At 41.3% G+C, this 69,764-nt stretch overlaps 5 protein-coding genes across 12 annotated transcripts in view; 1 reads left to right on the top strand and 4 right to left on the bottom strand.

Moving 5' to 3' along the window:
- LOC117260351 (von Willebrand factor A domain-containing protein 5A-like) overlaps positions 1-7,962 on the bottom strand; it is an 11,085-nt gene extending 3,123 nt beyond the window's left edge. For 2 of the 5 annotated variants that reach the window (XM_078167258.1, XM_078167259.1), the window contains exons 1-14: positions 7,909-7,932; positions 5,498-5,545; positions 5,025-5,227; positions 4,711-4,933; positions 3,622-3,788; positions 3,396-3,510; positions 3,103-3,275; positions 2,927-3,015; positions 2,458-2,602; positions 1,883-1,962; positions 1,664-1,778; positions 1,378-1,536; positions 1,077-1,180; positions 186-406 (exon numbers count right to left, since the gene is read on the bottom strand). In XM_078167258.1, the coding sequence (XP_078023384.1) occupies positions 186-406; positions 1,077-1,180; positions 1,378-1,536; positions 1,664-1,778; positions 1,883-1,962; positions 2,458-2,602; positions 2,927-3,015; positions 3,103-3,275; positions 3,396-3,510; positions 3,622-3,788; positions 4,711-4,933; positions 5,025-5,227; positions 5,498-5,540 (1,837 nt within the window). In that variant the 5' untranslated portion in view covers positions 5,541-5,545; positions 7,909-7,932. Of the gene's footprint in view, positions 1-185; positions 407-1,076; positions 1,181-1,377; positions 1,537-1,663; positions 1,779-1,882; positions 1,963-2,457; positions 2,603-2,926; positions 3,016-3,102; positions 3,276-3,395; positions 3,511-3,621; positions 3,789-4,710; positions 4,934-5,024; positions 5,228-5,497; positions 5,546-7,611; positions 7,806-7,908 lie in introns of those variants that run through there. The other 3 variants (XM_078167260.1, XM_078167262.1, XM_078167261.1) reach the window with 3 other exon arrangements.
- A 1,438-nt stretch (positions 7,963-9,400) lies between these two features.
- Positions 9,401-24,047, bottom strand: LOC117259999 (von Willebrand factor A domain-containing protein 5A-like). 2 transcript variants are annotated; one of them, XM_078167252.1, is made up of 21 exons: positions 23,918-24,047; positions 23,022-23,069; positions 22,618-22,820; positions 22,315-22,537; positions 21,875-22,041; positions 21,654-21,768; positions 21,366-21,514; positions 17,039-17,127; positions 16,804-16,948; positions 16,379-16,458; positions 16,160-16,274; positions 15,858-16,016; positions 15,548-15,669; positions 14,650-14,870; positions 12,333-12,380; positions 11,905-11,964; positions 11,455-11,502; positions 11,148-11,246; positions 10,555-10,727; positions 9,983-10,106; positions 9,401-9,874 (listed from the first exon to the last, which is right to left on the bottom strand). In XM_078167252.1, the coding sequence occupies exons 2-21, from the start codon at positions 23,062-23,064 to the stop codon at positions 9,795-9,797; spliced, it is 2,463 nt and encodes an 820-aa protein (XP_078023378.1). In that variant the 5' UTR covers positions 23,065-23,069; positions 23,918-24,047; the 3' UTR covers positions 9,401-9,794. The 2 variants fall into 2 exon arrangements, with proteins under 2 accessions (XP_078023378.1, XP_078023379.1); XM_078167253.1 differs by having other exon boundaries at positions 23,022-23,107; positions 23,918-23,963.
- Positions 24,048-25,114: 1,067 nt separating this feature from the next.
- On the bottom strand, positions 25,115-38,210 carry LOC117259998 (von Willebrand factor A domain-containing protein 5A-like). Of its 2 annotated transcripts, none has more exons than XM_078167254.1 (20): positions 38,006-38,210; positions 33,221-33,303; positions 32,620-32,822; positions 32,315-32,537; positions 31,101-31,276; positions 30,880-30,994; positions 30,601-30,749; positions 30,424-30,512; positions 30,189-30,333; positions 29,770-29,849; positions 29,551-29,665; positions 29,278-29,436; positions 28,990-29,093; positions 28,102-28,322; positions 27,649-27,699; positions 27,093-27,122; positions 26,473-26,553; positions 25,801-25,961; positions 25,523-25,646; positions 25,115-25,414 (listed from the first exon to the last, which is right to left on the bottom strand). In XM_078167254.1, exons 2-20 carry the CDS (start codon positions 33,264-33,266, stop codon positions 25,335-25,337), a joined length of 2,352 nt encoding a protein of 783 aa, XP_078023380.1. In that variant the 5' UTR covers positions 33,267-33,303; positions 38,006-38,210; the 3' UTR covers positions 25,115-25,334. The 2 variants fall into 2 exon arrangements, with proteins under 2 accessions (XP_078023380.1, XP_078023381.1); XM_078167255.1 differs by lacking the exon at positions 38,006-38,210 and adding an exon at positions 36,922-37,112.
- An 858-nt stretch (positions 38,211-39,068) lies between these two features.
- On the bottom strand, positions 39,069-53,236 carry LOC144462756 (von Willebrand factor A domain-containing protein 5A-like). 2 transcript variants are annotated; one of them, XM_078167257.1, is made up of 21 exons: positions 52,808-53,236; positions 50,993-51,075; positions 50,392-50,594; positions 50,060-50,309; positions 48,897-49,063; positions 48,676-48,790; positions 48,397-48,545; positions 48,220-48,308; positions 47,985-48,129; positions 47,558-47,637; positions 47,339-47,453; positions 47,066-47,224; positions 46,780-46,883; positions 44,796-45,016; positions 44,343-44,393; positions 43,785-43,814; positions 43,202-43,279; positions 42,117-42,170; positions 39,801-39,961; positions 39,523-39,646; positions 39,069-39,415 (listed from the first exon to the last, which is right to left on the bottom strand). In XM_078167257.1, exons 2-21 carry the CDS (start codon positions 51,036-51,038, stop codon positions 39,336-39,338), a joined length of 2,421 nt encoding a protein of 806 aa, XP_078023383.1. In that variant the 5' UTR covers positions 51,039-51,075; positions 52,808-53,236; the 3' UTR covers positions 39,069-39,335. The 2 variants fall into 2 exon arrangements, with proteins under 2 accessions (XP_078023383.1, XP_078023382.1); XM_078167256.1 differs by lacking the exons at positions 50,060-50,309; positions 50,392-50,594; positions 50,993-51,075; positions 52,808-53,236 and having other exon boundaries at positions 43,235-43,279; positions 48,897-49,874.
- A 2,647-nt stretch (positions 53,237-55,883) lies between these two features.
- vwa7 (von Willebrand factor A domain containing 7) lies at positions 55,884-69,483 on the top strand. The gene is made up of 17 exons (XM_033630790.2): positions 55,884-56,235; positions 58,932-59,214; positions 59,392-59,625; positions 60,041-60,137; positions 63,952-64,086; positions 64,247-64,442; positions 64,562-64,731; positions 65,014-65,126; positions 65,248-65,364; positions 65,756-65,971; positions 66,602-66,734; positions 66,963-67,115; positions 67,230-67,322; positions 67,435-67,721; positions 68,116-68,252; positions 68,430-68,589; positions 68,693-69,483. Exons 2-17 carry the CDS (start codon positions 58,966-58,968, stop codon positions 69,224-69,226), a joined length of 3,024 nt encoding a protein of 1,007 aa, XP_033486681.1. The 5' UTR covers positions 55,884-56,235; positions 58,932-58,965; the 3' UTR covers positions 69,227-69,483.
- The last annotated feature ends 281 nt before the right edge of the window (positions 69,484-69,764 follow it).

Below are 69,764 nucleotides of genomic sequence, written 5' to 3'. Positions count from 1 at the left end.
ATGCTAGCCCTCAAACCTAAATTAAACATGAGTATAACAGTGATACAGTGATTTATAAATGATCAATGATTATCTTAATGTCAAAACAGTTCACCATCATGCTTTCCTACATGCTGCTACATTCCTGGTCAGCTATAGTGTCAAATGGTAACTTTTGATTTTTGATTTTTCTTGTAAACACTCACTTGGTGTTGGAACATTTCTGCGCACCAGAGGTCCCTGAATCGCCTCGCCATCGCCTTTGTTGACAGCAATGAAGGCAGTGAAGACGCTGCTCACTCCTGATTGGACACTGACCTCCACCACTTTCTTCTTCACTCCTTCACCTTGCTCTCCTGTGCACTCTTTCTCCTCCATCTCCAGGGAGCGAATCAGAGTCCGAGCAGCCAACCTGTGGACTGTTAATCTGCAGGCAGGAGAGAGGAGTCAATGTGTCTGCAAACAGATTTGTAATAACCCTATCATTTCTTGTCATTCATCCATTGTCTATACAAGTTTATTCTGGTCAGGATCAGCAGGGAGAGAAAACAATAGCACCCAGAGGAAATTCACAGACACAAACTCTAAAGGCCTGAGCTACACAAAAAGCCTGTCAGCCAGGTGAGTGGTGGACATCCTTTGGGCCCTTTTTTAATCAACGAGGCGCAGCTACAAGCACAGAGTGGTAGTGGCGTCTGCTGTTTTGGTTCATGTAAGTGCAGCAGAGGTGGTGATTATAAAAAACACTTCCAGCCAGTTACATCACTGTCTTCAGATGATTTTAAAGTATTGCACTTATACCAACAGTCTAAATCAACTGAAGAAAACCCATCAAGAACAATTCAACAATTCTCCCGTAGTGTTTGTCCTTTGACAGAACAATACATTTAAAGCCATTCTCCACATCACGTGTGTGAGCCTCTGAGCAGACATTTAATGCCACGCATAAGGAAAATATTCTTGAATTAAAATATTAATATTTCTTATTCCTTTCGACTGTTTTATTTCATCTGCTCTTAATAATTAAGTTAAACTTAACACTTGTAAGGTCAGGACCCAATGCATAACAGTGCTGCCTGACCAAAAGTCTGTTTTACCCAGTGTCCTCTGCAGGCGTGAGATTGAAGTGGAGCTGGTTCTGAGAGGGATGACCTGCCAGGCTGTACTTCACCGTCACACAGCCCTCTGCTGCCTCTGAACTCTGGGAAAGCATTACAGTATCAGAAAACATGTTTATTACTTAGTACCCGATGGAATAAATAAATAAATAAATAAATTCAACATAAATAAATTTCAAACAAAAAAATAAATTAAAAAAATCAAATTCAGTTTAAAATTATTTTAGCGGCATAAAAATAGATTGATACGTATTTCACTGTGAGATGATGCTGCTCTTACCTGTCCAGTCAGCTGGGCATAAATCAGTGACCTCTGACCCTGGAAAAGTGCTGTGATTGGTGGAGAGAGAGCAGTGACAGAGACTCCCTTTGGCACATCCCAGTTGACTGAGACGTCTACCACAGCTGGTTGCAGAGCAAATCGCAGCGACTGCATCACCTGATGAGTAAAACATAGGTTCAAAAAAGTTTGGCAGAAGCACTGGGTTTTGATAAAATGTATTTACTAACATTTATAATCACTTTAAAAACTATTAAAAAAGTACATAATGACTGTGATTTCCTACTTTAGGCTGCATCCTCTCTTTCCCTGTGATGAACTGAGCGTGACCTCCTCCTTCCTTGGCCAACCCGTTGATAAGAGCAGAGCTGGCCCCTTCCCCAATCCCAAAAGAGAAACACCTACAATACAGGAGTTTTCTTTAAGTACACAGAGCATTATAACATGGGACATGTACTCAGAGTTTTGTGGGTGGTTGATGGGTTTTGTGTTTTTGTATTTTCACCTGTGGGAACCTGAATTCTTCTTCACCAGATTGATGACTTGTTTGGTGTTCTCCACCTCTCCGTCAGTAAAGACAAATAGCTGGGTAGGAAAAATGCAGCATGTGCTGAGTCATCAAATCATTCTCTGGGAGCTGTGCTAGATAGCTGATTTCGTAACACAGGCAGTTTTAATGGTAAAGTATAAAAACAGCAAAGGTGTGGCAAGAGTGAATTGAATAAACCGGTTTGCCCAGGATAGAACTGGGAAAGGTGTGAGTCGAACAGTGGAAGCTACTGAGTGGATCAATCAGGCATTTTAAATGGGCTGTACAGACCATTCTATGCCTGATCTACTTCCGATGATTGATGTGTTTGCTCTGCGTACACAAGCTGTCAAACACTTTGTAAGCTCCATTCAAAGACTGAAATCACAAAGCATGTCCAGAAAATGAATGTGCAGATGAGATGAGGACTTAGTTGTATGCTGTTTTTACTGGTCAAAGGTTCTTGTACAGCCCATGTGTGTGTGTGTTTGCGCGCGTGTGTGTGTGTGTGTGTGTGTGTGTGTGTGTGTGTGTGTGTGTGTGTTTAGTACTTGTCTAGGTTGATTGGGAATGGTTGGCTGACTGTAAATTTCTTTGAGGGGCTCAAGGATCTCTGTTCCTCCCAGGTCAGCGTTCATCGCTTCAACTTTCTTCAGAGCCTGTTCCATGGTCTCCTCATTGTACTCCACACTTTTACTGCAGAAATGCAAACGGAGGAGGTCAGGTGGTGGATGGATGTGTAGCACTATCAAGTTCTACACCACAATTCAGAAATCACATCCCGTCTCAGACCAACTTTTATAGGTCTAACCATAGTCTCTCCCAAGATTTAAGCACATCTTCGCTGTACTGTAGTTGCCATGCATACTTTTGTTTTGGAATAATTAACTGATTTTACAGAATCACCCAATATCAATTATCTGTCAGCTGATAAAGCTGATAAGTTACCACATACAAACAGTGGTATCAAAGAATTTAGCACATTTTTTTTGGACTGGGTGACACAAGGGAGTGACTTACGGGAAGATGCGTTCGTAGGTGGACCCAAAACTGTAGATGTTGAAATAGCAGCCCATTGGTAAGCTCTTCAACAAGAGCAGCAGAGTATCCTTCAGGCAAGGAAAGAACAGATAATGAAGGCTACTGTGTGAGAGAGACACTGAATGATTTTATGATAGAAATGACACAATGAATACCCTGGCACTGCCAATGCGATCCTGACTCTCAGTGTTGTCCATAGGCGATTCCATACTGCCAGATCGATCCAATAAGAGCACAAACTCTCCATGTGAGGCGACTGAAGACATCACAGCCTGGGGGAACTCAGGGTACAGGCTCAGCATCACTACTGGATCACCCATCAGAGTGCCTGAAACACAACATATGTGACTCAGCTATTTACAAATCAAAATACTTACCTCTTATATTTAACACATCACATCAGTTTGTTTTATTTGCAATGTCACACCTTTCACTAATTTGCACTCACCAGGCTTGGCAGACACCTGTCCTGCCTCCACCACAGCAGTGGGCTGGTGGGCATCTTTGTAATAAATCAGCAGTTCAACATCTCTGTCAAACTTGTGTCCTGCAGCCAACTTGACCTGCAGTTCACAAAATACACTCAGAAATATAATCAAAGTCATGTACATCTTGTTCTCAGTACTGAGGAACAATCACACACAGCAGACACATCAGCACTGTACAGTAGCTACCGTGGCCTGGGTTTGCTCTGTGTTGAGGTACTGGAGAGGATCCAGGGAACAGCTGGACTCTACTTTAGAGACTGGACGAGGAGAGGACAGTCGGGCAGAGAAAGACAGACTGTAGGGAACCAGAGAGGCTGGAACAGAGGTCACCTGGACACCAGCACCTTCACTACCTGTAAACAATGTGAGAGTTAGGAAGTCAGTAATACTTTAAGAGACATTAAAAACTAAGACTCTTTGGTCCGGCAGAAGTTCTGGATGACCAAAGAGGACCTCAACAATACACTCAGTTGGTTTCAGTGAGAAACACTGAATGTAAACCTTTACTGTTTTACAAGAGATTTGTATTAAAAAGGAATATCAGCCAGTATATCCTTTGTTTAGTGTCGACCTGTCAGCACAATTGATGGAGAATGAGTGAGTGTTTGCCGCCTGTAAAAGACGTTGTGTATTGGACATCTTGTTTTTGACTTACTTTGCAGGGACAAGAGTGGAGTGGTAGACATTGACGATGGTTCCAAAAATGGGGACTGGAGGGTGTGCTCCAATTAACAGGATATCACATTGCTCAGCCTCCCTGGGAAATGTACTCCAGGGTGCTGGAAAGGAGGCTCTGACTAAACCTCAAATTCAGGAGGAGCAATTAACCAGCTCTTTGCCCTTGAAGGGCTGCTGTAAGGGTTGTGGGGGTTTGTCCATCCAGTGTGTGTGTGTTTTGTGGACTTGGAGGAGAGTCCGATTTGGGAATGTAGATTTTCAATAGTTTGCACTAAACTGTCAAGATTTTGAGCAGGATCAGTCAGTAACACTACTATACAACCAGAAACAATGATTATCAGCTGAAAAAAAATGATTTTAGGGTTTAGTTACTCTTTCATGCTGCCATGCCTGTACCGCTCTATGTGTTTTTTTTTCTGTTTTGGTGAATAAGCACCCATAATATGGTGCACCGTACCATCGCCTTTGACTGCTCTTTTACTGCATCATCCAGCTGCTATGGTCATTCCAACACTTCCCCAGATAAGCAGATGAAAGCGGATGTATGGATGGAACTTCTGTGTGCACTAAGCTAAAAGTGTTGGCTGGTGTTCCTACTCTGAGGTTGGTAGCGAGGGTTGAGCACAGCAGGCAGACAAAACCTCAGCCCATCATCAGCCTGCACAGCCAGCTCAGTGACGTATTCCAGCCTGATGGAGGCGCTCTCTCCTGGAGGCAGACTGCCCACACTCAGAGAGAATATATCTGGACTCTGCTCACTCTCCTCCAACAGGAAGGCCTGCTGACCGGAGCTCAGTGCATCATCATACTCCTCACGAGCCTGGAGTACAGACGACACATGTGAGCAACATTCAGTGTGTTTACTGTGTTTTTAAGATCCATTGTGAGTTAGTCTCTACTGTCCAGCTCACCTTCTGTTTCTCCTTCACCTCAGCTACAATCTCTTTTTGTCCAATCTTAGCACTGAAATGACAGACAGCAGCATCTCCAGGCAGAGGGAAGACAAAAACTGCCTCTATTGGTTTGTCCTCCTTGTTCTCATAGTTCAGAGTGGAGACCACTGTAGCCACATGGTCCCTCACCTCCACCTCCACCTCGATGCTTTTCAGAGGAACTGACAGAAAAACAGAAGGACACACAATGAACATAATCTGTGTGTTAATTTCTCTGCTGTGTTTTGTAACATTTTCTTTTCACACTGGTGAACCTGTGTGCCAAGATGATTGTTAAAGATGTCTCTCTGTGCAAAGCAGGATACAATTATGTGTCTCATAGTCTTTACAGCTATCATAAGCCTGTGCACTTGAAGTTTACATGAGCACAAAAAAACAGTTATGAAGCAAATGAAACATTTCTGTCTGTTTGTTTCCTAACAACTCTTTACCTGGTTCCTTCTGAAGTGTTATCAGACCACAGCAGTTCACCATTGTACCTGTACAACAATCAACAAGAACATTTGAGGACTTCTGCTTTGATGATAAATGGTGGTGACTGCTACTCTACATTCTGGATGTTCTTCAGCAAATAAAACAAGTTATTTTTAAACTACTTAATATATTTATTATCATCTGTTATGAATAACTTTGCACAGTTGTCTCCAAAAACCATGCTATTACCACAGTTGAACAGACTACCTTCATTGAGGTAAAACTAAAAAAAGTCTAAAAATACCAACAAAACATTTTATTAATTTACTGCACAAATCACCAAAATCACAAAATACATAAATAACAATCACCCATAATATTATTAACACATTGCAACTGATTGAAATAATATTGTAGCCACGCCCACATTTCCCTGCATGCTGGAGTTTGCTGTTAAGCTCACTGTTTTCTGTTCCATAAATCAAATGTCTTTTTATTTTTGTCTTTGTCCATGGTGTGTCTGCTCAGAACATGATGGTTTATGCTTCCTGTGTGTTAAATTACAGTTTGCACCATCATGACCGCAGCTGTATTTACCTACTTCAGCTTAATCAGAGTGCTGCTGCTAGGGTCCTGTCAAAAACTAGGAAATATGACCACATTTGTCCAGTTCTAAAATCCTTACGCTGGCTACCTGTCACTCAGAGAATTGGTTTCAAAGTCTTGCTGCTTGTGTATAAATCACTCTGTGGCTCAGGGCCCAAATATCTCTGACATGCTTGAGACATATGAACCTTCCAGGACCCTGAGGACATCTGGGACCGGCCTATAGACCATCACATGAGTCAGAACAAAACTTGGTGAAGCAGCATTTTGATATCATGCAGCTCAAACCTGGAACAAAAAACCTGGACAAGCCCCGACTCTGACCACCTTTAAATCAAAGCTAAAAACATTCCTTTATTACGCTGCCTACTCCACCCCGTAATTACTGCTGACTTCTTTTTATCTTTGCACCTCTTGTATGCACTTTTGCTTTTTAATTGTAAATCATTTAGTAATTAATTTTACCTTTTATATCCTTTTCTGTATCCTTTATCATCTTGTTGCTCTGTAAAGCACTTTGAATTGCCCTTGTGTATGAAATGTGAGTTTGTTGAGCTGTTACATGTCAGTAAAGGTTGACAGTGTTCAGAACTACTTCCTGTTCTCTGTGAAGCAGAAGCTGTCACAATATGTACAAAGATTCCTGGAGATAATAATGTGACCACAGTGAAATCTAACATCTACACAGACCTTGACGGCAACTACATGAAACCCTTCTGCCAAGGACTGTTGAGGGTGAATGAACCGATCGGGCAGGCAGTGCCATCTAGTGGCCTTTTTTGGTCATGGCAGCTGACAGCCATGATGCAACCAAATAATTGAAATTGAAAATATAAAAATAAAACAATAGTTCACGTGCTATTTATACTAAAGGAATAATTACTGAATGTAATAATAAAATTGATTTTCACATGGTACAAGAATGAAGAAGGTGTCTGACTATCAGCAGATGTTTCCTCTTTATTTATTCATTTATTTATGGCCATAAGTTTCGTGTACTTGTGAGTATGTTAACATACATAGCTTGTGTATACGCATAGTTTGACAAAGCAAAACACATCGGTGATGATTGGATAAGGATAAAGATGAGATTATTTTTTTAATATGCATTTGAATTTTTATTTTCTAAGCATTTCTGTAATTATTTATATCTTGGTGTAAGACAAATATAATTGGTAATTAATTTAATATATTAGAATAGGTCTCGGAGAATGAATTATTGAACAGCCTTATACTGATGGGAAGCTACATCATTGACTATTACTAATTTATGGAGAAGGGGTGCGATTAAATAAATTTGTGCTTCCTCCCACTCCTTTTTGGACATGTAAATCAAATCAATATAGGCTACATTATTTTCAGGGTTTTTTTTATGTCTGTCTACAAATGTATGATTATTTTGTTTCCTTGCTACTTACCTTTTCGACATAAACTGCTACTAACCAACTAAATAAATAAAGACAAGAGGGAAACTGAGATCAGTGACGGAGCATCTTTCACAAGCAATAAATAATAAACTACTTACAGTATGTCAACAACACACACCACCACATTAGTTTACTCCTGAAAATCATCTTCGAGTCAGATCCTCCAAGCAGCCTGGCACACCTGATATCCGAAAACATTAGTATCCCACTATTGGCCTGTAAGAACTGCTACAGAACACACTCTTAACTTCCTGTATAGTGCCAACACAGACCAGACTTTTCTAACCACGTTTCTGACAGCTATTGGTGAGATTAAAATAGAGAGAGACGTCACTCTGATAGAAAGGCACAGCTCAGCATTAAAAATAAGCTGATGTAAATTGCAGGCAACTGACTTCCGCGTATCCAGCAGGTATTAGTAAGGTTTGTTTCCCAGTGTGTACTACGTCTATGGAGAAGACTTGTTGGTTTGTTGTGCAGAATCATGTGAAATGACAGATGTGGAAATGAAAGTAAAGCCATAGCGGGTGCGCTCGATTTAGGCACAAGTGAGCACCGGGTGGGTGGAGCTTGAAGTTGCAACGTTCACTCACTGGCCACTTTATTAGGTACACTTGTTCAACTCTTTGTTAACGCACATAGCTAATCAGCCAATCACGTGGCAGCAGCTGCATTCAGATATGTGGACATGGTGAAGACGACCTGCTGAAGTTCAAACTGAGCATCAGAGGGGGGAAGAAAGGTGATTTAAGTGACTTTGAACGTGGCATGGTTGTTGGTGCCAGTTGGGCTGGTCTGAGTGTTTCACAAACTGCTGATCTACTGGGATTTTCACACACAACCATCTCTAGGATTTACAGAGGATGGTCCCAAAAAATGCTTTGTTGATACCAGAGGTCAGAGGAGAATGGCCAGACTGGTTCAAGATGATAGAAAGGCAACAGTAACTCAAATAACCACTGGTTCCAACCAAGGTCTACAGAAGACCATCTCTGAACCAACAACACGTCCAACCTTGAAGCAGATGGGCTACAGCAGCAGAAGACCACACCAGGTGCCACTCCTGTCAGCTAACAACAGGAAACTGAGGCTACAGTTCACACAGGCTCACCAAAACTGGACAATAGAAGATTGGAGATAAGTTGCCTGGTCTGATGAGTCTGGATCAGAATTTGGCATAAACAACATGAAAGCATGGATCCATCCTGCCTTGTATCAACGGTTCAGGCTGCTGCTGGTGGTGTGATGGTGTGGGGGAGATTTTCTTGGCACACTTTGGGCCCCTTAGTACCAACTGAGCATGGTTTAAACACCACAGCCTACCTGAGTATTGTTGCTGACCGTGTCCATCCCTTTATGAGCACAGTGTACCCATCTTCTGATGGCTACTTCCAGCAGGATAACGCACCACATCACAAAGCTCAAATCATCTCAAATTGGTTTCTTGAACATGACAATGAGTTCACTCTACTCCAACGGCCTCCACAGTCACCAGATCTCAGTCCAATAGAGCACCTTATCATGGATGTGCAGCCGACAAATCTGCAGCAACTGTGTGATGCTATCATGTCAATATGGACCAAAATTTCTGGGGAATGTTTCCAGCACCTTGTTGAATCTATGCCATGAAGAATTAAGGCAGTTCTGAAGGCAAAAGGGGTCCAACCTGGTATTTGCAAGGTGTACCTAATAAAGCGGCTAGTGAGTGTAAGTCCTGTTAGAGGAACAAATGCCTGACACCTGTTTTTATTCCAAAATGCCTCTGAAAGGCTGCAAAACCATAAAATTGTATTTGGTGATGAGTTGCAGTCTGCTACAGTGGAAATCATTGGAGCAGACTGCACAGAGATTCTATTCAGCGTGTGTTTGACAGCCCAAACAATAATGCAGGACACTTGTTTCTCTATTCTTCCTTTCTCCATTTTTGCAAACAAACACACCAACACATTCACAGACATGCACATGCACTTTAATCACAGAGTGATAGTATAATATTATCCCATATACGTTGGACTATGTTGCAAGAAGGGTGAAAACTGTGTGCAGCCTGAGTGCAAGATGTCAACTGAAATGTAATATTCATTTTAAGGCACAAACAACCCTCCGACTCAGCTGTTACTAACCTTCCATTAACATTACAAAATGTACAATGTTTAAAAAGGAAAACACAAAAAACATCATGGTTAAAGCAGGCAGTTCTTAAACTTGGTACAATGTGGCCTGAAATGTATGCTGACATCTCGAGGGTTAATCTGTAATTTAGTGTTTCTAAAGCACATCTTCAGAGTCCCAGGGCGTCTTTCTTCACGTTGAAACCCAACAGAGTATTTCCAGCTTCCACACACTCTGTCACACTTGGTACTGGAAAAACAAACACACAAAACAAGTTAACAGCAGAGTGAATGTGAGCAAACAGCTGATTTTAACCAGCACACACTGTTAAAAACAAACGATTATTCTGGTTATTACCATTCTGAGCACGGAGCCATGACACAGCCTTCATGGCCAGAAGCTCCCACTCATCCTGAGCATCCATCTTGGAGCCATGAAGCCAGATCAGAGCCAGAATGGTGGCCCACACTTCCTGGTTCACCTAATTCACCAAATCAAAGACAAAACAGATGCGTACTTCAACATGATCACAGATATGGACAAAGCCTTTAATAAACAGGTGGAAGTCATACCCAGTTTCTCAGTCCAGTCATATTTCATTGGATATTTAATCTAATTACTGAACAGCCCTGAAATCATCACCATCACTCTCATATCTCCAGATCATAAAGAACATAGCTGCTATGATTTTTATTGGTGTTTTTGCAGTTTGACCACCACCATGCTGTGGTCTGTATCTTAGCTTTCCTTTTATAATTATACATACTGTATAACCTTGTTTTTCGGGGTCTCTCTAAGTTGAATTATTTCCATTAAATATTTAACTTTCATTTGTCTTTTTTTTCTCAAATAAGTGCCATCATTATACAGCATGGCATGAAATCTGCTCCAATTATCAATATGTGTTATTATTTTTGGAAGTGACTCACTCCTGAAGGTTTTGTGTTCTCCACCTCCTTGCTGGTCTTTCCCAGTGCAGCAGCCAGAGCTGGATCCTGCTCCCAGCAGCCAGACGCCTTCTGGAGGGAGACCAGTTGCAGGAAAGGGTCTCTGGGTGGCTGTGCGGGCCTGATGACTGTAATCCCTCGAGCACCACAAGGAGCTGAGGAAAACAATCAAGGTGCAAAGATAAAATGATCCAATTCATTAATTCTGCTGCTGCTCATTTTAAGTTTGCATGTTTTCTTTATTTGTCCAAATCATGCCTTTGTTTTCATATGGTGTTGTGTCGGTATGCTGGGTGCCCTAATGCTTGAGTGCTCTGACTCTCTCTCTGATGTGCTGTATGTTGGAGCTAGATCAAATAAAGGATTCATAACTGAGGCCTAATTTTTATACAAATAACATTCATAGTGGTTTACATAAATGGTTTTATTGTATTTCCCTCTTTGTTGGGCAACAGTCTTGTGTGAAAGGAATTAAAGGCTTGTCCCATTTTGACGCCTGTCCCAGATATAGGCCTGTTGATTTCAGTGATTTTAGCAAATAATAGCCCGGGCTATTGATTGAAGTTTTACGGTACCTTCATCACCACACGCCCCTGTCCAATCATCATCTTCATAGTCATTTTCTTCTTCTAGTTCCAAACTCTTTTGATTTGCTGTCTCAGAAGAAATGCACTCTTGCAAGAGCAAAATCATGCCAAAATATTTAATAATTCTGATAAACAACAATCAGTTTCCTAATTCCTTATTACCACAAACAAAACAGATACCTCTGAGTCTCTTGCCATCCTCCATCTTCATTTTCATTTTCATATTCTAGTCCCATACCAGTATACATGTGTAACACATACATGTGTACTGCTGACACAAAACAGATAGGCCTACCTTCATATGCCTCTTCACATGCACCCAAATCTCCACAGCAAATATAATCTGTAGTTTCAGCAGAAATGCACTGTTACAAAAGAAATTAATCCATTTCCTTATTTCACATTAAATTTTGCAGCACACTGAACTGAAGCTGAATCTTGTTGCCATGAGTGACTCTGTGTCTGACTCTGGTTTGCTTCACTTGTACACTGCTATGACCCTGAATAGATTCATCAGGCTCACACCCTCAGTCTGAAGTGGAAGTAACTGTGCATATGTGAGCAGTTGTCATTTGAATGAATGGGCTGCCATGTCGACATACATTCACTATCCATTGTTCACTATAGCTCCATGGATAATGGGTTTTAGGAAAAGCACAAGCACTGGTCTGTATAGAAAAAAACTAATCAATACATGTTGTCAAGTCTATAAAACGTGTGTATTACTGACACAAAACAGACCTACCGTCATATGCCTCTTCACATTCACCATAGCTAAATCCATCAATATTTTCACAGTCATCAGCTGTTGTATCAGGAGAAATGTATATACTGTTATAATAGCAAAATCGTACCAAATTATTTAAGAGTGCTATTCAAAGTTAATCAGTGTCTTTATTTCACATTAAATTTTGCAGTGCACCTGTACACTGCTACGACCCTGACTAGATTCAACAGTGTCACACCCTTGGTCTCAGCGGTAATACAGTTATAACTCACCAATTTACTGTACACCACTACAGATATTAATTACATCTAATGGAGCTCAGGACACAACCTGAACACACCTGCTGAACCCCAAATTATTTCATAATGACCTCATTTGTTTTTCTATTCAGTGAATGTGGAAATACACCAGTGTGTGTTTCAAAAGCAAATGAATCATTTACTTACCAGAATTGTAATAAGACATGTTGTCATCAAAGAGCGCACATTCTTTTACTGGAATAAAAAGAGAGCAGGATAATTAGTGAAGGTCATTAGCTGGGGCAAAAATATCAAACAGACTAAGATATCCAGTTATAAAACACAAAGCCAACAGAGTCACATCAACACATGACAGTCGCATCGCATGTCTGTTTTTTGCGATTGTTGCCAGAAACATTATGATTTATGACAGTAATACATTTCCCGATTAAATGAAGGAGAAGACATGATGTGCTTTAAAACATGAAGATGTTTTGTTTTTCTGCCATACTTGTGCAAAAGTACCATTTATAAAACTGAGGCTATCATTGTTGCTAGGTAGATTAGGACACATCCCCTGCTGACCAGACCAGGACACTCTGCCTACTCACTGAGTGACACATGTTGTCAGTTTGACTCAATTCTCCTCCTGTCCTTGGTGGATGGTGGCTGTTTAACAGTGTTGCCGTGCATGAATGTCTCACCGACCTCTGGTAACAATAAAAAACTTGCACTAAAATTGGCCAAGTTATATATGCATGACCCACAGCGTTAAGCCTGGGCCACACTGCCTGCATCATGGAAATATATTTATTTATTTTCAGCTCCTGTGTTAATAGGTTAGAGCAGCCACACTCGTGCAGCGTTGAGATTCAAAGTTTCGCCTGTTTTTGTCCATCCAATTGTCTGTCCTACCTTTCACGTATTTATGACAATACTAAAGACCAGACTCCACAAGGCTGTAGATCTGGAACCTGAGATGATTCATCCCATTGTGTTGGACACCCACGATGCAATCACAAAGTTATTCAAAAAGGGATATGACCATAATTTATTCTGCCCTGGGCTGGAATGTGTATTCGCTGAGTTGAGATGCACCTACTGGATCCTAAGAGGCAGAGAGGCCATCGGTACCAGTTCAGTTGCCCTCAGTGTTGCAAGTGGCAAACCACTCTTGAAGTTCCCAAGATGGCAGACTTGCCAGCAGCTATTTCTGACTTGATAAGCCACCATTTTACTCAACTGGAGTAGACTGCTTCGGGCCCTGTACCATCCTGATTTGACGACGCCACAAGAAGCACTGAGGGACAGTGTACAAGTGCATCACCACACCATGCGTGCATTTGGATCTGTTGGAAGACATGGATACTGATCTTTTTCTCCTGTCCCTTGGACATTTCATCTCACGACATGGGAAAGTGCTTAAGCTTCTGTCTGACAGAGGGACAAACTTCGGTTGAGGTGAAAGAGAGCTGCATGAGGCAGTGAATGACTCTCTATAGGCAGCTTGCAGAGCAGGAGACCACCTTCCGTTTCAACCCACCTAACTCAATGCACTTCAGAGAAGTGTGACAAAGAGCAGTAACACTGTGAAAGTTGCTGTCAGTAGTTTTGGGAGACCAAATGGCAACAGAAACTGTTCTATGCACTGGGATATGTGTCACCTGACCTGGTAAATCTGGCACCAATTACAAAAAATATCCTACAGGTGGGCAGTTCTGACACATCAATTCTGCGGGCCATATATGCTGCTGGGGATGCAACTGGAAATTGTAGATGGAGGCGGAGACAAATACTTGTGGATAATTTCAAGGTCACCTTGGTCAGGACTTACTTACTTGACCTGCAAGGGCAAAATAAGTGGAAGGGGGATGAGGAAGACTTAGCAGTTGGTCAAGTGGTTCTTAATATTCCCCAGCATCCTCGAGCACCCTGGCCTGGAGGAGGAGTATCAAGATCTTTCCTGTAGATGATGGACGCGTCTGATCAGCAGCCAGCAGCGGTTCATTTCTCCTCCATAACTTGGTGGATGGTGGCTTTTCAACAGTGTTGCAGTGCATGAATGCCTACCCCACCTCTGGTTACACTACTCATTCCTCTATCAGTAAAAGACGATTGCAGCATCAGACACCTCGGCCTGAGTTATTTTCACACAACATAGGTGCTCTAGGTGCCTACCATACTCTCTCACTGGAGCAATATTTAAAGGTTTACAGCAGGTAGCCTTCCCTATAACACAAGTGGTCCTTTGAGACATATTGAGTACTGAAGATAATGGAGCCGTAAGTACAGATGTTGGAGCTGATCCACAAATGGTGTGCCAAAGACCTCCCAGGGAAATTAGACCTCCAAGTATCCAGGAGGTAACCTTCCCTCCATCACAATAATAGATATGTCAGTCAGACAAAAGATATACCGTGCTGACCTGGGAAAAAGCCATAGTCTTAAACATGCAGCATGCACACTGTGGTTGAAGTGTACAGGTTCCTTGTAACTTTTTTAGTTCTTGGAAGAAAACACTCACATCCTGTTGGAACATTTCTGCGCACCAGAGGTCCTTGAATCGCTTTGCCAGTGCCTTTATTGACAGCAATGAAGGCAGTGAAGACACTGCTCACTCCTGATTGGACACTATGCTCCACCACTTTCTTCTTCACTCCTTCATTTTGCTGTCTTGTACGCCTTGTCTCCCCCATCTCCAGGGAGCGAATCAGAGTCCGAGCAGCCAACCTGTGGACTGTTAATCTGTAGGCAGGAGAGAGGAGTAAACACACTGGAATTTTCCTTTCATTAGTATGAATGCAAAATAGTGATCTTTGTTTATCCAATCCTGTTTAAGGTCTACAAGCACATTAAACAACTTTTCAATATGTGGGAAATAATGGTAAATTTAAGATAGTTACTGCGACAACAAGACCATGAGCACTACACAGCTGTGCTTTTAGCTAAATGCTAATGTCAGCATGCTAACATGCTCACAATGAATAATCCCATATTCAGAGAAAAATGGACAAAGATATGATGGCAAAGGTTGCACACACACACACACACACACACACACACACACACACGTACCAATAGCTCAGTCTACCTCTGTAACTTCTATCTCTCTAGAACTGGAAGTACTGGCCAAGTTTGAGGCTAATATTAAATCTTAATGAGCATTTTGAATAATAATCATTATTAGGGAGTGGTTTTACTGTGCTACTTCTCTTTTAGGTTACATTATAAATACAATATTTCATAAAAAAAAGACCTTGTAGGCACAAATGCAGGTAATGTTGGGCACATTAATGCATATATAAATTGCACTACCCTTTGTATCCACTTCAATTTACACATACCACCAAAACAAAGTCTGTATTGTAAAGTCAGCATCTAATTTAAAGTGCTTCTGCTGTCTGACCAAAACCCAGTTTTACCCAGTGTCCTCCGCAGGTTTGAGATTGAAGTGGAGCTGGCTCTTAGATGGATGACCTGCCAGGCTGTACTTCACCGTCACACAGCCCTCTGCTGCTCTGAAGATTCTTGAAATGAGGTGGCTCTAGAGAGAAATTAAACTTTACTGTGTCATGAAGTGGTAGACTGTTTTAAGATGTAATTTGTTTTTAAAAAAAACAAAAAACTTCTGTATTATGTTCATATGGTCCAGCTGGGAGAGTACTGTCAGACACTCTCTCTGATTCACTTTAAATGAAGAATAAGAGAGGTACGAGGTGGTGCTGCTCCTACCTTTACAGTAAGCTGGGCGTAAATTAGTGACCTTTGACCCTGGAAAAGTGCTGTGATTGGTGGAGAGAGAACAGTGACAGCGACTCCCTTTGGCACATCCCACTTGACTGAGATGTCTGCCACAGCTGGTTGCAGAGCAAATCGCAGCGACTGCATCACCTGATGAGTAAGAACAGATTAGAAAAACGTTTTAAAAAGAACTGAGTTTTTACTTACCCATCCACATGGCAACACACATTTAATTGAGGTTTTTTTTTGTTTTATTGATTAATTTGAAAGCTTTATTATATTTTCTGTCTTACTTTGGGCTGCATCCTGTCAGTCCCTGTGATGAACTGAGCGTGACCTCCTCCTTCCTTGGCCAACCCGTTGATAAGAGCAGAGCTGGCCCCTTCCCCAATCCCGAAAGAGAAGCACCTACAATACAGGAGTTTTCTTTAAGTACACAGAGCATTATAACATGGGACGTATACTCAGAGTTTTGTGGGTGGTTGATGGGTTTTGTGTTTTTGTATTTTCACCTGTGGGAACCTGAATTCTTCTTCACCAGATTGATGACTTCTTTGGTGTTCCCCACCTCTCCGTCAGTAAAGACAAATAGCTACAGAGGAGAGTTTACATGTCACTCTAAGTTACATCACACCTACAAACATGAAGCATGTGTCATCCAACTCATTCTCTGAAAGCTATGTTAGATTGTTGTTACAGTAACACAAGTGGTTTTGAAGATAAAGTGTAAAGAACAAGGTGTGGTAAGAATGAATCTCAAACAAACAAACACACCTGCTAGTTCAGGATTGTACATGTAAAGCCAAAAGACAGAATACAAGGAACTTCTGAATGAATGGTATGGTGTTGTTACCGTCAAGATATATTTGTACAACCTGTTTAATGTGTGTGTGTGTGTGTGTGTTTGTGTGTGAGTGTGTGTGTGTGTGTGTAATACTTGTCTAGGTTGATTGGGAATGCAGGGCTGGCTGTAAATATCTTTGAGGGGCCTCAGGATCTCTGTTCCTCCCAGGTTAGCCGTCATTTCCCCAACTTTCTTCAGAGCCTCTTCCATGGTCTCCTGGCTGTACTCCACACTCTTACTGCCACCAGTAAACACATATATGTATGAGCATTAACACCAAAGGCAGGAACAAATTTGTTGGACTGAGTGACATGACAGACAGGCTTACGGGAAGATGTGTTCATGGCTGGACCCGAAACTGTAGATGTTGAAATAGCAGCCCATTGGTAAGCTCTTCACCAGGAGCAGCAGAGTATCCTTTAGGGAAGAGAGAAAAGATAGTGATGGCTGCTGTGTGAGAGAGACACTGAATGATTTAATGATAGAAATAGCAAGAATAGCAGCCTGCTATCGTGGCATCACGTGACACGCCTCCAAGATGGCAGCATGTCTGATGTCTCTGTTCAGTGTTTGTCCTTACTAGTACTTTTGTTGGATTTTTACTGTTTTTTATTGCATTTTTGGGCCTTCTGGCAGTGTTTTGTTTTTTTGCCGACTTTTTGCTCTGAGGACTGTGGCCAGTTTCTCCTGTTTTTGGGAACCGTGTGCTTGCTGTGGGCTGCTGCTTTATCTCTGTGCTTTCGGCTGTGGCTGGTTTGGTCATCCAGCTTCTTTGCAGTGAGGCTTGCCTTCACCCCAGATCTGCTTCAGCATCCTGGAAATTGAACTAGATTTTTAGTGGCCTTGGCTTTCTCCATCTACCCGAGGTGTGTTTGCTCAGCATTGTTGTTCCCTGGGGCCTAGCCATCCAGCTCTGAGGCCTACTGCTGCATCCTTGGCCCTGTCCATCCAGCTCTAAGGCCTTCTGCTGCTGTTGTTCCCTGGGCCCTGTCCATACAGCTCTGAGGCCTACTGCTGCTGCTGCACCCTGGGGCCTAGCCATCCAGCTCTGAGGCCCACTGCTGCTGCTGCACCCTGGGGGCCTAGCCATCCAGCTCTGAGGCCTACTGCTGCTGCTGCACCCTGAGGGCCTAGCCATCCAGCTCTGAGGCCTACTGCTGCTGCTGCACCCTGGGGCCTAGCCATCCAGCTCTGAGGCCTACTGCTGCTGATGCACCCTGGGCCCTGTCCATCCAGCTCTGAGGCCTACTGCTGCTGCTGCTGCTCCCTGGGGCCTAGCCATTCAGCTCTGAGGCCTACGGCTGCTGCTGCACCCTAGGGCCTACCCATCCAGCTCTGAGGCCCACTGCTGCTGCTGCACCCTGGGGCCTAGCCATCCAGCTCTGAGGCCTACTGCTGCTGCTGCACCCTGGGGGCCTAGCCATCCAGCTCTGAGGCCTACTGCTGCTGCTGCACCCTGGGGCCTACCCATCCAGCTCTGAGGCCTACTGCTGCTGATGCACCCTGGGCCCTGTCCATCCAGCTCTGAGGCCTACTGCTGCTGCTGCTGCTCCCTGGGGCCTAGCCATTCAGCTCTGAGGCCTACGGCTGCTGCTGCACCCTAGGGCCTACCCATCCAGCTCTGAGGCCCACTGCTGCTGCTGCACCCTGGGGCCTAGCCATCCAGCTCTGAGGCCTACTCCTGCTGCTGCACTCTGGGGGTCTAGCCATCCAGCTTTGAGGCCTACTGCTGCTGCTGCTCCCTGGGGCCTAGCCATTCAGCTCTGAGGCCTACTGCTGCTGCTGTTCCCTGGGCCCTGTCCATCCAGCTCTGAGGCCTACTGCTGCTGCCGCACCCTGGGGCCTAGCCATCCAGCTCTGAGGCCTACTCCTGCTGCTGCACCCTGGGGGTCTAGCCATCCAGCTTTGAGGCCTACTGCTGCTGCTGCACCCTGGGGGCCTAACCATCCAGCCCTAAGGCCTACTGCTGCTGCTGCACCCTGGGGCCTACCCATCCAGCTCTGAGGCCTACTGCTGCTGCTGCACCCTGGGGCCTACCCATCCAGCTTTGAGGCCTACTGCTGCTGCTGCACCCTGGGGGCCTAACCATCCAGCCCTAAGGCCTGCTGCTGCTGCACCCTGGGGCCTACCCATCCAGCCCTAAGGCCTACTGATGCTGCTGCTTCCTGGGGTCTAGCCATCAGCCCAGGGGCCCACTGCTGCTGCTGAACACTGGGCCTGTTCTTCTCCACATAGAGAATTAGTTAATCAATTAATTGATTAATTAATTGATTAACTGATTAAGTCCTGTTCTTTCGTCGTCCCTCTGCAAATTGTTTGCACAAGAGGTACTGTATTTGCCCCTCGCAATTGTCTACAATTGTCTCCCTTCCCATCATGGCTTCTCCAAATGGTCAGTGGGTTTTGGCTACACTGCTCCTGGTAATGAGTAGCTGTCCCACTCTTAACCCAACCTGCCTTGAATGTAGTCATTTTAATAATTTTTTGCATTTGTCATGCACTGTGTCTCTCACTGAGTTGGAGGATAAACCTGTGAATTGTGGTCTTATGTATGGAAGACTACAAGTAAAATCGACTAATTTTACTATGTTACAAATGATCAGTGCCTCTCTTGATCCCTCCCATGCATACTCCCTGTCTGGTGTATTGAGGAATAAGTCACGTGTGCTGGTTATTTTGCTTCTTTTGCTTTCGGGTAACATTGAATCTAATCCTGGTCCCTTGACTTGCTCTAACCTGCTCACTCCTGCTGACTTTAAAGTCAGAAATGGTCTTGGTTTTATGCATATGAACATCAGAAGTTTGGTACCTAAAATTGATTTAGTTCGTGGGTCTTAACTTCAGATCCTGATGTTCTGGTTTTATCTGAAACATGGCTAAAAAAATCAGTCTCTGAGACTTCTATCAGTATAATCGATTACAATCTGTTTCGTGTTGATCGTTCAAGTAAGGGAGGCGGAGTCGTGATTTATGTTAACTCCAATTTCAATGTTAATGTGATTAAATCCTTCTCTATGTCCAGCCCTCCCACTGCTGAAGAGACTCCAGGTTTTTATGGTTTTGCTTTTGAACATGCTTCTACTGCTTCTGTCCTTATGGCTTTAAAAGCAATTGACCCTAAGAAGTCTCCAGGCACAAATGGCTTGGATCCCTATTTATTAAGACTCTCAGCAGAACTCATAGCTGAACCCCTGGCTAATATTTTCAAGTTATCCCTGTCCACTAATTCTATCCCTAAATCTTGGAAGGAGGCATATGTTTTGCCCACTTTTAAAGGGGGGGGGGGTCCCTCTGACCTGAACAACTATTGGCCTATTTCAAAACTCTCAGTGGTTGCTAAAATGGAATGGAATCCCTGGTGAATGACCAGCTAAAGGAGTTTTTATTAGAAAGCGGTCAACTTAGCTCTGTTCAGTCTGGTTTTAGATCAGGTCATAGCACTATAACTGCTGCCTCCAAGGTGCTGAATGACATAATTCAGGGTCTTGATAATAATAAACACTGTGCAGCAGTGCCCCAAGGGTCTATTCTGGGGCCTATCTTGTTCACGATTTATATAAACAACATTGGCACAGATATACAAAATTCTGATTCATCTAACTTTCATCTGTATGCAGATGACACAATTGTTTATTCTTGTGACTCCTCTCTGTCTTGCGCTTTTCAGCACCTCCAAAAATTGTTTAGCTTGATTCAGGCTGATTTTAAAAATCTTAAACCGGTTTTAAATCCTAGTAAAACAAAAGTCATGCATTTCTCTTGATCCCACTCCCAGCCTCCTGTTCCTCACATTTTCACCACTGATGGAAAGTGCATAGAACAGGTTGCTTCCTATAAATATCTTGGAGTCTGGCTTGATTCTAAACTTACTTTTTCTATTCATTTGGATAATCTTGCCAAAAAACTCAGGATTAAACTAGAATTTTACTTTAGAAACAAGCAGTGCTTTAATCTCACTGCCAAAAAGAGACTTGTCATGGCTTCCTTTCTTCCCATGATTGATCATGGTGATGTTCTTTATATGCATACCTCTGCTGCATCCCTTAAGGCTATAGACACAGTCTATCATGGTGTCTTGCGTTTTATTTTGAATACCAAATCTCTCACCCATCATTGTTTCTTATATGAGGGGTCTGGTCTGATATCACTAAACTATCGCAGATGGCTCCATTGGCATATTTTTATCTACAAAGCCATCTTAGGGCTACTCCCTGGCTATTTGAACCGCCTCCTCAATTGTTCTACTAGTGGGTACAGCCTGCGCTCTCAGGACTTTTTGTTGTTCTCGGTCCCTCGCGCCTTCACTGAATTTGGGAAGACCGCTTTTAGTTACTATGCCCCTTGGTCCTGGAATCAGCTCCAGAAAATGCTAAAATTGGCTGACCTTGTTTCCTTGGGTGATTTTAAATGTTTGTTACAGTCTGTAAAAACAGAAGTCTGTAGCTGCTTTCTTTGAATTTGATGTGTACTGTATGTACTTTATGTATCTATGTATTGTTGTGTTTATGTTTTATGTTTTATGGTGTATTGTTGTAACTTTGGTTTGCTGCCTTCTTGGCCAGGGCTCCCTTGTAAAAGAGATGTCAATCTCAATGGGACTCACCTGGTTAAATAAAGGATAAATAAATAAATAAAAATAAATAAATGATGAATACCTTGGCACTCTCCATACATGCCCCCGACATACTGCCAGATCGATCCAATAAGAGCACAAACTCTCCACATGGGGCGACTGAAGACATCACAGCCTGGGGGAACTCAGGGTACAGGCTCAGCATCACTACAGGATCACCCATCAGAGTGCCTGAAACATGAAGAAGACACTGACAAGTGATCACAAATCTGGCTTTAAACATTTATTACAACATGTGTAACTCATCAGTTGGATGATGAAGACAATTAAATTATTTGCAAAGTCACACCTTTCACTAATTTGCACTCACCAGGCTTGGCAGACGCCTGTCCTGCCTCCACCACAGCAGTGGGCTGGTGGGCATCTTTGTAATAAATCAGCAGTTCAACATCTCTGTCAAACTTGTGTCCTGCAGCCAACTTGACCTGCAGTTCACAAAACACACTCAGAAATATAATCAAAGTCATATACATCTTGTTCTCAGTACTGAGGAACAATCACACACAGCAGACACATCAGCACTGTACCTACCGTGGCCTGGGTTTGCTCTGTGTTGAGGTACTGGAGAGGATCCAGGGAACAGCTGGACTCTACTTTAGAGACTGGACGAGGAGAGGACAGTCGGGCAGAGAAAGACAGACTGTAGGGCACCAGAGAGGCTGGAACAGAGGTCACCTGGACACTGGCACCTTCACTACCTGTGAACAAGATCAGATATGTTTGAAATCATGTAATTAAAGAGGCATTACACACTCCCTGAGGTAGGCTAGCAGCATTAAAAACCTTTCCTAAGGGTCCAGACTGGATATGTGTTAGTTGAAACCCACTCTCCCGCGCCAAAGTGAGTGGCCTTAACCTGAGCCTATTTATTGTCACCTGTATACTGTTGGGCATGTGTCTGTTATATAAAAACACTCTGTGCGGATAGGTGTGGTGTTCACTAAGCCGAAGGTGCTGGCTGGTTTTCCTACCCTCAGGTTGGTAGCGAGGGTTGAGCACAGCAGGCAGACAAAACCTCAGCCCGTCATCAGCCTGCACAGCCAGCTCAGTGATGTATTCCAGCCTGATGGAGGCGCTCTCTCCTGGAGGCAGGCTGCCCACACTCAGAGAGAATATATCTGGACTCTGCTCACTCTCCTCCAACAGGAAGGCCTGCTGACCGGAGCTCAGTGCATCATCATACTCCTCACGAGCCTGGAATACAGACGACACGTGAGCAACATTCTCTGTGTTTTTAAGCTCCATTGTGACTTAGTCTCTACTGTCCAGCTCACCTTCTGTTTCTCCTTCACCTCAGCTACAATCTCTTTTTGTCCAATCTTAGCACTGAAATGACAGACAGCAGCATCTCCAGGCAGAGGGAAGACAAATACTGCCTCTATTGGTTTGTCCTCCTTGTTCTCATAGTTCAGAGTGGAGACCACTGTAGCCACATGGTCCCTCACCTCCACCTCCACCTCAATGCTCTTTAGAGGAACTGACATAGAAACAGGAAACACTTTTAGCCACATACTAGAGCTGAACCTGTAAGCCAAGGAGATAGTTAGAGATGCCTCCGTCTCACAGTGTGTAAAGCAGGATGCAATTATGTGCCTAATAGTCTTTACAGCTATCATAAGCTTCTGCAGTTGAAGTTTACATGAGCACAAAAAACAGTTATGGAGGAACAACTCTGTACCTGCTTCCTTCCTGGATGTTATCAGACCACAGTAGTTCATCATTGTACCTGCACAACAATCAACAAGGGCATCTGAGGACTTCCTGCTGTAGTGATGAATCGTAATGACAATTACTCTACATTTTGAATGTTCTTCAACATTTAAAATACCTTTTTGTAACGAATAAATATATTAATTGTCGTCTATTATAGATACTTTCACATGAATGTCACCATAAATCCATGGTTATAACCATGCTAAAACCACAGGACTGAATGAGACTGAAAAACTATAAAAAGTATGAAAATCCCAACACAGTTTATAAATTTACTGCACAAAACACCAAAATAACATCTAAATACATAAAAATAATCATCATCATATCATTATTATTATTTTTAATATATTATCATTGTATAATACAGATGAGTAACTTATTTCCAGTTAATCTAGCCTATTACATTCCACATATTTCCTGTAATCATCATCTGTATCAATCTGTACACACTCTAATTAATAAATTGAATTTCATCTGCATCTCTGCTCCGCCCTTCCTGGTTCAATCTCCGTCATCATGTTTTCAACTGATTTGTTATTATAAGTAGAATTAGACAGCCATTGGCGTCATGGCTACTAAGTGGAGAAAAAAATAGAAATAAACATATCTAATTTCGATGAGAAATTTAAAGTAGAAACAAGCTAATGAGCTGTTAAAGGTAACTAACCTTTTTCTTTGTCATATTTTTGTGGCATCACAATATTCCATCAAAGCTCATATGCAAATTCAAACCCACTGTGACAACAGTATCAGTCAGTAACAAGTTTTCTGTTAAGTATATTGCATTGTAGCTCATAGCAGTGGTTTGTTTCTGCTAACCACAGTATTTAAATGAACACACAGCAGATGTACACCTACCTCAATATGGACAGATGTATATGCGTCCGGTTAACTGCAGATCGCTCTTGTAAATATGTGGAGGGAACTCGTAGATTTATAAAGCAGAGAGATATAAACAGACAGATGCAACAGTACAAGTCACGCCTACCGGGTATGCTCGATTTAAACAAAAGAGCGCACCGGGTGGGTGGAGCTTGATCTTGATGTTGGATTCCTGTTTATTCCAAAATGATCACAAGCAGTCTGCACAAAGTTTCCATACATGTGTTCTGCAGCCTGCACAAAAATGCAAGACACTTCTTTCTCTTTGCAAACAAGCACACCAACACACTCACAAACACACACCTGCAATATCAGCAAAGTATAATACCTCATATGTGTTGGACTATGTTGCAAGACATGAAAACTGTGCAGCCTGAGGGCAAGATGTCAGTAAAGTGTTCATTTTGAGGAACATTCTCACAGGCCGATTTAGGATTACCTAGCTCTAAATATTACAAGAAGTTTAATAACTGTAAATCAATAATTTGATCACCACCTCATGGTTGTATGCCTCCCTGAGTCAGTCAAGTTGCAGTTGCAGTTTACATTCATGTCTGTCCAGACTCATCAGTAGCCATGATGACAGAAGACAATGCTTCAAATATGGATGTTGCTGCAAAGAAGCTGTATATTCTAGAATGTGGATGCTTCACAAACATCTTCCCCCCGGCAACACAGAAGATCTATACGATCACCACAGTTTAAAGATGGACACTGAAGATTAGTGTCACCAATTCAGTACCTGACCAAATGTCTCCTCTTCTGTTACTGAGTTATGATGCTGAATAATGGGCGGAAAGGTGTTGTGCAGAGCACTATGATGTCACAGTGAAGTTGACCTTTGGGATATAAGTATATCATCACTACATCAATTTGTCCAATTAGACATTTGTGTGAAATTCTGTCATTATCATGTTTTTTGAGGTCATAGTGACCTTTGACCGCCAAAGACTCTTATCAGTTCATCTTAGAGTCTAAGTGGATGTAGAGGTGTTCTTGAGATAATGTGTTCATGAGACTGGGACAGTCAGACAATTGAATAATTGGTATCATGTGGCCAGACATGTATGCTGACAGCTCGAGATGTGATGTGTAATTCAGTGTTGGTTTACAGTGTATGTGAACCTGGTGTCACACACTTTTCAATGCACAAAGAACGGAGCAACGGAGCAATTTACATTCAAGTTTAAATTTACTTTATTTACTTTTACAATGATAAACCAAATTTGTTCTGATTAAAAAGACCAATAAACATATCAACGAGGAGAAACGCCAAATGAAAACAGAAAAGAATGGGATTTAACTGTTACTAGGCAGATGGTATGGTGCAGTGTTGATGAAGTGAATCTGCTTCAGGGTACCAATCCTAAAGAGAAACTCCTTCAATGAAACTTCAGAGTCCCAGGGCATCTTTCTTCACCTTGAAACCCAACAGAGTATTTCCAGCTTCCACACACTCTGTCACACGTGGTGCTGGAAAAACAAACACACAAAACAAGTTAACAGCAGAGTGAATGTGAGCAAACAGCTGATTTTAACCAGCACACACTGTTAAAAACAAACGATTATTCTGGTTATTACCATTCTGAGCACGGAGCCATGACACAGCCTTCATGGCCAGAAGCTCCCACTCATCCTGAGCATCCATCTTGGAGCCATGAAGCCAGATCAGAGCCAGAATGGTGGCCCACACTTCCTGGTTCACCTAATTCACCAAATCAAAGAGAAACAGATGCGTACTTCAACATGATCACAGATATGGTCAAAGCTTTAATCTCCCTCCTCTGTCTGGTTACATAGCATGTCATGAAATCTGTTTTAAAATAATTCCCCTTATGATTATTGTGTCAATAACTCACCGATGCAGGCTTTGGCTTTTCCACCTCCTTGCTGGTTTTTCCCAGTGCAGCAGCCAGAGCTGAATCCAGCTCCCAGCTGCCAGACGCCTTCTGGAGGGAGATCAACTGCAGCAAAGGGTCTCTGGGTGGCTGCTTGGGTGAAAGTTTGACTGAGCACTCTTCTGCAAAGATAACATATTCTTGTTGGACAGTTGCACTGGTGACATTTTGAGCATTTGTTTACATCTTTGCCTTTTTGATGCTGATATGTAAAAACACTGCAGTCAAGAATATTTGAGTGAATTGCTTCGCTCAAACGTGAGTCAGAAAGTGTCATGCTAAGCTGGAAAAATGTCTTTTCAAATTATATTGTTGCTTCCAATGTGAAATTCAACTGTTTTGGCCTTTTTTGATTATTATTGAAAATGAAACATTACACATCCTTGTTTGTTTTCTCGTATAAGCATAAGTATGGTCACAGTGTTGATAAAAAGACAGAGTTAATTATCTTCATAATTATCAAAGAACCAGATGGGAGGAAAAGTTCTGTGCTAACATGCACACAATGAGAAAATGAGAAAACATGCTGATGTTTAGCAAATTTCATTTTTAGTATTTTCAGCATCTCGGTGTAGCATTTTAGTATGCTAACCTTTGCTAATTAGCCATAAACCATAGCCAGAGATGTCTTACGTGGTGTCGGCATGGCAGCTTGCTTCTTCTTCTTACCAGAGAAAAATGATCGACTGCCACTCTTAGATTTGCTCCTACACTCTGTTAAGAGAGCAGAGTTATCACAGCCTGATATAGCTTCAGCCGTTGTGTTACAGAACTCCTCACTGACCAAAAAACATGATGATGATGATGATGATGATGATGATTATAAAAATACACACAAAAGCCACATTTTGAAGAAATACATTCCATAGCACACAGCCCCTGCCACCCCAGTGGTAGAATCCTATTATTACTGAACCCATCCTCCTGTGCTGAGCCACCTGCTAATTCACCATGCTCACTCTCACCAAAAGCAACAAGCTCCCGAAAGTCACCAACATATCTTCGAAAACCCAACCCATACACTACACCCTCCTTCCCTCTGTTCACAGATACAGACAATTACTCTGCAGAAAAACTCTCTTTGGGAGGCGTTTTGTGCCCTCAGCCATGACTGTCTTAAATACCCTGGGCACACTGTAACAGACCTGTGTTGTGTTGTTGTGATATTCTCTTTTGTTTATGCCCATTTTGGAGTCTTTGGTTGTGTACAGACTAGGGAATCATTTTTTTTCTATGGAAGATATTTTACTTACTCGGAGTAGGTCCCATATCACAGTCCATCGCTAAAGACATTAAAAAAAAAAAAAAAAGAGTGTATGAGGTCAAGACACAATAAACGTATTAAACAAAAATGTTAGTGAACTATTGGTTTCTACATTTATCACACACAAAAGCCACATTAGGCTTTTTGGTGAAGTATGTCAGTTCACTCCTTTCAGCAGTCTGCCCTGCACAGAGCTTCTCTCCAGACATTAAAAATACAGATGCAGTTGTTTGAGAATAAATCCACTGGCTGTGGTCATCCTTATGAAGCAAGATGCCACCCAGTGAAACTGTGCAGTATGTCTCTTTAATGTGGGATAATGACAGTTCTGGAACACAAAGCAATGCAAAAGGCTCTGCTGTTTGAGGGAGCTCTCAATAAATCTGAGCAGTACAAGGATTCTGTTTAGAGACCTGGGCAATTTTCTATGTTGTCTTTGCCCAGGACTGCCATAACAACTGCTACATACTATAGTAGATGTGGTTTGCTCAGTGTTTATCTATATACAGATACATGTTAAAACTCCATTTAGCTTTTATACTTACACATTTTAGCACACCACATCGAAGGCATAGGCATACTACAGGCCATCATCACTTTGAGTTACAAAAGAAAAAAGAGCACGAGGTCAAGACATCAGAATTAGTAAGCAAAAATATCAACCAAGCTAAACTAGTGTCTGTGCTTTTTACAATAAGTCACAAGCTGTTAATAATATTTCAAATATTCACATCTTTCAAAAGTTCAAAATATCTCAAAGATGAAACACATAGACATGTCAACATGTGTCCAGATACTGTAAGCAAAGACAAAATGCTAGCCCTCAAACCTAAATTAAACATGAGTATAACAGTGATACAGTGATTTATAAATGATCAATGATTATCTTAATGTCAAAACAGTTCACCATCATGCTTTCCTACATGCTGCTACATTCCTGGTCAGCTATAGTGTCAAATGGTAACTTTTGATTTTTGATTTTTCTTGTAAACACTCACTTGGTGTTGGAACATTTCTGCGCACCAGAGGTCCCTGAATCGCCTCGCCATCGCCTTTGTTGACAGCAATGAAGGCAGTGAAGACGCTGCTCACTCCTGATTGGACACTGACCTCCACCACTTTCTTCTTCACTCCTTCACCTTGCTCTCCTGTGCACTCTTTCTCCTCCATCTCCAGGGAGCGAATCAGAGTCCGAGCAGCCAACCTGTGGACTGTTAATCTGCAGGTAGGAGAGAGGAATCAACGTGTCTGCAAACAGATTTGTAATAACCCTATCATTTTTGTCATTCATCCATTGTCTATACAAGTTTATTCTGGTCAGGATCAGCAGGGAGAGAAAACAATAGCACCCAGAGGAAACTCACAGACAGAAACTCTAAAGGCCTGAGCTACACAAAAAGCCTGTCAGCCAGGTGAGTGGTGGACACCCTTTGGGCCCTTTTTTAATCAACGAGGCGCAGCTACAAGCACAGAGTGGTAGTGGCGTCTGCTGTTTTGGTTCATGTAAGTGCAGCAGAGGTGGTGATTATAAAAAACACTTCCAGCCAGTTACATCACTGTCTTCAGATGATTTTAAAGTATTGCACTTATACCAACAGTCTAAATCAACCGAAAAAAACCCATCAAGATCAATTCAACAATTCTCCTGTAGTGTCTGTCCTTTGACAGAACAATACATTTAAAGCCATTCTCCACATCACGTGTGAGCCTCTCAGCAGACACTTAATGCCACGTATCAGGAAAATATTCTTTAATTAAAATATTAATGTTTCTTATTCTTTTCTACTGTTTTATTTAATTTGATCTTCATAATTAAGTTAAACTTAACACTTGTAAGGTCAGGACCCAATGCATAACAATGCTGCCTGACCAAAAGTCTGTTTTACCCAGTGTCCTCTGCAGGCGTGAGATTGAAGTGGAGCTGGTTCTGAGAGGGATGACCTGCCAGGCTGTACTTCACCGTCACACAGCCCTCTGCTGCCTCTGAACTCTGGGAAAGCATTACAGTATCAGAAAACATGTTGATTACTTAGTACACATACACAATGGAATAAATAAATAAATAAATAAATTTAAAACAAAAAAATAAATTTAAAAAATCAAATTCAATTCAAAATTATTTTAGTGGCATAAAAATAGACAGGTATTTCACTATGAGATGATGCTGCTCTTACCTGTCCAGTCAGCTGGGCATAAATCAGTGACCTCTGACCCTGGAAAAGTGCTGTGATTGGTGGAGAGAGAGCAGTGACAGAGACTCCCTTTGGCACATCCCAGTTGACTGAGACGTCTACCACAGCTGGTTGCAGAGCAAATCGCAGCGACTGCATCACCTGATGAGTAAAAACAGGTTTAAAAAAGTTTTTATAAAATGTATTTACTAACATTTATAATCACTTCTTTTTTTATTTTTATTAAAAAAGTACATAATGACTGTGATTTCCTACTTTAGGCTGCATCCTCTCTTTCCCTGTGATGAACTGAGCGTGACCTCCTCCTTCCTTGGCCAACCCGTTGATAAGAGCAGAGCTGGCCCCTTCCCCAATCCCGAAAGAGAAGCACCTACAATACAGGAGTTTTCTTTAAGTACACAGAGCATTATAACATGGGACATGTACTCAGAGTTTTGTGGGTGGTTGATGGGTTTTGTGTTTTTGTATTTTCACCTGTGGGAACCTGAATTCTTCTTCACCAGATTGATGACTTCTTTGGTGTTCCCCACCTCTCCGTCAGTAAAGACAAATAGCTACAGAGGAGAGTTTACACATCACTCTAAGTTACATCACACCCACAAACATGAAGCATGTGTCATCCAACTCATTCTCTAAAAGCTATGTTAGATTGTTGTTACAGTAACACAAGTGGTTTTAAAGATAAAGTGTAAAGAACAAGGTGTGGTAAGAATGAATCTCAAACAAACAAACACACCTGCTAGTTCAGGATTGTGCATGCAAAGTCAAAACATAGAATACAAGGAACTTCTGAATGAATGGTATGGTGTTGTTACCCTCAAGAAATATTTGTACCACCTGTTTAATATATATGTGTGTGTGTGTGTGTGTGTGTGTGTGAATGTGTGTATTACTTGTCTAGGTTGATTGGGAATGCAGGGCTGGCTGTAAATATCTTTGAGGGGCCTCAGGATCTCTGTTCCTCCCAGGTTAGCCGTCATTTCCCCAACTTTCTTCAGAGCCTCTTCCATGGTCTCCTGGCTGTACTCCACACTCTTACTGCCACCAGTAAACACATATATGTATGAGCATTAACACTAAAGGCAGGAACAAATTCGTTGATCTGAGTGACATGACAGACAGGCTTACGGGAAGATGTGTTCATGGCTGGACCCGAAACTGTAGATGTTGAAATAGCAGCCCATTGGTAAGCTCTTCAACAGGAGCAGCAGAGTATCCTTTAGGGAAGAGAGAAAAGATAGTGATGGCTGCTGTGTGAGAGAGACACTGGATGATTTAATGATAGAAATAGCAAATGATGAATACCTTGGCACTCTTCATACGTTCTCCCTGCATACTGCCAGATCGATCCAGTAAGAGCACAAACTCTCCACATGAGGCAACTGAAGACATCACAGCCTGGGGGAACTCAGGGTACAGGCTCAGCATCACTACTGGATCACCCATCAGAGTGCCTGAAGCACAACATATGTGACTCAGCTATATAAAAATAAAAATAATTACCTCTTATATTTAACACATCACATCAGTTTGAAGGTAATAACTGTTTATTTGCAAAGTACCACTTCACTAATTTGCACTCACCGGGCTTGGCAGACGCCTGTCCTGCCTCCACCACAGCAGTGGGCTGGTGGGCATCTTTGTAATAAATCAGCAGTTCAACATCTCTGTCAAACTTATGTCCTGCAGCCAACTTGACCTGCAGTTCACAAAACACACTCAGAAATATAATCAAAGTCATATACATCTTGTTCTCAGTACTGAGGAACAATCACACACAGCAGACACATCAGCACTGTACCTACCGTGGCCTGGGTTTGCTCTGTGTTGAGGTACTGGAGAGGATCCAGGGAACAGCTGGACTCTACTTTAGAGACTGGACGAGGAGAGGACAGTCGGGCAGAGAAAGACAGACTGTAGGGAACCAGAGAGGCTGGAACAGAGGTCACCTGGACAATGGCAACTTCACTCCCTTCACTCCCTGTGAACAAGTGAGAAGCGCTGTTATCTGGAGTGCCTTGGTAGCTGAGTGGGTAAAGTTCATGACACATAACTGCAACGTTGAAGATTTGATTCTAGATGGAGGTCTTTGTTGCAGGTCGCTGGGAAACAATCAGTGAGACGGTACATGAAGGAACATATCTAACCTAAATAATAGTTAACAGTAAAACTAAAAACAACATTAAGGGTCTACAGCCATGCTAGCTGATCTGTAGGCAGCATGTCCAGGTACAGCAGTGCTGCTAAATGCTAAATGCTAAAGATAGCAAGTTCACAATGACAATGCTAACATGCTGGTGTTTAGCAGGTATACTGTTTACCATTGTAACCATCTTGGAGTTGTGTGTTGGTATGCCACCTTTAACTCATTGGCAACTTACATAAAGAACAGCTAAGGCTGATGGGATGTCGTTGGTTTTGCAGGTATCTGGTCATCAACCAGTAAAATCTGACCTGCTGGTGGCGCTTGAAGTCAGTGAATCAACAAAGATGCTCAGTTTCAACTTCTGGGCAACATGGTTATCTGAACCAATCTGTGGACGGCAATCCATTCAACAGTTTCAAAGACATTTCACGAAAAGCCAAAAATGCCAACTTGGTAGTGCCACTAAAGGAATCATCTGAGGGGGACATAAATGTCTGCTGAGATATTTCAGTCGACATCAAACCAACTGAATGAATGAAATTTTATTTCCTTGAGCCATGCAGCTAGCAAGGCTATAAATATGAATATTCAGACCCTTATCTCCACTTCAGACAAAGGCCAAAGGATATTTGTATATAAAAAAAACAATAGGAGTCAGTGTGAGCACATCATTTCTACCTCAGCCCTCTTTCAAACTACCAAAGTCAACAGAAATGCATTAAATGTGTGACAGACTTTTTAAAAAGCAGCTCTTGCAGGGCAAGAGCTCTGTAGTCACAAGGTGTGTGACTGTTAGGATAAATGGACAGGTGTGGTGTGCACTAAGCTGAGGCTTAAGTGCCCCCTGATGAAGGTGTTGGCTGGTTTTCCTACCCTGAGGTTGGTAGCGAGGGTTGAGCACAGCAGGCAGACAAAACCTCAGCCCATCATCAGCCTGCACAGCCAGCTCAGTGACGTACTCCAGCCTGATGGAGGCACTCTCTCGTGGAGGCAGGCTGCCCACACTCAGAGAGAATATATCTGGACTCTGCTCACTCTCCTCCAACAGGAAGGCCTGCTGACCGGAGCTCAGTGCATCATCATACTCCTCTCGAGCCTGGAGTACAGACGACACATGTGAGCAACATTTGCTGTGTTTTTAAGCTCCATTGTGACTTAGTCTCTGCTGTCCAGCTCACCTTCTGTTTCTCCTTCACCTCAGCTACAATCTCTTTTTGTCCAATCTTAGCACTGAAATGACAGACAGCAGCATCTCCAGGCAGAGGGAAGACAAAAACTGCCTCTATTGGTTTGTCCTCCTTGTTCTCATAGTTCAGAGTGGAGACCACTGTAGCCACATGGTCCCTCACCTCCACCTCCACCTCGATGCTCTTTAGAGGAACTGACACAGAAAAACAGGAGGACACACAATGAACAAAGACTTTATGAAAACATTTTATTTATGCTTTTATCCTTCCCCTTTAGCATAAATGTGTCCACTGTATATTCAGTTTTAAATATTTGTATAAAAGCCCCTTGCTGGCACTGTGAGGCCTAAACGCACACTGTTGCAGGGACAAATATCAGCACACACCCACAATCATATTTTGCACATGTACAGTAAGTGCCAAGGAAACTGTAAAAATACACACAAGAGAATACAGAAGCAGTGTTCCGCCAGTATTGTTCAAAGCTGTTTTTAGTTACTACAAGCCAGTGTGGTTGAACAGTCAATATAAGGAGAAGTGTGCAGGACAGTCCTCTGTGAGATTTTGTGGTTATAAAGAAAAGTCTCTGTACCTGGTTCCTTACTGGCTGTGAGCAGACCACAGCAGTTCACCATCATGCTTGTTCAACAGGTTTCACTGCTGAGGAAGTTGGTGCTGTAGAAATGAAGGTAAAAGTAAAATCAAACTTTCTAAAAAGGAACAGCAAAGCAACCATTATACTTATTACACATACATTTAGACTTATCAGAGACTGTCTCCCATTTCATGCTGCAAACAGTTTCATGCATGTCATGTTTCTTCACATTTAAGTTACTGTGAAACCTCTTGGTCACAAGCAGCATCTACAATAAGAGGCCATTTACACGCAAACGGAGATTTCTCCTCTGAAAACGAGTCTTTCTAAAAACTCCAGCCAGAGTGGAGATTTTGGAAAACTCCGGTTGCGCGTTTGCATGTAAACTGAGGTAAATGGAGATAAACGGAGTTATAGGCAGCCCACGTCACAGTATGCGCTGGAACTTGCGCCTGTGTCAAAAGTGCGACCTATGTTGCTATGGTGACAATGGATACATGGAAGGCTTGAGTCTCTCGTTACACTGCCACTTACAGGTTTGGCATGCTCTTGTGTATATATACATGGGTAAGTGTAAACGAAGATCTTTTTGAAAACGGAGACGGTGAAATGTCCGTTTATGAAAATAGCCGGCAACGTGTAAACGGCCTCTAACTAAGCCTCTGATGATGATATACAATCGAGCAATTAAACCTTGGACAGGAAACTGATAGGAGCACATCACTGGCATGTTCTTCAGAGGCGAAGGTTTGATCATTTCATTCATTTTGCTCATTTCAAACTCATCCATAAATGCCTACATAATCAGGCTCCTCAGGTGCTCGATGACCTTGTGGTTCCACTTAGAGCTTCTGGCTCAGCCAATGGGAGGTCTAAATCCTCATTTGGTGAAACAGCTTTTTCTGTCCGTGAAATTTACATGTGGAATTCTTTACCTACAGAAACTGGATCCTGATTTCAATCACTTCAAACTCAAACTCAAACAGATTTTGAAGAGGAATCAGTTATGCAGCCATCACTAATTTGGTGCTCCCTATTCTATGGTGCTAATTATGTACTGCAGTTTGTGTCTTGTATTTTTCTGTTCATATCTTTATTGTTGTTTGTCCCTTGCACTGTTACTTGTGTTATTGCTGCTGAGTCTTTTATATCTTAAGGCCCAGCTAGGGACGGGTATTGCAAATTAGCTGCTGTGGTGTGTGGCATTTATGTATGCTACATACTTGCCCCTATACAAATAAGCATTACATAAATGATATATAAATAAGTCTAATATGATTGTTCTCATATGAGTTATGCTTTCTAAGTTAGCCAGGCAGTGACACAGTGTGGTATGGGTGAGCTCAGTAGATGAGGAAGGCTATAAATATGAGTATTCAGACTAACAGACAGAGCCCAATGCACATTTGTATGAATACACTGGGTGTGAGTACAAAAAAGGAAATTGAAAACTTGCATATCATATGAGGTCTTCAGGGAGAGGTCTTGTCTGCTCCCAGAGGCTCTGGAACAGTCTGCCTGAGGAAATCGGGTCAGTGATCTCTTTTAAGTCCCTTCTTAACACATACTTTTCTTGCAGAGCCATTCCTGATTTTACTTGAGTTTTATGTTAATTTAAAGTCTTTTATTTCCTCAGTTTTATAGTGTATTTATCAGTTATTTTAAAAGTTGTTGTTTTTATGTCTTGTCTGTTTTAATTATTGACATTAGGGCTGGGCGGTATGGCCTAAAATCAATATCATGGTATTATATTGGGGGGATGCGGTGACGGTATGATATTGCGATATTGTCTTCTCTCTTTTTTTTACACCTTAAATAAAACAATTTAAAAAGCCATACAAGTCTAGGATGGAAACTATTTATTGTCAGAAGTGAAACGGTTGCTAATCCATCTATTATTGTGTATAAAACGTTATATAGTATGTATAAACGTTAGAGGGAAGAGGGAGGGCCGGCGGCTCCCGGGCCCCCTTCTCCTGGGGGCCTGGGTTTGGTGCGGTCGGCCAGGCCACCTCCATCACGTAGCGAGGGAGGTGTGTGAGGCCGGCTGGCCCCATTCTGCCGCCGTAGCCGGAGTACTGCGGTATGAAGGTAACGTTAATCACAAAAGCAGCGGCTCATGTTTACTGCGTTAAGTTATCGTCACCACGAATATCATCGACAATAGGACGGTAGAGCGCAAATCTCTACCGTGGGCCAAATTTATATCATTTCTACCGTCTACCGCATATACCGCGCAGCCCTAATTGACATGTTAAACACTTTGTAACTGTTTGGAAAAGCACTGTGTAAATAAATATCATTATAAATGTTCATGATAGCCTACCTAACAACCTGAAGGATCTGCATTGTTTACACTGTTTTTAACTTGTGGGTGTGTCTGTTTTAACTCCAGCTAGAAATTGCTGTGAGGGGAGAGTCTGCATGACTAAAAGACAGCAGGTGTAAATGGTGGACAACAAGAGGGCCAGAAAAGAAACTCTATAGAGTCTTTAAAAATCAGTAATACACTTAACCCTTAGATGCATAAGTGGGGTCAAAAATGACCCCAGGGGTTGTTTTTCTTCAATATCTATGGAAATAAAAGTTTTTATCATTTAATATTCCAGGTATTCCTCATAAAACATGTTTTTGACATCAGGCCATTTGCATTTTTTTTAAAAAAATTATATACATTTTACGAAATTGTTGTCTATGTATCACTACCCCACTCTTCCATAAGTGGGGTCAAAAATGACCCCAAGCATTTCCTATAGAATATCAAGGGTTAGACCTAGGAATCAACTGTGACTGTCAGGTATACATTTACTGTCACACTTACACATCTAATGCCAGCAGTCTCACCACCCAGGAGGATTTTTATACAGCAACATACATGTTAGTATTATATTCGTTTTATATCTTGGAATACATATGATGGTATAAAATATGAACTTATTTTACACATCCATGACTTTTGTGTGATAAAGTATAGTATTACTGTCATCACATTAGCCTACTTTGTAGTTAGCTAACACTAGCTAACTAAGTTAGCTAGTGTTAGCTAACTACAATGTAGGTACTAGTTGGCTAACTACTATGTAATGTTAGTACTGTAATGTTAGCTAGCTAACATTACTGCATGTGCTGTGTAGAGATAAGCAGCCTTACTATGACATTTATAGCTTCCTTGTAATAAAATCTAACCATTATTGTGTGTGTGTGTGTGTGTGTGTGGTTAGCTAGCTTAGTAAGCTAGCTAACATTACTGCATTTGTTGTGAAGAGATAAGCAGACTTACTATGATATTTATAGCTTGCTTGTGATAAAATCTAACCCTTTAGGTAGCCTATTATACTATTCTTGATTATTGAATGATGTCATTAGTTGTTAAAATATTAATAAAAAGTGATAAATGAACATGTCAAACATGAAATCATTCTTTTGTTGACCAAAATTTAATAAATCATCAAATCATCATCTTTAACCAAAATGAAAGAAGTTGCTTAAGTTTATCACATAAAACGCATTGATTCTAACTGGGGTCATTTTTGACCCCACTTATGGAAGAGTGTAGGTATTGGTAGGTCATGCATCCAAGGGTTAACACTTAATTTAACATAAGCCTACACTGTAACAGACTTTCTGGCCTTTATACTAGTCTACTTTATATATTCAACTTATATTACAGTCATGAAAACAACATATCAGGTGCCTACCTGTAAGAAGAAAATGCACTCACGCAGGAAGCCTCTGGAGAGGAATAATACACAAGGCTTCTGGTTGGGGATACGCAGTCAAACCTAAACCACGCCCGCAAGTTAGGTTACGGGTGTGGTTTTCCCGTCACTTGCCCGGCCTGTTAATTATCTGCCACCTCACCGTTCTGCAATTGTATTTGACGCCATTCCATCAGGCTCAATAATGCTTTTTAGAAATACTGGCAGACCTCCACCCACTTCTGTCTCCCTCCCCGCTGTGCCTGAATCACCTGTTGGAAAAATCTGTTTTTCTAAACTTCCTCGAAATAAGAAGAACATTAGTGCCTTGTTTCAGAAAAATGTATCTATCCCAAATGTCATGTTTTACTGGAACCGATTTGTAAACAACATTGACTGGAAAAAAGTTTGGATGATTCCTCACAGATACCTGACAGTAAACAAGGTGAAAGAAGTGTCGTTCAGAATAATTCACAGATATTACTACCCTGCTAATCATTACATGGTTAAATTTAAAAGAGACATCAATACAAACTGTTCTTTTTGTGAAGACCACCCAGAAACTGTTCTGCATCTCTTTTTGCTTACACACCAGAACATTTTGGCAAAACTTCAGCAGATTTGTCATGGACCATATTTATAAAGACTTTTCCTTATTGTGGGAGAATGTGGTATTTTGCTTTTATAGAAGTCAAAGTAAAGAAAATATGTACTTCATTATAAATTTATTAATTCTGTTGTCAAAGTTCCACATTCATAAATGTAAATTCAACAGTAAAAAACCTAATTTTATATCTTTTTTCCATGAAGTTGTACATTATATTAATTTGATTTCTGGCTCCAACAACAGAAAGGCAGTTAAAACTGTCAACATATGGTCCTCTTTCTGCTTTTAATAACTTATAAGCCTCCCCTGGCAAAGCTTCATTTGTTCTTAATTGTATTTTATATGTTCGTTCACTATTACATATAGGCCTATCTATCTCTGTAAGTCACATCTGAACTGTAAACCACTTTTTGCAATAAAGATATCTTATATATAAAAAAAAAAAAAAATACTTCACCGTTCCCACCCACTGCTTACCACGGAATGCTGCTCAGCATGAAAGTCACGCGCACAGCTGTGGAGGGCGTCATCAGATTTTTCCACATTCAACAAGGAAACAAATACAAAGAAACGGGTCAATGTGTCGTTGTTTCGGGTTCTGTAGGCTTTAAAAAAGCAAAATCACTGCGCATTCTGTTGTTTTCGTCCTGAAATGTCCACTCCCATCAAAAATGAAACTGAAACTAAAGTATTGCTTCTCACAGTGACTTGCGTCTCCGCTGTGCGCATGCGCAGTCTCATCTGCAGCCTGCACCTATCCTCGCGTGAACAAGATTTAAAGAAAAAAAGTTTATACAGCATATTTTAAATGAAGTGCAAAGTTGATATTTGACTGTTATCCCTGTGCACTGCACATATTCTCAATGCTGTGAACTTTGGTCCATCACTTGATCAGTATTTTTGCAGATCCTGCACAGAAATGTTAAGCTCTTTCACTCCAAGAGTCACTGTCCACATTTATTTAAGCATTTTTGTAACGATCAGGGGCCGTATTCCTAAAGATTCTTAGCGCAAAGAGTTGCTCCTAGTGGTCATATTCGAAGAAAATTCTTAGAATCATGATGTTTTTTAAAAATTTCCCCTCAAAGTTAAGAGTAGATCCTAGGAAAGATAAAAGGTATTCACAAAGCATCTTAGACCTCAAAAGAGCTCCTAAGATGAAAAAAATTTTAGGAGCAAAGAGGAGGACTTTTAAGAGGCTGTAGAGTTTCTTATCAGAGAAGAAAATGGTGGAAACACAAAGAGGTCAGAGAAATGTTCTCCAGACACTGGATGACACAGAGTTAATGAAATGCCACAGATTAGACTGTGCAGGGATAATATTTGTGGTCGATCTCATCAGGGGTACACACACATTCTCTACCTAATGCTAGGCAGTTCTTAAACTTGGTATCATGTGGCCAGACATGTATGCTGACAGCTCGAGGTGTGATGTGTAATTCAGTGTTGGTTTACAGTGTATGTGAACCTGGTGTCACACACTTTCAATGCACAAAGAACGGAGCAGGTGTCAAGGGTAAAATGAAGCCAATAATGCTCATTTTGTTCAAAGCTCCAATTTTAATTTTCAGTTGTTTCAGACACAAATTTACATTCAAGTTTAAATTTACTTTATTTACTTTTACAATGATAAACCAAATTTGTTCTAATTAAAAAAACCAATAAACATATCAACAAGGAGAAACGCCAAATGAAAACAGAAAAGAATGGGATTTAATTGTTACTAGGCAGATGGTATGGTGCAGTGTTGATGAAGTGAATCTGCTTCAGGGTACCAATCCTAAAGAGAAACTCCTTCAATGAAACTTCAGAGTCCCAGGGCGTCTTTCTTCACCGTGAAACCCAACAGAGTATTTCCAGCTTCCAAACACTCTGTCACACTTGGTGCTGGAAAAACAAACACACAAAACAAGTTAACAGCAGAGTGAATGTGAGCAAACAGCTGATTTTAACCAGCACACACTGTTAAAAACAACGATTATTCTGGTTATTACCATTCTGAGCACGGAGCCATGACACAGCCTTCATGGCCAGAAGCTCCCACTCATCCTTAGCATCCATCTTGGAGCCATGAAGCCAGATCAGAGCCAGAATGGTGGCCCACACTTCCTGGTTCACCTAATTCACCAAATCAAAGAGAAACAGATGCGTACTTCAACATGATCACAGATATGGTCAAAGCTTTAATCTCCCTCCTCTGTCTGGTTACAAAGCATGTCATGAAATCTGTTTTAAAATAATTCCCCTTATGATTATTGTGACAATAACTCACCGATGCAGGCTTTGGCTTTTCCACCTCCTTGCTGGTTTTTCCCAGTGCAGCAGCCAGAGCTGAATCCAGCTCCCAGCTGCCAGACGCCTTCTGGAGGGAGATCAACTGCAGCAAAGGGTCTCTGGGTGGCTGCTTGGGTGAAATTTTGACTGAGCACCCTTCTGCAAAGATAACATATTCTTGTTGGACAGTTGCACTGGTGACATTTTGAGCATTTGTTTACATCTTTGCCTTTTTGATGCTGATATGTAAAAACACTGCAGTCAAGAATATTTGAGTGAATTGCTTCGCTCAAACATGTGAGTCAGAAAGTGTCATGCTAAGCTGGAAAAACTGTTTTCTCGTATAAGCATAAGTATGGTTCACAGTGTTAATAAAAAGACAAAATTAATTATCTTCATAATTATCAAAGAACCAGATGGGAGGAAAAGTTGTGTGCTAACATGCATACAATGAGAATGTCAACATGCTGATGTTTAGCAAATTTCATTTTTAGTATTTTCAGCATCTCGGTGTAGCATTTCAGTATGCTAACCTTTGCTAATTAGCCATAAACCCAAGGCTGATGTTGTTGCTTTTACATGTATTCTGTCATTACACAAAGTATTGGACAAATTAAAAAATTTGATCTGATGTGTGACCAAAGTTTTTACAATTCTTTGTGAGGGAGACATGAATGTGTGTACCAAATTTTATGACAACCCACCCAACAGTTATGAGCAATGATCTTCAATAACGTCTGTGTTATTTAGGGACTGTTCTTTACTCATCAGAGGAGGGCGTGGCTGAGGTGTGACTTAGTTTTTTTGTTTGTTTGTTTTTTTATTTTGACCTGCCCCAAAGCTACAAATGTTTTATCTTGAGCCTCCCTGAATGACTGACAGAAAATGCCACCACTCGCAGAGCCCTGACCATAGCACATAACTCCTGCTGCCCCCTCAACCCACACTACTCCCTCCTCCCCTCTGTTCGCAGATACAGACAATTACTCTGCAGAAAAGCTAGCTTGTGGATGAGTTTTGTGCCCTCAGCCCATAGACATATATACATAGACGCCGCATCGACTGCCTGAGCGCGTCCTCGCCGGCCGCCATCTTGGATGGGTCTCGCTTCGCCTCCACAGTGCATTCACTTCTATTGAGGAAGAAGCTGTATGCACAAGTAAAATAGAGTAACTCACTGAATTTTCAACTGATTTTCAAGCGGTTTGGTTTGTTACAAACGGCACACATGTAGTTATGATACAGGATGCGTTCGTACATTAAAAATATGGGATTTCATGCTTTACTTTACTTACTTTACTACTTTCTGCAGATAGCAACAGCATGTTATTTAGGTCATAACACAGTTCTTTTATTCACCTCAACCCCAGAGTGGGATATATATATATATATATATATATATATATATATATATATACATAGATACAGATAGATATAGATATACACACACATATACTGTGCTGCTGCCGTGGTCCCACCAGATGCCTCCTGCTGCTGCTGCCATCATTAGTCATTAGTCATAGGCTACTTCTACTGTTATTATACACATATGATTATTGTCACACATGTATACTGCCAGATATTAATATATAGGCTACTTTCAACATATTGTACCACAGTAGCCAGAACTATAACTATAATATTATTACTTTAATTAATGTTGTTGTAAGCTACTGTCATTGCCGTCTGTCCTGCATATCTCTCCCTATCTCTCTCTCTCTCTCTCTGTCTTTCTTTCTGTCTCATTGTGTCATACGGACTACTGTTAATTTATTATGCTGATCTGTTCTGGACGACATCTATTCTGTCCATCCTGGAAGAGGGATCCCTCCTCAGTTGCTCTTCCTGAGGTTACCTACCTTATCTACCGTTTTTTTTCCCAGTTAAAGGGGATTTTTTGGGGAGTTTTTCCTTATCCGCTGCGAGGGTCCAAAGGACAGAGGGATGTCGTATGCTGTAAAGCCCTGTGAGGCAAATTGTGATTTGTGATATTGGACTTTATAAATAAAATTGATTGAATTGATTGATATACAATCAATGATATTTTACTTGTGCATACAGCTCCTTCCTCAATAGAAGTGAATGCACTGTGGAGGCGAAGCGAGACCCATCCAAGATGGCGGCCGGCGAGGACGTCGGCTCTGATAGGCAGCGGCAGTCAATGTGGCGTCTATGTATATATGTCTATGCCTCAGCCAATATAGCCTTAAATAGCCATGGCATACTGAGACAGACTTGTGTTGCATTGTGATATTCTTTTTGTTTCTACCCTGTTTCTCAGTTTTTGATGGTGTTACACTCCCATTTCACTTACCGTTCATTTCCATATCATAGCTCAGCTGCTGTGGCATACCACAGCCGATCATCTCTTAAGAGATTTAACAAAAGAAAAGAGTATGAGGTCAAGACACGAGAATCAGTAAACAAAAAATATCAAGTAAACTATTGATTTTGCTTTCATTTCACACAGGAGCCAGAGTTCAATACAAATACAGTACAACTCAAAAAATAATTTAATTCTATCTTCAAAAATATAATAATTACACATTGAATAATAAATATTATCAGTAATGAATATCTGAACACCACAACAGTCCATTCTGAAGGTAATCAGGCTGTAAGTAGGACTAATAATCAAAATGAGCCCTCCCATATTTCAAGTTCAGATAACTCAAGCTAGCTGCATTTCAGACTTACTGAAAAACTATTCAAGGATTCTTAAGACAAATTGAGCCCATAACTAAAAAGTCGGACTGTGCATATACTAAGGATAGACCGATACATCGGCCGGCCGATATATCGGGCCGATATTTGAGTTTTTTACTTGTATCGGCATCGGCCGATACGCGCGTGGGTTCGCGGATTTATTTTTCCCTGGCACTTTTTTTTCATTTGAAAGTATGTGGTTAAGTTGAACAAAGCTGTTGAATCCTACTGTGTACAGTAGTTGTTTTATTTATGCTTCAGCTTAAATATTTGTTTATTTTATAAAGACATTACTTGAAGATTTAAGAGCACTGAACTTTTTTTTATTTGAATGTATAATAATAACAATAATAATAATAATAATAATATTCTACCTGTTCTACCTCAACTTTTCATCTTGTTTTAGTATTTTTTACTGTTCAATAAATGTTTCTTATTTTAAACCTGTGACCTGTCATATTTGTTATCATTGTGTCATTTTTTTGATGTAAATTGAGGGAGCAAAAGCAGTATCGGCCCCAAATATCGGCTCAAGAAAATCGGCAGTCCATAATCGGTCATCGGCTAAGGGTGATGGAAAAAAATCGGTATTGGCATCGGCCCTAAAAAATCCATATCGGTCTATCCCTAGCATATACAGCCACTGTGTGATCTCGCTTAGCTGTCGCTCTGGACACTGCAGAGATGTCTTACGTGGTTTCACCATGACAGCTCGCTTCTTCATACCAGAGAAAAATGCTCGACTGCCACCCTGACGTGCGCTCCTATACACTGTTAAGAGAGCAGAGAGTTACATGATGATGATGATGATGATGATGATGGTGATGATGGTGATGATGATGATTATAAAAATACGCACAAAAGCCACATTTTGAAGAAATACATTCCATAGCACACAGCCCCTGCCACCCCAGTGGTAGAATCCTATTATTACTGAACCCATCCTCCTGTGCTGAGCCACCTGCTAATTCACCATGCTCACTCTCACCAAAAGCAACAAGCTCCCGAAAGTCACCAACATATCTTCGAAAATCCAACCCATACACTACACCCTCCTTCCCTCTGTTCACAGATACAGACAATTACTCTGCAGAAAAACTCTCTTTGGGAGGCGTTTTGTGCCCTCAGCCATGACTGTCTTAAATACCCTGGGCACACTGTAACAGACCTGTGTTGTGTTGTTGTGATATTCTCTTTTGTTTATGCCCATTTTGGAGTCTTTGGTTGTGTACAGACTAGGGAATCATTTTTTTTCTATGGAAGATATTTTACTTACTCGGAGTAGGTCCCATATCACAGTCCATCGCTAAAGACATTAAAAAAAAAAAAAAAAAAGAGTGTATGAGGTCAAGACACAATAAACGTATTAAACAAAAATGTTAGTGAACTATTGGTTTCTACATTTATCACACACAAAAGCCACATTCGGCTTTTTGGTGAAGTATGTCAGTTCACTCCTCTCAGCAGTCTGCCCTGCATAGAGCTTCTCTCCAGACATTAAAAATACAGATGCAGTTGTTTGAGAATAAATCCACTGGCTGTGGTCATCCTTATGAAGCAAGATGCCACCCAGTGAAACTGTGCAGTATGTCTCTTTAATGTGGGATAATGACAGTTCTGGAACACAAAGCAATGCAAAAGGCTCTGCTGTTTGAGGGAGCTCTCAATAAATCTGAGCAGTACAAGGATTCTGTTTAGAGACCTGGGCAATTTTCTATGTTGTCTTTGCCCAGGACTGCCATAACAACTGCTACATACTATAGTAGATGTGGTTTGCTCAGTGTTTATCTATATACAGATACATGTTAAAACTCCATTTAGCTTTTATACTTACACATTTTAGCACACCACATCGAAGGCATAGGCATACTACAGGCCATCATCACTTTGAGTTACAAAAGAAAAAAGAGCACGAGGTCAAGACATCAGAATTAGTAAGCAAAAATATCAACCAAGCTAAACTAGTGTCTGTGCTTTTTACAATAAGTCACAAGCTGTTAATAATATTTCAAATATTCACATCTTTCAAAAGTTCAAAATATCTCAAAGATGAAACACATAGACATGTCAACATGTGTCCAGATACTGTAAGCAAAGACAAAATGCTAGCCCTCAAACCTAAATTAAACATGAGTATAACAGTGATACAGTGATTTATAAATGATCAATGATTATCTTAATGTCAAAACAGTTCACCATCATGCTTTCCTACATGCTGCTACATTCCTGGTCAGCTATAGTGTCAAATGGTAACTTTTGATTTTTGATTTTTCTTGTAAACACTCACTTGGTGTTGGAACATTTCTGCGCACCAGAGGTCCCTGAATCGCCTCGCCATCGCCTTTGTTGACAGCAATGAAGGCAGTGAAGACGCTGCTCACTCCTGATTGGACACTGACCTCCACCACTTTCTTCTTCACTCCTTCACCTTGCTCTCCTGTGCACTCTTTCTCCTCCATCTCCAGGGAGCGAATCAGAGTCCGAGCAGCCAACCTGTGGACTGTTAATCTGCAGGCAGGAGAGAGGAGTCAACGTGTCTGCAAACAGATTTGTAATAACCCTATCATTTTTGTCATTCATCCATAGTCTATACAAGTTTATTCTGGTCAGGATCAGCAGGGAGAGAAAACAATAGCACCCAGAGGAAACTCACAGACAGAAACTCTAAAGGCCTGAGCTAAACAAAAAGCCTGTCAGCCAGGTGAGTGGTGGACACCCTTTGGGCCCTTTTTTAATCAACGAGGCGCAGCTACAAGCACAGAGTGGTAGTGGCGTCTGCTGTTTTGGTTCATGTATGTGCAGCAGAGGTGGTGATTATAAAAAACACTTCCAGCCAGTTACATCACTGTCTTCAGATGCTTTTAAAGTATTGCACCTATACCAACAGTCTAAATCAACTGAAGAAAACCCATCAAGATCAATTCAACAATTCTCCTGTAGTGTCTGTCCTTTGACAGTACGATACATTTAAAGCCATTCTCCACATCACATGTGTGAGCCTCTGAGAAAACACTTAATGCCACGCATAAGGAAAATATTCTTTAATTAAAATATTAATGTTTCTTATTCTTTTCTACTGTTTTATTTCATTTGATCTTAATAATTAAAGGGCCAGTGTGTAATACTTGGCATGGTTTATTGTCAATCTGAATCTGAATCTGAATATTCTACCCATTAATATGTTTATACAAGTGTATGATCGCTATAAAATAAAATTCGTTTGGTTTTCGTAGCCTTATAATTATGCTTTTATATATATATATATATATAGCAAGGGCCTTGCTTTAGAGAGGTCGCCATCTTGTGCCGCCATGTATGTACAGCAGCCCGAGCGGACAATCCAGCCAGCCAGAAAACACATTTCGTGTGTATAAATAAACCAACAAAGAAGACAGCGGAAGGAAGGAAGAAGGAGGAGGAAACAGCAGAGAATGTTAGTAGTACGTCGATAGAGAGTAGTGAAAAGTTTTTTTAGTTATAAAGTTTGCGAATGGACCACACTTACCACGCAACAGGAGAGAATGAACCCGAACCGTCATCTGCGAGGAAAAGAAGACGCAAAGAGGGGCAAAGAAAACGGGACAAGCGGTGGCAGAGAATAAACATCGGTGATGTTTTTCAGCGATGGACGGGATTCATGAAGGACAAAGGGCTCCAATCCAACGCTGAAGTGGCATGTTTTCTGCTGGACAGGTAAACTACTAAAATAAATGCTACTATTTGTCAGCACATAGTATAATAGTGTTACGTGTCGGACTCGACAAGTAGGGAGTGAGGAGAAGAGTTCGTAACGTTACATCATCTCCAGGTAGAGCAATTACTGTAAAACACTTGCAAAAATTTTAGTCTTATGTCAAAGGCATAACAGTAATGGGATAGCATAGGATAGCAGTAATGTTACTCCTGTGTACCCTGCTGATTGGATTCAGTACAGCTGCAGCCTATTTCAAATCACCTGTGCTGTGGACTGTGTAACAAACCTGATGAAGCCATGGGCTAAACACGTTGTTTTGTAGACTGTTTAATAAAATAAGAAGCAATTCAGCCCTGTGTGCAGTGATTCCACTTTTGTTATCCTCGGAGGCCACCGTAACTTTGCCGACAGGAGGGGTGAGCACAGGCGAGTGAGTGAGTGCTGCAATCTAGAATCTAAATGCTATATGTCACTGTTTTCAACCCATTTTACACACTGGCCCTTTAAGTTAAACTTAACACTTGTAAGGTCAGGACCCAATGCATAACAGTGCTGCCTGACCAAAAGTCTGTTTTACCCAGTGTCCTCTGCAGGTGTGAGATTGAAGTGGAGCTGGTTCTGAGAGGGATGACCTGCCAGGCTGTACTTCACCATCACACAGCCCTCTGCTGCCTCTGAACTCTGGGAAAGCATTACAGTATCAGAAAACATGTTTATTACTCAGTACACGATGGAATAAATAAATAAATAAATTCTAAATGAATAAATTTAAAACAAAAAATAAATTTAAAAAATCAAATTCAATTCAAAATTATTTTAGTGGCATAAAAAGGTATTTCACTGTGAGATGATGCTGCTCTTACCTGTCCAGTCAGCTGGGCATAAATCAGTGACCTCTGACCCTGGAAAAGTGCTGTGATTGGTGGAGAGAGAGCAGTGACAGAGACTCCCTTTGGCACATCCCAGTTGACTGAGACGTCTACCACAGCTGGTTGCAGAGCAAATCGCAGCGACTGCATCACCTGATGAGTAAAAACAGGTTTAAAAAAGTTTTTATAAAATGTATTTACTAACATTTATAATCACTTCTTTTTTATTTTTATTTAAAAAAATACATAATGACTGTGATTTCCTACTTTAGGTTGCATCCTCTCTTTCCCTGTGATGAACTGAGCGTGACCTCCTCCTTCCTTGGCCAACCCGTTGATAAGAGCAGAGCTGGCCCCTTCCCCAATCCCGAAAGAGAAGCACCTACAATACAGGAGTTTTCTTTAAGTACACAGAGCATTATAACATGGGACATGTACTCAGAGTTTTGTGGGTGGTTGATGGGTTTTGTGTTTTTGTATTTTCACCTGTGGGAGCCTGAATTCTTCTTCACCAGATTGATGACTTCTTTGGTGTTCCCCACCTCTCCGTCAGTAAAGACAAATAGCTACAGAGGAGAGTTTACACGTCACTCTAAGTTACATCACACCCACAAACATGAAGCATGTGTCATCCAACTCATTCTCTAAAAGCTATGTTAGATTGTTGTTACAGTAACACAAGTGGTTTTAAAGATAAAGTGTAAAGAACAAGGTGTGGTAAGAATGAATCTCAAACAAACAAACACACCTGCTAGTTCAGGATTGTGCATGCAAAGTCAAAACATAGAATACAAGGAACTTCTGAATGAATGGTATGGTGTTGTTACCCTCAAGAAATATTTGTACCACCTGTTTAATATATATGTGTGTGTGTGTGTGTGTGTGTGTGTGTGTGTGTGAATGTGTGTATTACTTGTCTAGGTTGATTGGGAATGCAGGGCTGGCTGTAAATATCTTTGAGGGGCCTCAGGATCTCTGTTCCTCCCAGGTTAGCCGTCATTTCCCCAACTTTCTTCAGAGCCTCTTCCATGGTCTCCTGGCTGTACTCCACACTCTTACTGCCACCAGTAAACACATATATGTATGAGCATTAACACTAAAGGCAGGAACAAATTCGTTGATCTGAGTGACATGACAGACAGGCTTACGGGAAGATGTGTTCATGGCTGGACCCGAAACTGTAGATGTTGAAATAGCAGCCCATTGGTAAGCTCTTCAACAGGAGCAGCAGAGTATCCTTTAGGGAAGAGAGAAAAGATAATAAAGGCTGCTGTGTGAGAGAGACATTGGATGATTTAATGATAGAAATAGCAAATGATGAATACCTTGGCACTCTTCATACGTTCTCCCTGCATACTGCCAGATCGATCCAGTAAGAGCACAAACTCTCCACATGAGGCGACTGAAGACATCACAGCCTGGGGGAACTCAGGGTACAGGCTCAGCATCACTACTGGATCACCCATCAGAGTGCCTGAAACACAACATATGTGACTCAGCTATATAAAAATAAAAATAATTACCTCTTATATTTAACACATCACATCAGTTTGAAGGTAATAACTGTTTATTTGCAAAGTACCACTTCACTAATTTGCACTCACCGGGCTTGGCAGACGCCTGTCCTGCCTCCACCACAGCAGTGGGCTGGTGGGCATCTTTGTAATAAATCAGCAGTTCAACATCTCTGTCAAACTTATGTCCTGCAGCCAACTTGACCTGCAGTTCACAAAACACACTCAGAAATATAATCAAAGTCATATACATCTTGTTCTCAGTACTGAGGAACAATCACACACAGCAGACACATCAGCACTGTACCTACCGTGGCCTGGGTTTGCTCTGTGTTGAGGTACTGGAGAGGATCCAGGGAACAGCTGGACTCTACTTTAGAGACTGGACGAGGAGAGGACAGTCGGGCAGAGAAAGACAGACTGTAGGGCACCAGAGAGGCTGGGACAGAGGTCACCTTGACAATGGCAACTTCACTCCCTTCACTCCCTGTGAACAAGTGAGAAGCGCTGTTATCTGGAGTGCCTTGGTAGCTGAGTGGGTAAAGTTCATGACACATAACTGCAACGTTGAAGATTTGATTCTAGATGGAGGTCTTTGTTGCAGGTCGCTGGGAAACAATCAGTGAGACGGTACATGAAGGAACATATCTAACCTAAATAATAGTTAACAGTAAAACTAAAAACAACATTAAGGGTCTACAGCCATGCTAGCTGATCTGTAGGCAGCATGTCCAGGTACAGCAGTGCTGCTAAATGCTAAATGCTAAAGATAGCAAGTTCACAATGACAATGCTAACATGCTGGTGTTTAGCAGGTATACTGTTTACCATTGTAACCATCTTGGAGTTGTGTGTTGGTATGCCACCTTTAACTCATTGGCAACTTACATAAAGTACAGCTAAGGCTGATGGGATGTCGTTGGTTTTGCAGGTATCTGGTCATCAACCAGTAAAATCTGACCTGCTGGTGGCGCTTGAAGTCAGTGAATCAACAAAGATGCTCAGTTTCATATTGTTGGCAACATGGTTATCTGAACCAATCTGTGGACGGCAATCCATCCAATAGTTTTAAAGACATTTCACGAAAAGCCAAAAATGCCAACTTGTTAGTGCCACTAAAGGAATCATCTGAGGGGGACATAAATGTCTGCTGAGATATTTCAGTCGACATCAAACCAACTGAATGAATGAAATTTTATTTCCTTGAGCCATACAGCTAGCAAGGCTATAAATATGAATATTCAGACCCTTATCTCCACTTCAGACAAAGGCCAAAGGATATTTGTATATTAAAAAAACACTAGGAGTCAGTGTGAGCACATCATTTCTACCTCAGCCCTCTTTCAAACTACCAAAGTCAACAAAAATGCATTAAATGTGTGACAGACTTTTTAAAAAGCAGCTCTTGCAGGGCAAGAGCTCTGTAGTCACAAGGTGTGTGACTGTTAGGATAAATGGACAGGTGTGGTGTGCACTAAGCTGAGGCTTAAGTGCCCCCTGATGAAGGTGTTGGTAGCGAGGGTTGAGCACAGCAGGCAGACAAAACCTCAGCCCATCATCAGCCTGCACAGCCAGCTCAGTGACATACTCCAGCCTGATGGAGGCACTCTCTCGTGGAGGCAGGCTGCCCACACTCAGAGAGAATATATCTGGACTCTGCTCACTCTCCTCCAACAGGAAGGCCTGCTGACCGGAGCTCAGTGCATCATCATACTCCTCTCGAGCCTGGAGTACAGACAACACATGTGAGCAACATTCTCTGTGTTTTTAAGCTCCATTGTGACTTAGTCTCTACTGTCCAGCTCACCTTCTGTTTCTCCTTCACCTCAGCTACAATCTCTTTTTGTCCAATCTTAGCACTGAAATGACAGACAGCAGCATCTCCAGGCAGAGGGAAGACAAAAACTGCCTCTATTGGTTTGTCCTCCTTGTTCTCATAGTTCAGAGTGGAGACCACTGTAGCCACATGGTCCCTCACCTCCACCTCCACCTCGATGCTCTTTAGAGGAACTGACACAGAAAAACAGAAGGACACACAATGAACAAAGACTTTATGAAAACATTTTATTTATGCTTTTATCCTTCCCCTTTAGCATAAATGTGTCCACTGTATATTCAGTTTTAAATATTTGTATAAAAGCCCCTTGCTGGCACTGTGAGGCCTAAACGCACACTGTTGCAGGGACAAATATCAGCACACACCCACAATCATATTTTGCACATGTACAGTAAGTGCCAAGGAAACTGTAAAAATACACACAAGAGAATACAGAAGCAGTGTTCCTCCAGTATTGTTCAAAGCTGTTTTTAGTTACTACAAGCCAGTGTGGTTGAACAGTCAATATAAGGAGAAGTGTGCAGGACAGTCCTCTGTGAGATTTTGTGGTTATAAAGAAAAGTCTCTGTACCTGGTTCCTTACTGGCTGTGAGCAGACCACAGCAGTTCACCATCATGCTTGTTCAACAGGTTTCACTGCTGAGGAAGTTGGTGCTGTAGAAAGGAGGGTAAAGGTAAAATCAAACTTTCTAAAAAGGAACAGCAAAGCAACCATTGTACTTATTACACATACATTTAGACTTATCAGAGACTGTCTCCCATTTCATGCTGCAAACAGTTTCATGCATGTCATGTTTCTTCACATTTAAGTTACTGTGAAACCTCTTGGTCACAAGCAGCATCTACAATAACTAAGCCTCTGATGATGATATACAATCGAGCAATTAAACCTTGGACAGGAAACTGATAGGAGCACATCACTGGCATGTTCTTCAGAGGCGAAGGTTTGATCATTTCATTCATTTTGCTCATTTCAAACTCATCCATAAATGCCTACATAATCAGGCTCCTCAGGTGCTCGATGACCTTGTGGTTCCACTTAGAGCTTCTGGCTCAGCCAATGGGAGGTCTAAATCCTCATTTGGTGAAACAGCTTTTTCTGTCCGTGAAATTTACATGTGGAATTCTTTACCTACAGAAACTGGATCCTGATTTTGATCACTTCAAACTCAAACTCAAACAGATTTTGAAGAGGAATCAGTTATGCAGCCATCACTAATTTGGTGCTCCCTATTCTATGGTGCTAATTATGTATTGCAGTTTGTGTCTTGTATTTTTCTGTTCATATCTTTATTGTTGTTTGTCCCTTGCACTGTTACTTGTGTTCTTGTTGCTCAGTCTTTTATATCTTAAGGCCCAGCTAGGGACGGGTATTGCAAATTAGCTGCTGCGGTCTGTGGCATTTATGTATGCTACATACTTGCCCCTATACAAATAAGCATTACATAAATGATATATAAATAAGTCTAATATGATTGTTCTCATATGAGTTATGCTTTCTAAGTTAGCCAGGCAGTGACACAGTGTGGTATGGGTGAGCTCAGTAGATGAGGAAGGCTATAAATATGAGTATTCAGACAGACAGACAGACAGAGCCCAATGCACATTTGTATGAATTCACTGGGTGTGAGTAAAAAAATGAAAATGAAAACTTGCATATCATATGAGGTCTTCGGGGAGAGGTCTTGTCTGTTCCAAAGGCTAGGCTGAAATCTAAAGGGGACAGAAGTCCCTTCTTAACACATAATTTTCTTGCAGAGCCTTTCCTGATTTTACTTGAGTTTTATGTTAGTTTAAACTGTCTTTTATTTCCTCAGTGTTTATACAGTAAAGTGTATTTATCAGTTCTTTAAAAAGTTGTTGTTTTCATGTCTTGTCTGTTTTAATTATTGACATGTTAAACACTTTGTAACTGTTTGGAAAAGCACTGTACAAGTATGTACTTCTTCCCACTCCTTTTCGGAAATGTAAACCGAATTGCGAAATTGTCTTGAGAATCTTTTGTTTGCTTTTTTTCTTATGACGTTTCTGTTTACATGTTCGAAATAAATAATAATATAATCTAATCTAAGGATCTGCATTGTTTACATTGTTTTTAACTTGGGGGGGTGTCTGTTTTAACTCCAGCTAGAAATTGCTGTGAGGGGAGAGTCTGCATGAAACTAAAAGACAGCGGGTGTGAATGGTGGACGACAAGAGGGCCAGAAAAGAAACTCTATAGAGTCTTTAAAAATCAGCACACTGTACACCTGGTGTATTCCGTAACACACTTAACACTTAGTTTAACATAAGCCTACACTGTAACAGACATTCTGACCTTTATACTAGTCTACTTTATATATTCAACTTATATTACAGTCATGAAAACAACATATCAGGTGCCTACCTGTAAGAAGTGCCCTCTGCGCAGGAAGCCTCTGGTGAGGAATAATACACAAGGCTTCTGGTTGGGGATACGCAGTCAAACCTAAACCACGCCCACAAGTTACGGGTTAGGTTTTCCCGTCACTTGCCCGGCCTGTTGCCTGTCACCTGTCCCACCCACTAACTGCTTACCACGGAATGCTGCTCAGCATGAGTCAGGCACACAGCTGTAGATGGCGTCATCAGATTTTTCACATTCAACGAGGAAACAAATACAAAGAAACGGGTCAATTTGTCGTTTTTTCGGGTTTTGTAGGCTTTAAAAAAGCAAAATGACTGCGCCTTTTGTTGTTTTCGTCTTGAAATGTCCACTCCCATCAAAAATGAAACCGCAACCAAAGTTGCTCAGTGACTGGCAGTGTCTCCGCTGTGCGCATGCGCAGTCTCATCTGCAGCCTGCACCTATCCTCGCGTGAGCAAGATTTAAAGAAAAAAGTTTATAAAGCATATTTTAAATGAAGTGCAAAGTTGATATCAGACTGTTATCCCTGTGCACTGCACATATTCTCAATGCTGTGAACTTTGGTCCATCACTTGATCAGTATTTTTGCAGATCCTGCACAGAAATGTTCAGCTCTTTCACTCCAAGAGTCACTGTACACATTTATTAAAGCATTTTTATAGTATCTTTTTCATATTTTTGTTTTGTTTTTGTTGTTTTCTCGGAATTATAATGATAATTATAAACTTTATTTTTATATCACCTTTCAAAAACACAAGAATAAAACAAATAACGTCATAAAATATCATCTAGTAAAAGATAAAATAAGGAAGGCCAAGTTAAAATCAAGACAATAAAAGGTCATTAAAATTAGTAAGATCTTATTTTAGAAATGTGTCTGAGGTGATAAAAGCATGATTGGACATGTTTAGTAAGATGTTCAAAACATAAATTTACCCTTAAAGACCGGGTTCTTGTAAAGATAAAAGTTATTCACAAAACATCTTAGACCTTAAAAGAGTTCCTCAGGTGAAAAACTGTTAGGAGCAAGGAGGAGGACTTTAAAGAGGCTTTAGAGTTTCTTATCAGAGGAGAAAATGGTTGAAACACTAAGAGGTCAGAGAAATATTCTCCAAACACTGGAATGAAATGCCACAGATTAGACTGTGCAGGGATGATATTTGTGGTCGATCTCATCAGGGGTACACACACATTCTCTACCTAATGCTATAATGCCAGAGATAAAATAATCACAACACTAAGATATTTGGAAAACTGGAAAAATGCAGCATATGTATTCATGCTTGCAGGTATACACCAATCAGCCAAAACATTAAAACCACTGACACTGACTGTTCCAGTGCATTGTCCAGCTGGGAAACCTTTGGTTCTGGCATTCATGTGGATACCACCTGACATGTTCCACCCACTCATACACCGTTGGCAGGATAATGCACCATGTCACACTGCAAACATGGCTCAGGAATGGCCCAAGGCATGTGACAAAGACCTCAAAGTGTCAGCCTGGCCTCCAAATTTCCCAGATCCCAATGTGAATGAGCATCTGTGGCACATCCCATTAACCCACCTCACAACCCACTGGACTAAATGGTTCTGCCACCAACCCCCCGGTGCCAGACACCGCAGGACACTCCCAGAGATCCTGTGTCCATGCCTCAACAGGTCAGAGCCAAGTCTGATCCAAGGAGGCCCCACATTGGATTAGGGGTACATCTGGGGTACCGGCACATCACAAGAATCCTTGAGCAGATTGGGACCTGGGAAATCTGAAGGCCAGGTCGACACCTTGAGCTTTTTGTCACGCTCCACAGGCCATTTCTAAACAGTTTTTGTAGAGTGGCACACTGCTTTTTTTCTGCTGGGGGGGCCACTGCCATTGGGGAGTACTGTTGCCATGAGGGGGGGGGTACTTGGTCTACCACAGTGTTTTAGTGGGTGGAACATGTCAGGTGGTATCCACATGAATGCCAGAACCAAAGTTTTCCCAGCAGAGCATAGCATTGGAACAAAATAATCAAAGTATTCACTTCACCTGTCAGTGGTTTTAATGTTTTGGCTGATCGTAGGACATATGTATATGCTTATGTTTTATTAGTACCACTTTTGTTTTGTATTTTCTTCTTCTTGGAAGGCAGTTTGTGCTTTCAGCTTGAAAAGTGCTCTTAAAATAAAGTTCTTATTATTGTTATTATTATTATTATACAATGAAAGCAAATCTGATTAATAAGTAAGAATATGTCTTGTACATAATTTATACATGGTTGATGTGGTGAAACTGGGTCACCTACTGTCTGCAGGAAAACTAGTCTGAGAAACTGTCAACACGGAAACCAACAGGTTACCACAGGTGAACAGGAAATATGTGCTAACCTCATCTGCAGCGAGCTTCCAGTGAACTGGGAGGTTTAACAGTGTAGTTCCTGGACTGGATTTTCTTTTACACCCACACTCATGGAGTTACATGCATTGCACCCTGTCTAACTGTTTTCATGTATCTTTATGTGGTGCTGTGATTCTGCGCGGTCAAGCCTCCCACTGATTTACTTTCACTTTCTGAATCACTCATTCGATGAATACAAAAACCTGACAGACTTTCTGTGGTTTGCAAAGGTGTCACAATGAAACAGCAGTTGCTGCATCAAACTTTCTTCTTGTCTTTTTGTTTGTTTTTTAAGTGTTATTGTGCAGCTGAAGACCAAAGTTCAACAGTACCACAATCATTCACCTCTTCTTCTTTTACAACATTCAATCCAACAAACTGAAGTTCAACACTGTCCCTAGCGTTGGCTAGTAACTGATGTCCTTCTTAGCATTGCTATTAGACATGTGGGTAACCAAGGAGAGAGGAAAAGGTTGTAGTGTTTGCAGTTGTGAAAAGCAGTGTTTTTTTTTGTTTTTTTTTTGTTTTGTAAGGAGAAGAGAGAGTGATGGGTGGAGGGCCGGGGGGTTGGGGAAGGCCTAAGCTGAACACCCCGGCTGGTAATATATGCGGCCCTATTGTGGTCAATCAATGCACCGTGCAATAATGGAGGGTAAGGAGGGGCACAAGGCTGTAGGGGAGCCATGACGAGATGTCTTCTGCCTCATGGTGTGCCCCCCACGCTAAGAAACGCACTCAGCACCAACCAGACTCTTATCCGAGTTAAACAAAGTGCTTGTTCCATTCATATCTTGGATGTTATTTTTCTTACTGAGGAGCTGGCCAGAGACAAGAGCCCAAGGACAGACAAATGTGAAGACTCAATAATTGTGTTGCGCAGACAGGAATGCTGTGAGGCTATGCACAGTTTCCTCTGCTGACAGGTTGTGGTGAAGGTCTACATTGTCATATGAACATACATGTGTGTCACTCATCCACACACACAGGACTGTAACGTCTCTGTTTTACGCTGTGGTGTGTGAACACAAGTCTACCGAGATGAACTGAGGTGAGTACATGTTTTTTTTTTAATTTGAGCAGAAAGTACAACTTTAGACAAAAGTTTGTAGTTGTCTGGTAATACAGCATGAACTTATTTTGCACTTGGTGAAAATATAGTTTGCATATTCTCACAGTAGTTGACATTAGTGCACTGTGCTGGGAGGAAGTTTGGTTCTAGTCAATATACTGTACATGCCTTAGTTTGTTAAAAGCAAACAAAGCACAAGATTATGAAAAGTTATTTAAAGTGAACCACAAGTTATATATGTTAATTAGATATGTTAAAAAGAATAAAATGTTATGATCAGTGTATGAGTTTTTCATACTGCATCACTCCTGCAGGATGAGTGAAAGGAGGAGTCTTTGTGCTCTCAATTTAAGAGACCACGCCAATCAGTTAAAACCTATTTGCCAGCCAAAGGAGGCTGGCAGAGTAGAGGGAGCAGTTGTTTATAGGCCCCGTGCTTTGTTTCGGCCTCCCTCTTGTGAAAGCACAGACTATGAGAACAAAAAGTATTGTATTTGAATAAAGATGACAAAGAACAATAGGAGCCTTTGTACAGGCAAGGCTGAAAAAGAGGTGGGGTTTTTTGTCGGGGGGGTTGAGGAGTGGACGGTGACAGTAAAGGACAAACGGATGATTAGCACAAACAGATCAAATTTGCACAAAGCATGACTCAAGAACTGTGGTTAGGCCATTTCATATTCATCCGTTTAGGAAGCGGAAAATGCTTTTCACAATATAAAATCTGGACTTATTAATGAGTTCATTCAGTAATGATTGTTCAGTTCAGCTAAATGTCTTTTAATGTTTGAATTAACATTTTCAACATGTCTTACAGGCAACAACTATAGCTTTATAACTAAATTAAGCATTCACAAACAACTTGAGGGGATAGTTCAGACTTTTAGAAGTGGGGTTGTATGAAGTACGTGTGTGTGTGTATGTGTGTGAACACACTTGGGTCGTATTTTCTGGGTATCCAAAGTTCTCCTGGTTTCCTACTTATTCCTAGAGCTGGATTTCGTGTGTCAATATTTTCTATCTTCTTTGTCTCTCTAGCAAAAACAACCGCTTCTATTACGAAACTTGGCACATCCGTCCAAACGGTCAGGTCACCCTAACCCAGAACGTTCTCCCTCATTTAACCTCCCAAGGCTTGACTTACGCACAAACTACTTAAATGATCAAAACACCTCTTATGGATCCTTTTTGCTGCCAAATCTGATATTTGACTACCTGCTTCCTAAACCTTGTGTACCTGACCTTATTTTTCACCTTTAGTATAAAATGATACATTATCTGCCTCTACAATTTTCAATAGCAAAATAAAATCGCTCTCTCTAAATCCATAACTGAAAGGCATAGAAATGGAAGCCATATATGTCTTGTCATACAGTACCACAAAATAAAACAAGGATGGAACACAGTGAAAACAGAAAAACATTTACAATCACAGAGCACCTTAAAACATAATATCAAATTACATCACATAGTAAACTGATCTTGAAACACAAATAGAACATTAGGTTATGAAAGGGTATCAGGTGAGAACCATCATAAATCATAGATCCCAAATTTGTTAAAAAGAAAAAGAATATTGAGAAACATCTTGGATTACAGCATAACAGTTGTATCAAAATCCTCATTAAGGTCTGTAAGCTGAAGGGCCTCTAAAGTGTCAGTCCAGAAAAGCTTAAACTGTCCCTTTAAGGTGAAATTAGATTAACGTTTCTCTTGTCAGCACTTTTCAATATGCACAAATAATTATGGGGTAATGGGACAAGTTCTGTTTATGATGATGAACCCACAGATTATCATCACCTGACTCTTTTGTTACTTATCTAACAACTGGTGAACCAGTTGAGAGTGGACTCAAATGCAAGACACTGGTGGAGACAGTTCAGGTAAAATAACACCGTCTTTACTGGTCAAAAGCTAGGTTCAGTACACAGATGGACTAACAGTGGAGGCAAACAAATCCAGCAGGGATGAGGCAGAGTCAATCAACAGGCTAAATCCAAAAAAAACAAGAGAAGGACACAGAGAAACAAAATGCTGGACCACTAGACACACAAAGACAAACTGGCACTGAGAAAAAACAAGACACACATTAAATACTCTGGTGAGGGGAAGGATAACAAGACACAGGTGAGGCTAATCAGGGTGGGACAGACAATCACACACAGGTGAAGTCATCAAAAGGGAGGGAAAACACACAGAGGAAGGAAGTGAAGTGATCTGAAACCAGAGGAGATATGAGTTTCAAAGTAAAACAGGAAACAACATGAATGAATAAATGAAATAAAAAACATAACCTAAGAAACTTGAGCTGTGACGACCCTCAGCTCTGTGGAGCATTTAAGCATTTTTAGCTCATTGTTTTGGTTTCAGGTTCACAACTTAACTGTTTCTGTTCACTTTTACCGCTCAGCAGCAGCAGGCAGCTGTTTTCAGCAAATAAGACTGGGATTAACTGAGTGCACACTTAAAGGACATTTAACATTGGACTTCCATTCATCGGTGTCCATGTCCATGTCTGCTCAATGTGTGAGTTGTTTGTCAACATAGCAACTTTACAAGGAGGTAAAAGGGGAATGCGGAAAAATGAAGGAAGTGACTGGATCACCTCTCACTTGAACTGTACCTTATACAGTGTATTTTGTATTGCAACTGATGGCAACACTCGTTTTCACATGCAGGTATGATGTGACCTGCTCAGCTCATCTCCGGGACATGATGTCACAGGGCAGAGGAAGAATCTGGGAAGGGAGTGGAAAGCAGAGCCACTGGCTTATCCTCGCTTACCTTCTCCTCCTGGCTATACCATGCACGGGCTTCCTCCCAAACTTTTGGTCTCGAGTGTTAACGCTGTCCTGGGACTCACACACACACCAGTACATCACAGAGCAAGCTATTCTAAATGTCACCATGGAGACTCTGAGGGCCACCAAAAAACACCAAGCAAACCATGCAGAGGAGCGGGTGAGCTGATGTCAAGATATTAACTGTACATTCAGATATAAAGGATTTCTACAATTGCACAGATGGGTTAATGAGAGCTTAAAAAATGAGCTGTTTTCTGTGTTTAAATTACATTGTGATATTTGCGCACTGAACTACATCATTCTAATGATAACCATCCACCTCTGTCCCTCCCAGACCAGATTGGGCCGTGGTTTCTGGAGAGCTGTTGGAGAGGTGGTGAAGTCCAATGCAGCCATGGACTTCCTGAGCTCCACCAGGTCTGACCCGGTGTACCACTTTGATTCAGAGCGTGTGGAAAGTGCCATGAGGATGTTACGGCAGTTCTGGGCTCAGACGCTGCTCTCAGTACAAGCCAAAGAGTACCAGAGTGCTCGTCACAGCTTGGGCCAGCTATTTCACTCCCTGCAGGTAATAATAATTTCCGTCTGTCATCCTACACATAACAAGTAGATAAGATAAAAATAAAATTCAAGGTGCAATACAGACTACAGTAAATAACAGAAGCAGTATGTACACACTGCACAGTACAAAATACAATATAAAAAACACAGTACCTTGTAAAGTGACCAGATTACCAGTGCAGGTGCCTTACATTACAAAAAAAGTAAGTACAAACAAATATGTTATTGTTTCTTTCTTGTTATCCTGTTATTAGATCATAATCAGCATTATAAATCAACTCTTGTCTCCATTTACGTTCTGCTACACTTGCATGACTATCAATCTGTATGTTGAAATGGCTCAAATGTTGGTATGGCAATTAAATTAATGTGCTGGTAAAAAAACAAGTAATGCTTTGTCTTTCAAACTTCTGTTATGCCAGGACTTCTACAGCCACAGTAACTGGGTTGAGATGGGCCAGCAAGTCATTTACCTCCACCTGCTGCAGCCGGAGGAGCCTGCCATCCCTGTGGCTAATGGTGATTTTTTTAACATCTGTAATTACACTAGCACCCGTTTCATTACATTAAAAAGTGATCATAGGGCTGAGAGATGATGATCAAATTTCAGCAGAATTAGATCATGATTATACATGCATTTCTCAAATGCTAGGAAGACTCCTGTGAATGCTCTTGATGTTATTACTGCTCAGGGAAAGAAGTCAGAGATTGTTGCTTGTTACAGGCATGTGGATTGATAATTCTCTTAAAAGGCTGAGGCTGAAGTTAGGGTTTTATTTCAGAAATAAGTCCTGCCAGAACTACGTTTTTACTGGTTCTGGATTATGGTGATCTGTTGAACGTGAATGCACCTGCACATTGTTTGCACATGTCAGATACTGCATATTATAGTGCACTGTGATTTGTTACAAATCATAAAGCCCTGACTCATCACTGTGCGCTTTAATCCAGGGCTGGTTTGTCGTCTTTGACCTTTTGCAGGCTCAGTCACTGGTATTTGTTCATTTATAAAGCCATACTGCGTAAACTCCCTTCGTACATTTATACTTTGATTGAACAGAGATCTGACTGTAGTTACAGTCTGAGATCTTAAGACTTAGTTTTGTTTGTCTATGCCTAGTGCACAGAAAAGGGTTGAAACTTTGTGAACTGGTCTCTCGTAAAAATGGTTTGAATAAATAATTAAATAAATACAGTATAATATATAGGATGTCTTAACAACATTAGTCACTTAGCGTTCAGTTTTATGTTCGTGAAGAGTTTGGTTTTATGTAATGCAGCCCAGGAGCCCAGATGTGGTATTCCAGATGTGGAAAACAGCTTATACCTCATAACAGTGAAAGATGTGTGTTCACTGCTTTGAACATTAGCTTAAGTGATATATGTTTGATATGATAATTTGTGTATCGTGGTATATATTGTGATAATGGTCAAACTATAAGAGCGGATATGGCTGCACAAAAACAAAAATGTGATTAGCAGCTAGTATTTGGGGAGTCTCTTAAAAGTTGCTGTACATATGTTCATGATATGCCAACTTGTATTGCTGTACATTAACACAGTGTGAGTCATACTGTATGTATACAGTATTGTTTTTATTCTCAGCATCTTGACATGTTCTTTTCTCTGTGGTATAATCCAGGGATCTCTATCTACTGCAGTATGTCATGATTATCAAAGTCAACATAGATGATGTATGGGGTGCCATTTGTAAAGTGTCTCACACTGAAAATAACATTTTGCCACATTTAGCTTCAAACAATGTTTAAAAAAGTGTTGTGAATTTATTAACGTCACCTTTTACCACATTTACAGCAATATTTGTTAACTTAGAAATATATTAAATAGTTAAATCTAAATATTAAATGTGGCACCTAAATGTTAAATGTTAAATCTAAATATTAATTCTAAATCTAAATCTAAATGTTAAATCTAAATGCTAAATCTAAATCTAAATCTAAATATTAAATCTAAATCTAAATGTTAAATCTAAATATTAAATCTAAATCTAAATGTTACATCTAAATGCTAAATACAAATATAAATCTAAATGCTAAATATAAAATCTAAATCTAAATATAAATGCTAAATGCTAAATCAAAATCTAAATGTTAATTGTTAAATCTAAATGTTCTGCGTGAAACTAAATATTTAGCTAATATGCAAATTCACACTGCCGGTCACCGGAAGTACCAAAATAAAAGCTTGAGACGGTCAGACTGTGTTTATAGAATCAAATAACGAATTAAAACCAACTTATCAGGGGAAATGAACACTTGAACATACATTAGCGTGATAATAACTACCTAAAATAACAAGAAACATGTTTGGAGAAATTTTATTTGACGTGTACTTTGAGTTGTTAGTGTCCCTTCGGAGGGACTAACAACCTAAGCTAAGCTAACAACCGTTGGCTGTTAGTCCCGTTAGCCCCGTTAGCAGTGTCTGTAATGACTCATTAACTCTTAAACGGTCCGTGAAAAAAATATTTTTTTCCAGCAGATGTCTTAGTTACAACATGATTGAGCTAGCAAAGCAGTTTTGTGTTGCGATGTGTGGTATTTATTCAGTTTTGGGAAATCACGATGTCTAGAAAGCATCAGTGGCTGCAGCAGCAGCAGCAGCAGCAAAGCTAACATCTGGACGTCATCTGTTAAAAGCCTCCCATTGTCGGATACGACATGAAACTACTCCAGTTAGCTCAATCATGTTGTAACTAAGACATCCGCTGGAAAAAAATATTTGTTTCACGGACTGTTTAGAGTTAATGAGTCATTACAGACACCGCTAACGGGGCTAACAGCTAACGGTTAGCCCCGCTAATCTACGATAACCATGTTATTATTATCAGAACGTGATAGTAATATTTGTTCAATCATTGTGTTTATAGACTTTACAAACAGCAGATTAGTCTAAATGGTGATATAGTGACGTGAACAACAAGGTGATTCCCTCCGAAGGGACACTAAAATTTCTCCAAACATGTTTCTTGTTATTTTATGTAGTTATTATCACGCTAATTTATGTTCAAGTGTCCATTTCCCCCGATAAGTTGGTTTTCAATCATTATTTATACCATCTCAAGCTTTTATTTTGGTACTTCCGGTGACAGGCAGTGTGAATTTGCATATTAGCTAAATATATATTTACACCCAGAACATTTAGATTTAACATTTAACATTTAGATTTAGATTTAACATTTAGATTTAGATTTAAATTTAGCATTTAGCATTTAGATTTAGATTTAATATTTAGATTTAGATTTAGATTTAATATTTAGATTTAACATTTAGGTGCCACATTTAATATTTAGATTTAACTATTTAATATATTTCTAAGTTAACAAATATTGCTGTAAATGTGGTAAAAGGTGACGTTAATAAATTCACAAAACTTTTTTAAACATTGTTTGAAGCTAAATGTGGCAAAATGTTGATGTTATTTTCAGCGTGAGCCACTTTATAAACGGCACCCCATAATGATGGCCTTGACAGCAGCAGTGTTTTATTTTTCTTGATGATTGTTAGAGTAATGCATTTGTCATTCATTTTCTGGTGGAGGATTATGTGGACCCAAATGCACACACAAAGGCAAGGCAGGTTGACTCAAAGCTAAGATGACTATATCAAAGGTCAGCGGTTTGTCGGTGGAAAGGCAGTTAAAACAGGCAGCAATCTGACTGGTTCTGCAACCACACCTGGCAACACAGATGTGCTGGCCATTTAACAGCAGAAACTATGACTGCTGTTCATGGTAATGACCATTGTGAAACAGGTCTGGAGAAGACCTTGTTGATACTGCAGGCATGTAGCTTAAGGAGGGAGGAGAGCGCTGAAAGCAACAAGTGGAGCATGACAGGGTCTGAAAAGTTCAAACTTGTAGCCTTAGATTCATGTTATTTTAGTGTCCTGCGTGGGATTCATCACTATTCTCAATGTCTTTTAAATACCTCGGAACAGAGATAGACACCTGTCTGTCCTCTCCACAGCACACTGACTCTGTACACAAAGAAGTACAGCAGTGCCTCCACCTGCTGAGGAGACTCAGGACTGTTCATGTCAGCAAGGACATGGGTTTACATCTCACTCATTGATTCCATTCTCACCCTCAATATTTCATCCTGGTACAAGTCACTAAACACTAAACACAAAACACAAAATAAAACTCTCCCACACAACTTATCAGGCCAGCAAAATAATCAGTTCACCCCAAACATCTATCTGTCTGTCTGTCTATGTATCTATCTGTCTGTCTGTCTATCTATCTATGCTCTGGAGCTCTACTGGGCCTCACCAACAACAACAGACTAACTCCTCTTCCTTTGTGTCCACAGAAGAAACTCCCACCTGTATGGAGTGCTTCAGTGCCACCTGTCGCGGCAACCTCCTGCCAAGATTGAAAAACACACAGCAAGACACCCAGCTGCTCACCACTGGCTACTTCAGCACTTTCCCTCCAAAACCTCACGGTACGCCTGTGAAACCTCAGCCTCCAACAGCTGCAGACCTGCTAAAAAAAGCATTGGAATAATTAATATACTCTTACGAAAAAGCAATACTGAAATGGCTTTTACTTTTGAAAATCACACTGCAAAACATTCAATACACTACTGATTATTTCTTCTTCAGGCAAATGTAGTCATGGAGGTATTCTGGACAGTAGCCGCCACGTAGGGGCCAAAGGGGGTATCAACAAGGACAGCACCTCACCTATCTTCTCCCCTCACCATTATCTCCACCTGGAGGCTGCCAGGTTGGCTACTGAGGCCACCCTGAGTGTACTGAGAGACCTCAGAGACACTGTGGGCCATAAAACCTTCCTCAGGTAGCTTGTGACAAATGTTGGTTAGGTTTTTGTTCAGTTTAACAACATATTATTTAATGATTTCAAGCTGTTGAGTGTACAAAGTATGTCTTCATTTCCCTCTGAACTTCCTTCGACAGGCTCTTCAGTGTGAAGCAGGTCCCTGCACTGGTGTTTGTCATTGACACCACAGGCAGCATGTTTGAGGAGATCACTGCTGCTCGTCTCCGGGCCCACTCTATCATCCAGAGTCGAGCCCGCAGCCCTGGGCAGCCTGGCACCTTTCTGCTTGTGCCCTTCCATGACCCAAGTGAGTGTGTAACAATCAGCTTGAGTTTAGGGTAGTTACAATTACAATTCAAGAGCTCCTGTGATATTAAGACCTTGTTAAAAGAGGAAATTCAAAGAGTTTGGGTGCCTTTAAAATCCACCTGACAGCAACCAAGATGCACTTGACAATATTGTGAATGATTGACAGGTTGATTGGCGTCGGTCCACCCTCTCCTTCTTATGGTTAAGTCAGTAGGCCTACACTATGGAGTACTACTGCACAAATGAAAAATCTAACATCTCCATCTCCTATACCCTGCAGAGTTCGGACCAGTGTATGAGAGCGATGACCCAAACCAGTTTATGCAGTACATGGAGAACCTCATGGCGCTGGGAGGAGGAGACGAACCAGAGATGTGTCTCTCTGCCATTCAGGTAAATTAAGATGCTGTTTTGTTTTTTTATATTTAAGTGATTAGTTGTGTGTGTGAGCATGTGAGCACATATGCACTCTGACACGTGGCAGCTAATTAACCATCTTGCTGTGTGTTTTCAGCTGGCGCTCACTCACAGTCCACCATTGTCAGAGATCTTCGTATTCACTGACGCCTCTCCGAAAGATGCCCACTTGTTTGATGCGGTCAAGGCCCTCGCACTTGAGAAACAAAGCAAGGTAGGTTTTAATGATAATGAGAATCCCTCTCTAATCAAAGCTACATTATCTTCAGTGTTGCACACATGGGGTTGTGATCTGTGGGGACATTTTCTGATTCTCTTCATCTAAATAAAACACATTTGAATGTAACAACTCCGATTAACAAAAAAACAAGCTTCACATGATGACATTCACAATTCAAACACATCATTACAGTGCAGCTAATTTACAAATTAGGAAGAAGTTATCTATGTTTGCAGATAGTGATTAGGAAGTGGAGTAGCATGTAACTTGCATCTCAGTATGGCACCCATCTTGTGTCTTACATACTGTCTTAGGGGGACTGCAGTCAAACAAGTCATGTTTTAGCACAAGCCACTGGTCATGTTTTGAGATGTTTCTCCAACAGGTGACATTTCTCCTCACTGAGGACCCCAACTACACATCAGAGAGCCGAGGAAGGAGGAGGAGAAGGAGGAGCATAAGTAGGGAACCTTTGTCCCCTGACCGTTTCGCTCTCTACTCATCCTTGTCCTCCCTGTCAGGGGGACTGACAATATTCACTACCAACTCTGACATCCACAGGGTCTCTACCATAGTGGAGGATAATACAGCTGCTGACAAGGTACATCATCATCATTTTCTACGCAGTTGAACCAAAACAAATAAGTTCCTAAAGCAAAGGCGGCTTCACTGGTTCTAGATGTTGCTGGCTTGTGACGTTAAGAGGTTTTTTCTTTCCCTACTTATCCGCAACCCTTCAGATTCATCTTGGAACCCACAGTGGGAGTCCCAGCAACTGAGCCACATCATTATTGGGATGGGCGGGCCCCATAGTCCACTATCAATTGTTCCATTTAGAATAGATTTAAACAAGAGGGGAGGGCACTGGGGGCATGTTAAGGGCCTGGCTTTTGGACTACAGTGTCGGCTCTTTTTGTACTGCCAAAATATTTATATGAATATATATTCGTCTAGGAGCTCATACAACTACCATAACAGCTTCCTGTTGTGGCTGAAAATGAGGTTGAGAGAAGCAAAGCAGTTGCAGGCTGTACACAATGAACTGAAACATGCTAAAATGTTCTGTGAAGCTGAGGGAAGCTGAAGTACTTGGCAATAATTATTCACAAGTTGCATTTTGTGATCCATATTTATTATAGAAATATGGATTGTAGACGCTTAACATTTCTGTGAAGTGGAAACGTGATTTATTCTCCAGATAACCAGCACATTTCTCCTTTTTACTCCTCAGGTGACCCTCCTCCACGTAGAAAGTGACAAAGAGTTGATGTCCTCCCATTCCTTCAGAGTTGACAGCTCAGTAAAAAATGTCACACTGCATGTCACTGGCATCCTGACAGAGTGTATCCTCACCAGCCCATCAGGTAACTGTCAGTTATACGTTTATAAACCGTTAACGGCAGCTGAATTTCCCCTCTGGGGATCAATAAAGGTTTATCTTATCTTGTGTCCAGGCAGTCATTTTTTATTTTGGGATTTACAGTATGTGAACTGCAGTTTGTACTTCCTTGTGCAGCCTTTCAATACAACTACCCATCTTTGCATTTGAATAAATAATTAAGCCCAGGTGTTCATCTTCCTCTGCTTGTTAGACCAAAGCCAGTCTCTGCTGAGCGAGGAGGGCCCTCTGGCAGAGTTGGAGCACTTTCAGGGTCTGTACCGCATCAGCCTGCTTCCTCCTTTACAGCCAGGCCAGTGGAAACTCCAAGCCAAGAGTGACGGACACCTCACATTCAATGTGATAGGTAAAACAAGTGAAAACATGTTTGACATAGAGCCAATCCACTGACAGATAATTACATGACCGCACTTGGATTGAGAAACGAGGCAAATGTTTGTCTGTTGTTCTGCACCCACAGGTGACAGCAGTGTAGATTTCCTGTATTACTTTGCAATCTTAACGAATGAGACACACCCAGGTCTGGCTAGAGTGGAGGGTAGTCCAATAGCAGGTAAAAGATTTTCGAATATGATTTGTGTTGTACAGTGACAACGTACAGTAAGTCTTCCAACCAGGAATGTGCCTGTCATTTAGCAAACTTTGTTTCTTATTTAATTTCCCAGGTGTTCCTGCCTTTCTGGTGCTGGCTGTGACAGGCCTGGCTCCAGATGAGGAGGCATCTTTCAGTCACGTGACGCTGCTGGGAGCTGACGGGGAAAGCCTCCAGCAGGTGAAGCTGAACTCCTCTTCCACGTCTTCATCATCCTATTCTGTAGAGGAGCTTGTGGGACGGGTGGACTCTATTCCCAGAGTCCCCTTTTGTGTTCGACTAACAGGCCGAGACAGCAGAGGGAACAAGCTGGAGAGGGTCTCTACAGAGATGGTTCAGCCCACTCACGTTCAGATACAGGTAATGCTAAACAAGACTCAGGCTGCACCTTTTAGGTCATTGCTTTTATTTTATGACCTACAACTTTACTGATTTGGTTCAGTAGATGTAACAGACACCATAGCTGTGATGAATCCTAATCGACTAACAGTTAGTGGAGCATTTAACAGCTAAAGAGTCACATTTTCCCTCAGGAGAGAGTGGAGACTAATAAATGCACTTCCTGTACCGTAACCCTGTGTCAGTTTGTGTTTACAGCTTGTTCTGCTGCCCCCACGTGGACAAAATAATCAATTACTGCTGCTGCTTCATCAGTAACAATGGAAAATTCATACAATTTCACATTGATGTACCTCAAATTCTCTTGCTTTTGTTGTGATAATCTCAAATAGTTTGCATCTCTCGGTCTCTTCAGCTGTTGTCTGTTCCCCGCCTGGTACCTGGTCACAGTACAATGGTAGACTTTGACATCCTGAACCATGGCCCGGCCCGACTCTTCAGTCTGACTGCTGATGACGATTGTGGATATCTTCATAAGAGAGGACCTCACAGGTATTGCACAAAAGAAAATCTTGCTCAGCCTCTAGGTGAACAGAAAGACTTGTGTTTCATATGAATGTTATATTTGAAAAGAATATTTCTTATCTTTTGAGAAGTGTTATAATGAAGCATAGAATTTTAACTATGGGAATATTTTTTGTTATTTAAGATTCATTTTCTGTTCCTCAGGTTCCATGTTGCAGAACAAGGGTCTTTCCGTGGTCAGGTGGACCTCTACACTCCAGCCACAGCTCAGGCAGGAACTACTGTCACCCTCACGCTCACTGTGTGCGCTCTTGACTCTCCAGACTCAAATTATGCAGTGGCCTACTTGACTGTGGTCCCTCCGGTGAGCATTCACTGAGAACTAGTCCCAATAATTCATCTTACTGGACACTTTGTTTATTGAATTTTCTGTGTACAACTGGCATCACTTCCTCTTTCTCTTGTAGGATCCAGACACGTCCCCACCATCCTGCTCCGCTGCACGAGTACAGTCTACCTGTCCTCCCATTTGCAATAAATCTACCTGGAGTGTATCTCTGGTCGTGTCAGACAGGGGCTCTGGCCTCGCTGCCCTCCAGCTGCAGAAGGGTGAGGGCATTATGACTTTATTCCACAGCCCCATGCCCACAGAGGACAGCCTGGGAGAGGCCCACAGGGACAAGACAACCAGTGGAGGCCATCACCACCATCATCACCAACACAACGCCAGATTAGAGAAAGGAGACCCTCCTCTGAATGTATCTGAATGGGTTTCGGGCTCATCTCAGCCACTGTGGGTGAGGTACACGTCCAGCTGCTGCTCTGCTCAGGCTGAGCTGCTGGTGTGGGACACAGCAGGAAACATGAAGCGCTGCCATCTAACATCCGGCCAGCAGAGGCAGCTAAGAGACAGGAGCACAGAGACCAGTGGAGCTGGACGGATTACACTCACAGACGTCTTTTACTTGTTGCTGGGTCTGCTCTGGTTTTCTCTGCTTTAGACCGATGTGGTTACAAATGTTTTGCAGGTCAAACAAATCTACGTGTTGATCACTGGATTTTAGGTTTAAAAAAAGATGTAAAATGTTCTTTTTTGGAGGGCATAAACAGATAAAACTGAAAAAAAGTATATAGTAGAGAAGTAGTTTGCAGTGAGTGCACTTAATGCAAAGCAATGTGTTCTTAATTGTGGAGTATGTGCTTACTACTGTAATTTCTAATCAAGGTGCACTAAATAAAGATTGAATCATTTTACTAATACTGTCAATAAATTATTTGCAACTGAGATTTCCGCACATATAATATCACACAGAATATATTGCAGCCATGGTGTGAAGAATTTTGGACAGCACTTTTTCAGCCAGGTAATGATACAATTCAGGTGGACCACATGGAAAAAAATGTATAAGTTTATTTTTTTACGGCACAGTTTACAGGACATAAAGGCCTAACTATTTGCAACAGCGATAAACAGAAGCCCATAATCAGAACATAAATGATTTTATCGATGGGAGCCTTTTAATGCATGAGTGAATCAAA

The sequence above is a fragment of the Epinephelus lanceolatus genome, chromosome 4 (genome assembly GCF_041903045.1).
Source record: "Epinephelus lanceolatus isolate andai-2023 chromosome 4, ASM4190304v1, whole genome shotgun sequence".
Classification (NCBI taxonomy): domain Eukaryota; kingdom Metazoa; phylum Chordata; class Actinopteri; order Perciformes; family Serranidae; genus Epinephelus; species Epinephelus lanceolatus.
Note: the sequence above shows the minus strand (reverse complement) of the source record. Positions and strands in the feature narration are given on the sequence as shown.

What these genes read in the sequence shown, in the direction of transcription:
- LOC117259999 (XM_078167252.1), bottom strand. Translation starts at nt 23,064, where the DNA reads ATGATGAACTACTGTGGTCTGATAACATCCAGGAAGGAAGCAG. An exon ending in ACAGGCGTCTGCCAAGCCTG is followed by an intron (nt 21,515 to 21,653) that starts GTGAGTGCAAAT and finishes TTCATGTTTCAG; the next exon opens with GCACTCTGATGGGTGATCCT. An exon ending in TTCCCAATCAACCTAGACAA is followed by an intron (nt 16,459 to 16,803) that starts GTATTACACACA and finishes TCTCCTCTGTAG; the next exon opens with CTATTTGTCTTTACTGACGG.
- LOC117259998 (XM_078167254.1), bottom strand. Translation starts at nt 33,266, where the DNA reads ATGATGGTGAACTGCTGTGGTCTGCTCACAGCCAGTAAGGAACCAG. An exon ending in AAAAGCCAAAGCCTGCATCG is followed by an intron (nt 25,647 to 25,800) that starts GTGAGTTATTGA and finishes TTGGTGAATTAG; the next exon opens with GTGAACCAGGAAGTGTGGGC. An exon ending in ATGGCTCCGTGCTCAGAATG is followed by an intron (nt 25,415 to 25,522) that starts GTAATAACCAGA and finishes TTGTTTTTCCAG; the next exon opens with CACCACGTGTGACAGAGTGT.
- LOC144462756 (XM_078167257.1), bottom strand. Translation starts at nt 51,038, where the DNA reads ATGATGGTGAACTGCTGTGGTCTGCTCACAGCCAGTAAGGAACCAG. An exon ending in AAGAGAGGATGCAACCTAAA is followed by an intron (nt 47,225 to 47,338) that starts GTAGGAAATCAC and finishes TTTACTCATCAG; the next exon opens with GTGATGCAGTCGCTGCGATT. An exon ending in GATGTGGTGTGCTAAAATGT is followed by an intron (nt 43,815 to 44,342) that starts GTAAGTATAAAA and finishes TAATGTCTTTAG; the next exon opens with CGATGGACTGTGATATGGGA.
- vwa7 (XM_033630790.2), top strand. Translation starts at nt 58,966, where the DNA reads ATGATGTCACAGGGCAGAGGAAGAATCTGGGAAGGGAGTGGAAAGCAG. An exon ending in AGCTATTTCACTCCCTGCAG is followed by an intron (nt 59,626 to 60,040) that starts GTAATAATAATT and finishes CTGTTATGCCAG; the next exon opens with GACTTCTACAGCCACAGTAA. An exon ending in TGTGTCTCTCTGCCATTCAG is followed by an intron (nt 65,127 to 65,247) that starts GTAAATTAAGAT and finishes GTGTGTTTTCAG; the next exon opens with CTGGCGCTCACTCACAGTCC.